This window comes from Lactuca sativa, chromosome 3 (assembly GCF_002870075.4).
Source record: "Lactuca sativa cultivar Salinas chromosome 3, Lsat_Salinas_v11, whole genome shotgun sequence".
In the NCBI taxonomy this organism is placed as follows: domain Eukaryota; kingdom Viridiplantae; phylum Streptophyta; class Magnoliopsida; order Asterales; family Asteraceae; genus Lactuca; species Lactuca sativa.
Genome location: NC_056625.2, coordinates 214,460,170 through 214,532,258, shown reverse-complemented (window position 1 = coordinate 214,532,258; position 72,089 = coordinate 214,460,170).

The following is a 72,089-nucleotide window of genomic DNA, read 5'->3' as shown; positions in this document are numbered from 1 at the left end:
CCATTACTTGACTCACACATCCATGTGACCGAGTAATTAGTCTTAATTTTCCAATACTTGAAAGTTCTCATTCATCATGCTATACAACTTGCATGATTCCAAGTTCCGGTCCAAATGAAACTTGGGTGATGAGAATCTTTCCTTATTTGGTAAATATAGACATTACCACAAATGAAAGAGTCAATTTCATATTTCCACTCTTGCTCTTAATGGAATCACATAAGCAACAATTTTTCCTTAAATGCCATTGTAAGGATATTTTAAAATAAATAAAATCAAAAATTTTTCTTTTATTTTAAAACTTTGTGGAAAAACTTATCCTTACAATCCATATGAAAACTTGTTGTTATCTATTCCTAAGCAATATCTCATAACTCCTAAGAAGTAGCTCAAGAATCCGATCTTCAAACTATGCGATAGAAATCCATCTACGCGATCAGATTCAGCATATTCTTTCTTTAAGTTCCTTTACTTTTCTTTGATTCTTAAAACATCACCATGTGACCTAGTCACATCATGTATCAAGAATCTCAGAATAGAAACTTAACAGAGTTAGACAGTGGTCTTTACCTGAAGTAGAGTCAAACTTATTGACTTTAACATCCTTGGGTAAATTTGGCAGCTTCGCAACCAATGCCCCTTCCTTTGGCAATATAAACATATGGACCCTTTGATAATGGTACACGGGACTATCACGGACTTAGCTTTTTCTCTTTACCATTTGGTAAACCGAGTTGACTATGGCCGATCCCTTTCCATTGGGAAGAGAATGCTTTCCGGGATTTCCTATGTCACTATTGTCATTGTCCATCAATTTTTAAGGAAGTTGATCTTAACAAATAGATAAGATCATTAAGGGTCTTGTCATAGTCTGTTTCATAGGTGTCCCAAAGGAACTCACTATGTGACTTAGAAAGTGATTGAACCACCAACTTTCTCAAGACTTTGACACCCAACTCTCCCGGCTTGTCAATATGTGACTACATCTCCAAGATGTGACCACACCTAGACCTTGCCTTGCCAATAGGGCTTGAGTGACCTTAAACTTTTCAAGAACTTGTGGGTTGGGGAGAATAGTTGGAGGAGGTGAAAGAAGTATGATTTCCATGGGACATCATCTTCATTTAGGAAAGCTTGTTTCAAGAGATTTAGGAAGATCATAGGTGTCTAAACCAGACATCTTTTGGGAGATATTCAAGATAGTTGATTTAAAGTCCTTAATATGACACCCAATATGAAATATTAAGGCTAGGACCCAACAAACTATTTTATAACTTAGAAGAGGTATGCCGTAATCCAAGCTATAAAATATTTGAAGGTAGGTGAATGACGATTCACCAATTTCCACCAAGATAAACGAAATGTATTATTAGGTTTTAATTGGTTTTTGAAACTCCTAGATCTTTGAGATTCATTGAACTGTTCAAAGGCATGTTTCAATCTCGAGTGTGCCCTTCAGGTTTTGTGACTGGGATGCCGAGGATCACAAAACGAGGTGTGAAGTAACCATGCAAATTACTTGGTACCCTTAAGTGTTTACCCCTCAATCGATGTGCCGGTTAACCACACACGCTCCACCGATACTATGATAAACATTAAGTTACCCTTTGCCTACCTTGTTAAATATGAGTTAGTGTGCCGGTTAACCACACACGCTCCACTAACCGACTTAAACAAAGTGCAAAGTGTAATTTCATGGATTAGCACCTTATTCACATTTTCCTAAGTAACTAAGATTGGGTATTTATAAGTGTTTAGTTACTTCGTATTTATCACTAATACTTTTAATGAAGGGAGAATTATAGTCCTGTCAAACCCGTTCGGCTAACGACCCTCCACCAGTTAAGCAAGCGGTGGGTGAGAGTGGACACCCATTAAGTTGCCATTTTATAGGCAACAACCTTATACCCACCTTATAGACCGGCTTTGTGAATGAGGCGTACTAGCGGTAAGACTGACTTTACTCTTATACATATATATATATATATATATATATATATATATTATTAACTTATAATATTATAAAGTATAAGGGTTGAATTTTAACTTTTAAAATTCTAAGGGCTAACTTGGAATTAAAGTATTCATAAGAGAAAACTTTACAAATTCCAAAACTTGAGGGCAAGTTTTGAAACTATTCAAAACTAATTAATTCCATAACTTATGTGTTTAAAGTAGTTTTAATCCAAAAACTCTTCAAGTTCCATAACTTGAGGACAAGTTATGGAAGACTTTAAACTAATAAAAGAATTAACTTTTCTTTATTTTATAACTTATGGAATTAATTAAGGTTACACCTTTTTTTTATTTTATTTATTTTATTAAATGAAGAGACTCTTGGTCCTCCATAACTTGAGGACAAGTTATGGAGTCATAAAACCATTTAATTAGAACTATACTCTTCATGTTTGTAACCTTTGCCAATTTTTATGAGTTTTATGATTCTTAAATGTGACTTTTCATATAACTTGAGGACAAGTTACAAAAACACATTTTAGAATCAATTCTTAGATTAATTTGGATTAAAACCAACTATCACATAATTTTATTCATTAATCTAAATTCACTCATAAAACAAGGTAACACAAAAAACTTTTGGTGATCCATAACTTATTCTTAAGTTAGGGAATCCTTTAAAACATTAACACCAAATTTTGTAACTCCATCAAAACTTTGAATCAATTTTTTTTTTAAAACCTTTTCATATCCATAACTTATGGAGGTTTCAAAAAATAAAACTCTTTAGATCAAACTTTTAAAACTAATAAAATAATCATATTATTTTATCTTTTATTAAATTTGACCTAATTCAACTCATAAAGCAAATTATTCAAATTTTACAAATAATTAGTTTTTCACAAGAACAAGTAATTATCTTAAAATTTGACAAACTTCATGTTTTTTTTTTCAACTTTCAAACTAAAATATTTGCATCAATATAACAGAAAACAACCCGTGGCTCTGATACCATTGTTGGGTTTTGAGCATTCTAACACTCCTATGGTGTACATGCAACCCTATAAACCTTGGATCTATGTTTTCTCTATTATACATGCAAATAAGAACTTTCCAAGGCTTTAATCCTAACTAGCATATTATGATGTTCTTAATCTACAAAGTACTAGTTAGAAGACATACCTTTTGATGTAGCTTGATGTCTTCAAGCTTTAAGAGCTTAGCCCCAATAGTGTGGAAGCCTCAAGTGGAATCACAAATCACCAAGACACCTTGGAAGACTTTAGAGAATATGAATACTTGGTTCTCTCTTAGTGAAATCGGCTAGCCCTCTTAGTGTATCACCACTAGTGCCTATTTCACCAACCAAAGACATCTTTATATAGTATGGAGGATTAGGGTTAAACCCTAATACCCATGACCTTTCATTTCCTAGGATCCATGGGTTAAACACTCCATGGACTATCCATGAAAGCTTAGCCTAACCTAAATGAACTTGGCCCATTCCATATATATAAGAGTCCATATTTAATTAGTTCCTTTTGATCACTTAATTAATTATAAATTAATTCTTGATCAATACTAATTAAATAATATGATTCCATAATATTATATTAGAACTTATAATATATTAATATTAATCATAAACATACTATTCTCAAAAGATTATCCATATAAATTGTGTCGGTGAAGTGCAACCCAAATGGACCATGCCGGGTCGGGTCAAGTACATACCAAATATAGTTATGGACTTAGACATTAATCCAACAGTATCAACCTACACGACGAGTAGGATGAGTTTTGCCTTGGACTTGGCGAGTTCATCAGTGGACTTGGCGAGTCCAGTGCCCGTAAAGCCAGAAAATCGATTTTTTCAGCATTTTTCAGCAATTTGCCTCAAGTATAATTGAAAACAAGCCTAGGCTCTGATACCACTGTTGGGTTTTGATAATTCTAACACTCCTAAGTGTACATGCAACCCTAAATACCTTGGATCAATGTTTTCTCTATTATACAGGCAAATATGAACTTTCCAAGGTATTTATCCTAACTAGCATAATAACATTGATTCAAATGAATATATCAAGTTAGAATTACATACCTCTTTGTTGTAGATTATCTTAATGAAGATTGAGTTCCTAGTGCCCCAAGTGTGACACCTCAAATGGTTCACACAACACCAAATACACTTGGAATAGATTGAGAGAACATACACACTTCATGAAATCGGCTAGCCCTTTCTATTACACATAGTGTCGATTTTCTCCAAGATTAAGATCATTATATAGTTAGGGTTACACCATGTATACCCTAATTGTCATGGCCTATCATTTCCATGATCCATGGGTACAAATACACCATGGAGCATCTTATGGGTTTTAGCCCAACTTGACAATCCATGGAGCATTAGCCCACTATATAAGTATGCATGATTTACACAATCAACCCATATATTTAATTAGTCTTCTTTTGATCACTAAATTAATCCTAGATTAATTTTTTATCAATACTAATTAAATAATCTTTTTAATATATTAGAACTTATAATATATTAGCAAACCTTAAGTGTTATTTCTCTCATTATAGTCTATCCAAATGCATGATGCCATGCAACCTAAATAGACCATACCGGTTCAGGTCAAGTCTTGCCAATTATAGTTATGGACTTAGACATTAATCCAACAAGATGGATATCACATGGAAAATTGGTATGGCAGTTTTCAGGGTGAAACAGTTCACCAAGAAGACCGGAAAGAGCAACTGGGGAATGAGTGCTGACAAGAAGGTTGGGTTCAGCAAGGGTAAGATGCGGTGTTGAACTACCACGAGCCAGGGCATTTTGCTTGTGAGTGTCCACAGCCAGATAGAAGATTGAATAATGAACGGAAAATGGTTTCAGTTGGAAAGAATCGAAGTGGTGCTCAGGTCAACAGCGAGAAGGCCATGGTTGTGCAATCGTTTGACTGGGAGGATCACATGCAGGCCCTGAACATATTTGGACATGAAAATGCCCATTTGGCACAGGTTAGTGATGATGCTCCGACAGAGATTGTTGCAGCTGAAGATCAAATGATGGAGCTGCAGTTTGCAATGATGGTATCTTCTTCTCATGAACCAAACAAAGTCAAGGTAAGTCTACCCTCATGCTCTCAAGCTTGTATTGATTATGTTAAAATTCTTCATGAGGAAATTAAGACAATAAGTAGAGAAGTAGAAAACTTTACAATTCTTCGTGAACATAATGACTTACTCAAAAGGGAAGTAGAGGATCTCAGGTATGAAGGTTACCAACTCAGAAAAGGACCAAAACCTCTTAAGGCCTAGTTAGAATCTACAATAAAGGACTTTAGGAGACTACAGGAAGACTATAGTAATAAATGCGAAAATTATGACTATATAAAGAAACAGAACGTTGAACTAGTGGCTGAAATTGAATCATTAAAGGGCAAATTTGAAACTACTGATTTTGATTTTAGAAAATATGATGTATCGAGTGAAGTAGTTGCCAATATGATAGACCACTGCATGAAATTTAAACGAAATCAGCCAAAGGGTCTAGGGTATAGTCAGGTGCCTTCTCCTTTCAACCATTCATATTTGTTTCAACCCTTGTCCAAAGAAGAGATTTCTAATGAACCATTCATGGTTTACGGCAAGCCATCTGGTTTTGTTTCGGGAGGATTCATTAATGTTGAAAGTACTAACGTTTCTACTTCTCCTGCAGATCAATCCTTGAATCAGTCAAAACACAAAGTTGAATGATATGTTTTTGAAAATAAAACTGTGTCTGAACCTGAAGTTTTAGTTTTGAACAAAGACAATAATTTTTATGATGTTGCAAGTGACAATGCTTTTTATGATGTTTCTACATCTTCTGATACTATTTTGAATGGTTTTAAAGCGTCTGATACTGTTTTGAATAATGTGGTTGGCAATCCTAATGTTTGTGATGATAATATTGAAAAACCACCAGTTTCACAACCTTCTCCATCTAATGTACCCTCACTTGTCTCACAACCTAATTCTTGTTCTTGTTCATGTGAGAGAAGCAAGGGTGTTAGCATGGAAAACAAATCTGATCAATGTAGCACAAGTTATAACAATAACATACATATTATTTTCAATTGTGGTATTGGTGTTCGTATAGCTAGAAATTGTCCAAATCGTATGTTTGTACATTTTGAGTCACCAAGAGGAGAGAACGAATTCAGAGGAAGGTCTTTAACTAGAAATTCCTCTAGAAATCTTTCTCGGAATGATGATTAGAAGGATGATCGGAGTAGAAAACGAGTCGTTTTTCAAAAGCAGAAAAAGTCTTTCATAACAAAGTCCCAAGCAGTTTGCCAAAACCGAGCATGGCCAAGACAAGGTCAGTTTCGTCAAGAAGCAACAGTGGGTCTTCAACGAATTCTGGTAGAAAACCCAAGTGTTTCAAGCAAACTGATAAACATCCAATTTGAAAACCACACGGGACTGTTAGAAAACCTAATTATCAATGGTTGCCCAAATTAGCTTCCAATCCATCATCGGTGTCCTATAAAAAAGTCTTTAAATGATAGATCTGAAAAGGCATCGGGTCAACCCAGGAAAATAATGACCTGGGTTCCCAAATCTAAATAAAACCACACATTGTGCAGGGACAGTTGCGGGGGAATGTCGTCAGACCTTGGTTCGTCGACAGCGACTGCTCCCGACATATGACAGGAGATATCGCCCAACTGCACAACATTCAATCCTTTAATGGGGGATATATATCGTTTGCGGGTGGAGAAGGTGGAAAAATCACTCAAAAAGGAACCATCACAAATGGGGTGTTAAGCTTCGAGAATGTCAACTTTGCTCCCGAATTGAAGCATAGTTTGTTGAGTGTGTCTCAGATATGTGACAAAGGCTATTCTACACATTTCACTCAAAAGGAATGTATGATTCTCAAGCCAGGATTTGTCATCCCAGAAGAGTGGATTCTTGTGAAATCTAAAAGGGATGGGAATTCTTACATCATAGATATGAATAGCAATCTTCTAGAACAAGTTACGTGCCTCTTCTCAAAGATCTCCGAACAAAATGCAATGTTATGGCACCGAAGACTCGATCATGCTAACGCCAAGAACTTGAATCGTCTTGCAAAGAATAAGATGGTCTGTGGTTTGCCTGTCAACGAATTTATCACGTTTGAGAAGTTTGTGACATGTGCCCAAGGTAAGCATCATTGAAAACCACACCTGCCAAAACAGGTCAACTCAATTAGTCAGGTGCTTCAATTGCTACATATGGATATGTTTGGACCAGTAAACGTTCTCAGCATTAACAGAAATTCCTATTGTCTGGTTGTGATTGATGATATCTCTCGTTTCACATGGGTTTTCTTTCTATCCATCAAAGCTGGAGTTGCTGATCTAATTAAGAAATTCATTGTGTTGATTGAAAACCAAACTAACAACCGGGTGACGGCGCTTCGTACCGACAACGTAACAGAGTTTATGAATTCTGTACTCGACCATTTCTGCGTAGAAAAGGGTATTATGCGTCAATACAGCTCCGCTCAGACACCCCAACAAAATGGTGTTGCTGAGAGGAGAAAAAGAGCTTTAAAAGACACTGCAAGGACGGTGATGTGTGACTCCAAACTGCTAGTTTTCTTTTGGGCCGAGGCGATAAACACTGCCTGCTACATTCAAAATCGCGTGTTGATCAACAAAGCTCAAATGAAGACCCCGTACGAGATTCTATATGGTCACAACCCTTCAGTCAGTCATTTCCGTGTATTTGGATGCCCTTGCACCCTTCTTCACTTAGAGACCAACCCTAAGTTTAATGCCAAAGCCAATGGTTGTTACTTCATAGGGTATGCTGCTCACACCACTTATAGGGTCTACAATAAGAAGAAAAAGCAGGTTGTAGAATCTTATGACGTGTGCTGGCTGGAAGAAAATGAGACGGATGCTCGAGTAGGTCTGAACTGGTTGTTTGATTACACATCTCTGTTGAAATCCATAAATGTGTTTTCTGCTAGCTCATCTGGATCTGTCTTTGGTTCAAAAAATGTTTGTGAAGACGTAGACGAAGAAGTTGTCTACAGACCTCCAACGGTATCCTCTTCACAACCTGAGGGGGAGACCTTAGCTTCACCTGAGGAGGACTCATCTGTACATCCTGATAGTCCGAAATCTCCAGTTGAGAATGATACTCCTGATGTTGAAACAACATCACTCACTCCTATAGAAAAAGAGTTCATGTCCAAAGATACTTCCGCTGCTACTTCAACTTTTATGGAGCTACTCTTTCCTGAAGACTTTTCAAATGAGTTTGTGGCAGAGTCGTCTGCGTGGCTCAATCAGCAAGTGAAGGAGGTGTCAATATTCACTACCTTCCTGTCTCGCTTAACGATATCAGCCAGGAAATACCCTCAAGGATTCAACATGATCATCCGATCGACAACATCATTACTCAGCTGAGCGACGACGTTAAAACCAGAAGTCAGAGTGGAGATGTCAATACCTGTCTTTACTCTTGCTTCATATCTCAAATAGAGCCCAAGAATGTTGAAATGGCTTTGAATGAGCCCAGCTGGGTAGATCCAATGCATGAAGAATTACATCAATTTGAGAAACTCGGGGTTTGGATGTTGGTTGAGTTTCCAAAGGACAAAAAGTCTCTTAACACACGATGGGTCTATAGAAACAAGGAGGATGATTCAGGGGTTATAGTGCGAAATAAAGCTAGATTGGTGGTTTGCAGGTTTCGACAAGTCGAGGGTCTTGATTACACTGAAGTTTATGCTCCATTGGCTCGCTTGGAGGCTATTCGTATCTTCCTTGCATATGCCTCTAACATGAACTTCACCGTCTATCAAATGGACGTCAAGAGTGCCTTTTTGTATGGCATGGTGAAGGAACAAATCTACGTTGATCAACCCCTTGGGTTCGTTGACTCAAAGTTTCCTAATCACATCTACAAGTTGGACAAGGCATTGTATGAGTTACATCAAGCTCCTCAAGCGTGGTATGCGACTCTAAGAAAGCATTTGATCGAGCATGGATACTCTCGTGGCACTATCGATCAAAATTTGTTTATTAAGGATGTCGATAATGATCAAATTCTGGTTCAAATCTATGTTCACGACATTATCTTTGAGTCGACCAATCCGCTGCTTTGCAAGGAACTCAAAGGTGTTACGAAAAAGAGGTTCGAAATGAGTTCATTGGGGAAAATGACCATGTTTTTTGGGCTTCAGGTCAAACAAAATTCAACCGGAATCCTACTACATCAAGCCAAGTATGTGGAAGATACTCTTGAGAAGTTCGGGTTTCATGACGCTAAATCTGCATCGACACCAATGGATGAAAGACCTCTTCTGACTCCAGATCCTGATGGCGAATCCGTAGATCAGACACACTACAGATCAATGATCGGATCGCTGATGTATCTTACTACTAGCCGACCTAACATCATGTTTGTAGTTTGTCAATGCGCACGTTATCAGGCTAATCCTAAACTTTCACATCTTATTGTTGTCAAAAGAATTTTCGGTATATCAAAGGTAGCCCAAAATCGGGTCTTTGGTATCCAAAGAATTCTGAATTTGATTTATATTCTTTTACTGACAGTAATTATGGAGGCTGTGAGATTTACAAGAAATCTACTTCAGGAGGGTGTCAATATCTTGGTGACAGACTAGTGTTGTGGCAGTGCAAGAAGCAACACACTGTCTCAACATCAACATCGGAGGCAGAATAGGTTGCTACATCTGCCTGCTGTTCTCAAGTTGGCTGGATCTAACATTAGCTGTTGGACTACGGTTTGAATTACTTAGAAACCCCCATTTACTATGATAATGAGGCCGCAATTCAAATTGCCAAAAATCCAGTCCAACATTCTAAAACGAAGCATATCGATATTAAAATTCATTTTATAAGAGATTGTTATGAACGTTCACTAATCCGGCTGGAACAGGTTCCCACTGCTAATAATGTGGCAGATCTGTTCACTAAGCCTTTTAACAAAGCTCGTTTCGATGTGCTTGTGGGATTTCTGAAAATGATTCGTTTTGAGGAATAAGTTTTTTATTATTTTTTTTTCTTTTCTTAATTCTTCAAAAAAAAATATTTTTGTTTCTGTAGGTAGGTTAATTTAAGTTTGTGCATTTTACTTTCTTGTATATTTATTCTCACCTGTGCACAAATTTAGTGGGGAGAAATAATCAAAAAACAAAAAACAATAAAAATTCAAAAATCCAAAAACAATAAAAATTCAAAAATCCAAAAACAATAAAAAATCCAGAAAATTAAAAATATTGCTGATAGTTTTGTTTGCAGGTGTTGTGACGGAAAATGAAATTAGCAAGTGATAACGGGCAATCTGAATTTGTGTAACGTACCTAAGTTGAATTGTCAACGCTCTGTGCTCGATGCGCTGGTAGGCACGAACGATTTTAAATGGACTTGACTAGGAAGATTTAAAACTTACGTAATTTAAGGACTTGACAAACATTGACCTAGTTAAATCCGTTTAGCCTAACAATACCATGCTCGGATAGGTTAAGCAGAGAGATATATACGGGAATCTACTGGTCACACTAAAGAACTCGGATCTAGAAATGTGGATTCACTTTTCCTTGATGTGCGGATTTTGTCCTTAATTCCGGTTTTGATGGGGTGACTGGGGAATTCCGATAAATTAGGTATGTAGAAGGTTATTTTCTTGCTTTCTGTCTGTTTGTCATATGTTGCCTCCTTTGCATGATCGAAAGATCCGACCTGGACTGTAACATATGCAATTCTATCTCTCTGCATCTTCTCACTATGCAATTCTATCTATCTGTTAGCCATATGCTGTCTCTTTTGCGTGACTCAAAATCCGACCTGGTATACAATATATGCACCATTATCTTCTTAATCCCTCTAAAAACTTCAGTTAGTCATATGTTTCATCATCTGCGTGATTGAAATAGATCCAACCTGGATGTATAGCATATGCATTCTAAATCTATCTTCTTTCTTAATCATTGTCTGCTCACCAGTGTAAGGAGTATTCTGGAAGTCCTTCATGGCTGGAGCATATCAGGAAGCGGGAAACACGTTCTACCACAATTAAAAATTGAACACATACAGATTATCTGTAGATCTCACTTCTTAATTTAGGTGGACAACAATATCTCTGGTTGTCGTCAGCTAAATGGTCCCTAAGAAATTTACTTAAGAATAAGGGCTAAAAATGTCATGTTGTTGGTAAATTGTCCAAAATTGTGTCACAAATGTTTCGTGTTTAAGTGTACCACACTACTAACGATCGATCAGACGAAGACGTGAAAATAAGGGTACCGACAAGTGGAATAAGGCTGTCCAACAACTTCGATCCTAGCGTCACAAATTTATTCTCTGTAATTAAATTTTTTAAGTTGTTTGGTGTTATTTCTATTTATTTTTATCTTTATTTTTATTTTTATTTTTAATTTAATTTTATTTTTATTAACTGTTAAAATCTAATAATTATTTCTAATTTTAAATTTTGCAGATTAATTTTATTTTATTTTGTTTTATTTTTAATTTTAGTTTTAATATTAATCCTCAAAAAGATTTGTTTTTAAAATTTTTGAAAAATATTGGACTGCATTGGACTCTGCCTTACACTGTGTGGACATCAGGTAAATTGAATCAAGGTATAAAAGGTGTTTACAGCCGGAATCCCTCTCATTTTTCTAATTCCGGCCACAAACCCTCCCACCCTCTCTCTCTTCTCGAAAAAAAAATCTCCATTTTTGCGAAATTACTCCGATAGCTTTGAAGGTACCATGTTTTCGACCAGGAATATGCATTTCTTTCGGTGATTAACCGTGTTTTGAGCCTGACATCAACGAAAAATGATGTGTCGGAGTTTACGGCCCAAGCTTACGGTCGTAAGGAGTTTACGACCGTAAACTCAGTTTGTGGCCACAGGATTGCGGTAATGAGTTTACGGCCGTAAACTCATTACCGCAATCCTGTTGCCACAAACTGAGTTTACGGTCGGAAACTCCTTACGACCGTAAGCTTGGGAAACTCTTGTTGACCGTAAACCTAGCGTTGACAGTAAAATTTCCACTAACCACGAAAATTAATTTTTTAATTAATTAATAATTCCCTTTTTGGGCTCAAAATTAAATTATTTAAAAAATTATTTGATTAAGTTTTTCTCCTATCTTACTTGGTGTGTTTTAGTGCAGATAAAATGGCAGCCTTAAAATTTGTAGATATGCACAACCTGGCTATGGTTCTCGCTGATCCTCCGTTGGCCCATGGGGACTTCAAGTCGATGATCCATGGATTACGAGAGTGTTGTCTGGCCTCTTCCATCACTATGAACACAGTTTTCTACCAGAAAATCATTCGGGAATTCTGGCAGACTGCCAAAATGACAAGGCACGATAATGGAGCTGTCATTGTGGATGCGGTCGTTTAAGGATGCAAGATTGTCGTCGATGAGACCTTTGTGAGAGAGACTTTGCTGATCAAAGACCTCCCGATTTTTCCCACTGAGATTGGTATTGATGATGCTCAAACAATACTGAGGAAGATGGGGTACGAGGGTGATTCTCCACCAACAATGAAGAAACTTATGCCACCCTATTAGAGATTTCTAGCCCACGTGTTCATGAGTTGTATCTCCGGCAGAAGGTCAGGTGTTGATGAGATATCCCTGAGAAACACTGGCGCTATTGTTTCTCATGCTGCGGGGACTGGCTTCAACTTTTCTAGGTTTATCCTAGACGAGTTTGTGGTCAACATTAATGCCACCACTCGAGATACTTTCCAAATGTAACCTCGGTTCGTTAAGCTCTTCATCAATAAACAGTTTCCCAATTTGGTAAAGGATGGAGAAACACTCGATATGAAGTCTTTGGTCCCTTACACCATTGGGATCATTAAACAAAACCGCAAGGGGAAGGTGGTCTTTCAGAGGTTGTATCCATTGGTCAAGTTCGGACGATTTGCTGAACCGAACGAAGCCACCGAGTCACATGGATCTTCAGGCAAGATTTCATCGGAGCATACTTCATCGGAAAAGGTGATCTCAGAAGGAGATGTGATCACCGTATCGGATCAAGAAGGAGAAGAGACTGTTGCTCCTGCTGTGTCAGTTGTAGAGGAGCATGACTTACAAAATGATCAAGTTGATGGAGATTATAATGAAGGGTCTTCTAAAATCACTGCTGAGCCAAATCAACTTGAAGACCTCGATCTCATACGTTTCGACAGAGATGAGATTCCACATAATTTTGGAACTAACGACGATTTTCTGTCAAATGTCAACCTCAACTTGTTGTTAGATAATCTCAGTGATGTTGCTCACACAACAACGGAGAGTAGGGATTCGGAAGACGCTCTCGAACCAACCCCCATTATTACAGAACAAGTGGCTATCTCTTCAATGGTGACAGTTTTAGGGATTCCTCCCCTTGGTGTTGTTTCACCTACATCTGAGCCACTTCAGGGTGATTTCTCAATTGATTAGACTTCGCAACCTCCGTACAAAAGAAGACAATGAGATCCTAGATTTGGGCATATGGATTCTAGTTTGTCTCAGGGCTTGCCAATCACTCCAACTACCACTCCAGCTATTGTTACTACAGAACCTTTTCATGAAGGCTAGTGGTTCCTCTATTCCACCAGGATTCTCTCCTCCAAGAACTGATCTTGATGCAGCTTTTGTAAGTTTGGTCCTGTATCTTGCTCAAGAAAAAACTGCTGCACCTTCCTCTAAGGGCAAAGGAATTACTTTTAATGAAGGCCAGCCAAGAGAAGATGACTATGTGATTGATGAACTCTAGAAAAGGGTGAATGTGCTAGATCAGAAAAATATTGAGCTAAGCATTCGAGTTGAAGATCTCTTGAATGAGAATATGAATTTGAAAATTCAAGTTTTTGATCTTCAAGAAGATAAAGCAATCAAGTCCAGGCAAATTTCTGAGCTCCAGGATCACTTCAATATTCTAACCTCTAACTACTTCAATCTCAAGAAGAAGCTTGAAGAAGAGTTTGGTGATAAGTATAAGACATCCGCAGATGCGCATAGAATCGATCTTCACTCTCAAGCTCATCCCATTGCCGTGCCAACTGCTCAGACTTCTCGAGTGGTGAATCGTTTTGAAGATGAGCCTGCTCATGCTCCTCATATTTCAGAAATTATTCAAGATAGACAAGAGAAAGCCGCCGAGAAGGGACAACTCTTATTCTAGAGAAGTTTCGACAAGAACGCACCAGGAAATCCATCCACAATCACTATTACGGATCTCGAAGACGCATGTTTCAGAGACACGTATGGTGATCGGTCAGGAATTATATCTGGGGGTTTTCATGATCCCATGAAAATGTGGATTGTTCGTAGAAAGAGCGGCAAGAAGGAGCTCTATAAAGATTTTCACGATTTTAACTCCTAGACCAGGGTGGATCTCTCAGAGTTGTCTCAATCTCCATTCTCAAACCCAACAGATAATCAGCAAGCATCTAACTTCAAACACTTTCTGGAAGATCAAGTAAAGAAGGGTTTTCCATCCATGAAGACTGCTAAATCTGTGATAAAACAGTATCCTGATGTTATTGATCCCAAGACTGGTCATCCACTTCAGGTGGTGATGTGACCTGCTACAAATCAGGTCAAACAAATTCCCGTGCTTCAGGATTAACCGGATGGATCGTTAAGCTCTATGCTTTACTGGGTGTTTGATGAAACCACAACATCTATTGTCATCAAACTAAAGGAGGGGTGCATTTGTCTACATGATAGAAGGGATTTGTTCCAGTTTAGAAAATGGGACATTCATCATTTGAGCCACTTTCAGATTTTGGTTGCTGAGGAGATATTTAAGTCAAGTCATGGAACACCCATTTGGAAGACATGTTGAGGACATGTGTTATAGACTTTGCCAAGTCATGGAACACCCATTTTCCTTTGGTTGAGTTCTCCTACAACAACAACTATCACACTAGCATCAAAGTTGTGTCGTTTGAAGTCATCTATGGTCTTAAGTGCAGATCCCCTCTGTGTTGGGTTGAGGTGGGTGACATGCAGTTCGCTAGAGGTCAAGTTCCTGATAGCTCTCTCATACGCCCAAAAATCATTCGTAAAACCACAGAGAAGATCGTACATATTTGGGAATGACTAAAGGTTTCAAGAGATAGAAAAAAGAGCTACTCCGATAAGAGACGAAAACCCTTAGAGTTCCAGGTTGGTGACCATGTCCTATTGAAAGTCTCACCCTGGAAAGGCATGATATGCTTTGGAAGACGTAGAAAGCTGAATCCTAGATACATAGGACAATTCGAGATCGTCACTAGGATCGGTCCCGTAGCATACAAACTTTGTTTACACCAAGAGCTTAGCAATATCCTTCCCGTCTTCCACATCTCAAACCTTAAAAAGTGTTTATCTGATGAAACCCTTGTGATCCCTCTTGATGAGATTGAGATCAACAAGAACATTAATTTCGTGGAAGAGCCAGTTGAAATCATGGATTGAGAAGTCAAAAGAACGAAACAAAGTCGCATACCAATAGTGAAGGTCCGCTGGAATGCCAAGCGGGGACCTGAATTCACTTGGAATCGCGAAGATAAAATGAAACATAAGTATCCTCATCTTTTTCTGCGTCCATGATTTGTATTCTATGTTTGAATTTCGGGACGAAATTCCCTCTATCGGGAGGATGATGTGGCAACCCGAACCTTTTTCTGTTAAATAAACTTCACATTTTTATTTGTTCCGTTACATTTCTATGGTATGGAAAATCATTTAAGTTTTATATAATTAAATTTACATACAAGTTGGAACCAAAATTGCACGAAAACTCGAGTTTCCTTCAAAAAATCAATAGTTTCCGGCCTGACTGGTCTTCACGGTCGTGAACCCGATCACGGACGTAAACCGGTTCAAGGTTGGTGAACCATTCATGGCTGGACCCCACCACTGATCATACTCCTATGCTATATATACGTGACCTCTACCCTCATTTACACTTTTCTGACCCCGAACACACTTCCTCTCTGTAAAAAAACCCCACCCGAAAACCCAAGATTTCTCAAGTTTTCTCTTCATCTAACACTCCATTCACCTTAAAACACGTTTAGGAGCATTTAACACCAACCTTTTCATCGATTCAAACATAGTTGTTCTTGAGTTCACGGCCGTACGCCCTTCAAATCTTCAAAGCCTCAAGGACCGCAAACCGTTCACGGCTGTGAACCCTTCAAAAATTCATAATTCCTTCAAGAACACCGTTCATGGCCGTAAACCCTTCAAGGGGTTGTTCGAGGCCGAGAATAGTTCATGGGTGTAATCCCTTTCACGGCCGCAAACCTTCCTAAGTGGTGCCTTTGGCTGAAAATCCGCTCTCTCCGATTCAATCGAGTCCCGGTAACATTCCTAAGGCAAAAGTAAGCGTTTTTCCAACACTATAAATATTGGTTTCACTAATAAAAATACATATATGTATTTAATTGTTATTAGGATCCCGTTAAGTGCCACGTACATCAACTCGAGGGTCCTCATTTGCAGCTTCGTTGTCCGACATTTCACGTAACCAACAGTGAATTCATACCCCTATCTTCTATGGTTTTAATGTTTTCAGGGGGTGAATACAATCCAAACGCAAATGATTTTGTGAATTTATATAAAAGGACTTCAAAACAATTAAAACTGATGCAATGGGTATAGTCATACGGTTTCCACATTTCATGAAATATTTAGATATTTTATCCCTTTTGTATTATGCTGAGCATAAGAGACGTTTTCGACTTATTACGAAATTGCATAGTTTTCAGATCAATTCATGAACTAAATACATAATATTCATGCAAACTATAATAGGTATAATTTGGGGTTTCAATATACAATATTACAAATTCATAGCTTATTCATTGCTAAACATATAAACTATAACATACATAGTTTATGATATTCTCGGGTAACAAGGATACTTAATTAGATAATTATTTAATTATAATTATTACTCTATAAAGTATACACTCGAGTTTAAATACAATAGATCAATACATATTTGCACGAAAACTAGTTAATACAGGGTTGTGAGACATCACTTCAAAATTGTACCCTATGGTGTACTGAACTAAATCCTATCATTGTATAACCAGAGTCTCCTGGAGGTAGAGCATGAGATTTGTGAATAGATCTATTCAGGACTGAAAATCCCACACCTGAACTGCTAGCTACAGTTAGGCAGGCATGCCTGGGGTGACAAATGTCATATATCCGACACTTGAAGAACGTCGTAAAGGTCTCTAGGTCATGGTTATATGACTCACAATAGTATAAACTAACCTTTTTGTTTATGGGATTTCATTCTTCTTTAGTTTTATCTTCAGTAATAGAACTATTTCATAATACAACTGGAGGATTCCAGGGATTTCTATTCACAGTTTTATTTTAATTAATAAGACTAGTATATATATATATATATATATATATATATATATATATATATATATATATATATATATATATATATATATATACATATACATATATACTGGTGATATCTAGGGTTTTCATACGAAAAGGGGTTTTGCATTCAAAACCATCATATACAATTCATCTGGTGGTAATTACGCATTTAAACAAATACTTCATGGAACACTGTAACAAACACATATGATAGAAAATATTGGATTTTCTTAGAACACATACAAACTTTCTCACTGATTCAATAACAGGATTTCATTACTAAAACATGCTTATGAAAAAACCAACTTAATGCAGATGCTCTTTTCAAAACTGCTTGTATTATCAGGAAATCATTAGACATGTACTTCAGCGGACTTTTGAGAAGACGGAGCATATATAGTCACGTCTTTATATTTTGCTACCTTTGATGTACATAAATATGAATCAAACAGATGTAAAAACCTTTTTATATATATTCAATGTAACTGTTGTGTTTACTTTGATTCCTATGATGCAATTTTTGTGATACTACATATGACGTCATCCACCCCCGAACATTTCCGCCGTTTCGGTTTAGGGGTGTGACAACAACCATATACCCCCCCCCCCCCCCCTTATAGATTGGCTTCGTGAATGAGGCCTACTAACGGTAAGACTAGCTTAATCTTATATATATATATATATATATATATATATATATATATATATATATATATATATATATATTAATCTTATAATAATGTAATATTATAACGGTTGAATTTTAAACTTGTAAAATTTTATGGTTTAGAATTTAAATATTTCAAAATTAAACTTTTAATCAAAATTTTAAATTCCAAAACTTGAGGGAAAGTTTTGAAACTTTTCAAAACTTTCTAGATCAAATTACAAATAATTTAATTAACCAATTAATTTGTGATTATCTAAATTTGACCTAATTCAAATTCATGGCTATATAATTTGGCCAAAGAATATAAATAATAAAGGTTATCATATAAAACAACAATTATCTAATTAATTGACAATTATCTTCTATTTTGATAAGGATAATCATATTAATTTAATAAAAATCGGATTTTATTAATCAAAATCGTTTTTGGTAATTATCCCAATCCAAAATAGGCCAAAATCCCGAAATATCAGCTCTCTGACTCTCCAACTCGTTGAGTTCATCTAACTCGTCGAGTTCAGCTGTCAAAGGGCAGAAATTTCGATTTTGCAAACAATGATTGATCAAACAATGCATCAAATAGAATAGAAAACAACCTAGGATCTGATACCATTGATGTGTTTTGAGCATTACATCAATCTTATGATGCACATGCAAACCCTAAAGCTTTGGATCTCGTTTACTCTAATTGTACATGCAAATCATCCAAAGCTTGTAATTCCTAATTCTAGCATACAAAAATCGAAAACAACAACTAAAACAAGTTTAAATGATTACCTTTCAATTGTAGCAAGAATCTTCAACCTTTAAGAGATTTAGTATCACAAGTGTAATACCTCTAATCGATTGCAAACACCAAAGCAAGTTGGATGATCTTGGAGAGAGGGGAAAAAGTCTCAAAATCGGTTCTTATATCTTTAGGGTTCTTATGGTAGCCGAAAATACAAAGCCTAGGGTCCTTTATATAGGTGAGCTGCTAGGGTTTTAGTTAAAACCCTAATTAGATTGCTTAGACATAAAGCAGCCCAAAGGAACCTTCCAGAAGAAGGACTTGGACGAAATCAATGTGGGCTTCCCCTTTGATTTCTTCCACCCCTTCCTAAAGGATCCACAACCCAAAATCCAATTATCTTATAATTGCAATTCCAGTCCCCTAAGTTCAGTTAATATCTTTTGACCACAAAATTAATTCTTGACCAATATTGATTAACCAATATGATTTCTCTCTTAATATATTATTCATATAATATATTAAAAAAGCATAATAACCTTTTTCTCCATTAATCATCCAATCAAGTTGCTTTGGTGAAGGCAACCCAAAAGGACCATGCCACAACCAGGTCAAGTACATACCAAATATAGTTATGGGCTTAGACACCTAATCCAATAATATGAATGCTAGCATTCTGATCACTGGTCAGAACTAGATTCCCTCACTTAAGAGGTTTTTCTCTAGTAGCCCTACATACACCACCTACCTACACTGGGAACTTCAAAGGTCTACCACCTACCTACAATTGGACCTTCAATGGTGTAACATACTCATATAACAACACATAGTACATATAATAATAAGTTCATGAGAACTCACCTCAAACATCAAAGTACAAGATAGACCACAAAAGTGGTTAGGAAGAACTCCCCCTCTAGACACCTACATCCCATACCAATAATTCTACTTAGATCATTTCCTAATAATGCATGTATTTTTACTTTTACTTATACTTCAGAATCTTTTTATAGTTTCATGTTGCACACGCACACACACTTTTTTTCACTTCATTATACGTATATTAGGACATGAATAATTTGACATATATTCCTTGGTTTACCCACACCAAAAACACATAACCCTAAACCAAGCTTACTCCTTATTTTAAAAGCTAACACCCAACCAAACTTGTAAGGAATGATGTGGGACGTGTTTTAACCATAAAACTAAGTAAAAAAATCAGATTTTATGGACTCAAGACATTCAAAAAAATGTAGCTCTTCGGCCTGAGCGTTTTAGACAAGACTTAAACAGACGTATTGTTTTTCTTGGTTCTAGGCACTAACACAAGGCTAAAAGGTATGGGAAGTCAAATATAAGCCCTAGCAAACTAACATGTGATACGAAAAAGATCTAAAAGCTTTGAAACAAAACAAACTCGTTTTTTTAATCAAAAATCGTGAAATCAACAATCATAGGAAAATCTTGAGCATTTTAACACTATAAACTTGGATCTGGTAGTCTATAGTATATCCTATATGATAAGGGGATCAAGATACATTATTAGAAAGAAATACAAGAACCAATAATCCATTTGACTCCACCGAAAACAACCAAAACATAAAATCATTCCATAAGATCGATTTTGAAAGATTTCCACGTTTTTGGGTGTTATTTCCATGAATATGAACATACAAATGATTTATGAAGTTTGGTAGATGAATAATACAAGTCTTGGAAAAGATATGAGAGTTTTCAACTCAAAAAACATGGAAAAAATAGCAACCTCAAACAATAGCTCACTAAAATGGTTTGCTGGTGAGTTTGGGGTTGCAAGGGCAACTTCGGCCACCACAGCACCAGAAAAAGGGAGGAATGGAAAGGATTGATGCAAGGGACTAAGTGGAGTAAAAATATACTAGAAAAGTGTTAGAAAATAGGGGTAAGAACACTTGGAAATTTTGAAAATCATGTATAACAATTTCAGATTAAAGTATTTGGGTGGTACTCCGAATCTTTAATCGGATAAGACTTCGAAAATTGAGAGAAACAGAAAACAGAATGTTCAAGATGTTATGAAGAAGAAGAGTACCAACTGCTTTCGAAATGATCATATAACAAGAAAAATTTTATGTCTTAAAACTGCCACATGACAGTTTTTTATCCCAAAACTGTCGAAAAACGGTCAGAAACGAACTTAAATCTGGGTCTAGAATACGGATCAGAAAATCAGGTCTAGAGTATCGACCCCAGGAAGGGGCTTTTCCCCTTGGAACCCACCAGGGACTGCTGCCCCCTTGGAACCCGCTCCCAGGAGCGCTGCCCCCGAACCCCTGTTGGTTCAGGGGTTTGCCCCTAAATAGCAGTATACTTTCAACAAAGACAAAATTAAACAAATGTGCACTCCAAACCATATCGATTTTTTCATTAACTGTTAAAGTGAAATTGATCAACAAATTAACCCCATTACAATTAAATAATATTAGTGATATAAATCACCAACAAACCTTCCCCGTTTAAGTGTAATCTTGATTAACTTAAAATTAAAATCATAACAACAACAAACTGATGCATAAATGAAATATTGTCACTACTAGAAAAAAGGCCTTTTACGACGCTCATTGCGCGTCGTAAAACGCTCAGACGACGCGCAAATGCGCGTCAAGGAAGGCCCTTTCATAAAGAGAGATGACGCGCTTTTGCGCGTCTTCTATAGACGACGCGCATTTACGACGCGCATTTATGACGCGCATTTACGACGCGCGGTTATGACACACAATGCGTATCAAGAAAGGCCCTATCATAAAGGAAGACGACACGCATTTGCGTGTCGTAACCTTACGACGCGCGTGTTTATGACACGCAATGCGTATCAAGGAAGCACCAGTCAAGAAAGGCCATGTCATAAATGAAGACGACACACATTTTTGCGTATCGTAATTTTAATTTTTTTAAAAAAAAATATATTTATATATTTATTAATTTATAAATTAAATTTGCATTTAATCTCTCATAATAGAAATAAAATACCATATACAAAAAATACAATCCATTGCATAATATAAAATAAAATACCATATACAAAAAATACAATCCATTGCATTTAATTTGTATGTATAACAAAGACACATGTGTTAAACTTATTACCATTAACATCTAATCGTATGGACTCGAGTGTTAAACTTGTTACCATTAATATCTGATTCGTAAGTCCTTTCAACAAGATTGTTACCTGCATAAATGAAAACAAATAGGAACATTAACGGCCCAGCATGCTCAAGCCTCATCAATACAACAAAGGAGACAAAAGTAATGTAATAAGCCAAACATTAAAACCAAACATTAATATAAGAGATGGGAAATCTTTTACCTGAATATCACTAGCACCAAACAAACCACCATTTCCAAGCTGGAATTGAGTCCGATGCAATGTGACTAAAAACACACAAATCACTCTCAAATTTCACTTACCCCTTTCACTTTCACATAACACCAACCAACCTACTTATAAGTTGCTAATTATATAGGCTATTTTTCTTTTTCTCTTGATCAAAATAACATGTTTATGCCCAAGTCAATTACAGAATTGTATTCCTTAGTATCATGTGGACACAACATTTTACCGAATGTGAATTGAATATGACAAACAAGCATTTATATTCTCATGAAATCAAAGATAATTTATAATATTTTTCTAAATAATTAACAAACTTGATGTGTCAAGACCCATAAGGATAATTTCTGCAACATTATATTCTAACAAACCCTACTTTAATCACAACATTAAACCAAAATCGACCAAAAAACTCACATAAACAATCAAATCAAATATAAACACAGGCTTGATTTCGTATTCAAACAGATTAAGAAAGGCAGCAAACACTGTTTGTGATTTAGAAACTAATAACTTAATCCTCAATTCATATTAGCATAGTAACAAATGTGCACTTATATCGTTTTTTCCTTTTGAACATTGACTTTCCAACAGATGCTAAAAAAGCTGATACATTGTTAGTGGGTGCAACCTAAACAAAACTGTCACCATACACAACAGATGCTGAAAAAATTGAATAATTTATCTTTTGCAGCAACTGGATCATACAAAGCTAGACACACTTTTATATGTTTCAAACATAAACTTATTGTGTAATGAGGATCCAAATGGAATAATTCAACCACCCCATACTCCTTTGTTCTATCTCATCTCTATAATTTATTTCACCATTCAAGAGAAGGGTATAAGGGGTTTCATAGACATTATGAATTAATTTATCCTTTATTCTACTTCCCTTATTTGAAACAATCTCATCATAAAACGTTCAACATTTCAACATATTATACGACCTACTGCACTAAAATTCAAGTGATGTAAAACAATAAAAGTTGCTTTGAAAGTTCATAAATAAAAAAAATTACCTTTTCAAATTCTGCATAAACTTCTGCAGGAGCTATGGTCATCAAAGTTGACAAAGCAAGTACTGCAGCTTCTTGTTCCAAATGACTAGTACTCATCAACCCCATTGGTCCAAGCAAACCCTACATATTATACCAAAACCAAGGGTTAATAATAATTAATAATATACAAAAGATAAGATAAAAAGTAATCAATAAAAATATATCAACACTCGGAATCAATGATTCCATAGGTAAAAAAAACTTACATTGGAATCAGAACGCTGCAAAGGGCTTCTGGAATCAGCTCTACCATGGGAATAGGGTGATGATGTTGATACTTTCTCATTTCCTCCTCCTCCAGGGCTTCTGCTTCTAGAAGGTGACCTACTCCTACATGGAGGAGACCTGCTTCTGTGTAATCCATCAGTTTATTGACACATCACATGATAAGGGCATTCTAGTCTTTTCAACACTAGTACTTCTATGTAAGTAACAAACACATATAGAATAGTGAATAGTCCATCAGGGCATTCTAGTCTTTTCAATTCATTGGGGACCCACAGTGGTGCCTTGAATTTGTATGAAGCAAGACCAAATGCTGGTAATGAGACCACACCCGTCCCACTGAAATGCCTTACAACAGGTGGATGCTCACATTCATTGCCTGAAACAAAAATAAAAAACAATAATAATAAATTAGTAATGCAACTCGTAAATTATATAACTATAAAAAAGGTTGTTTCTCAGCCTGAAAAATCCAGGGAGATTTATATGATATATATGAATGACCTGTAGTAGGAGTGTGAAGGGAATGAAAAGTTAGAAAACAAGCATCAAGATCTTTCAAGGTGGGCCCCATGGGAATTCTGTATATTGGGTACCTGATAAAAAGCATCAAAAAAAGGGCCATTTAGTAGTAGCATATTATGTGAGAAAGAGCAAGTAGCAAAGACCATATTAAGAATCTGTTTGATTGGATGGAATGGAATGGAATCACAAAGGAATGGAATGAGTTGTGATCATATTTGGTTGGTCTGTAGCAATGGAATGAATCATTCCATTCCTTCCCAAACTCTAGTACTTATTAGCAATCATACCAAGCGACAGAAAGCCAACTAGATGGCAGCAAGTCACAACTTCTTAGACTTTTCAATTCAGGGAAGCGTTGTGCAAGATCAAGTATCTGTTGCAACAAGAAAACAGAACTAAACTAATTATCCAAAGATTTATAAATAAAGAATAAAACCCACTTTCTTTGTTTTTTTTAAAGCTAACCTTATCACACAAAGGTTCTCTGCCCAAAGGCTGACTATGTTCCATGTACTCAAATATCAAGCAACTCTGAGTGGTGGCAGAATCACTATCATCACTAGAAAAGTCTTCTTGAACTACATTGTTCTCATCATTCATTGACAAATGATCCATTCGGTGAAGAATGTCATTCTTTGGGTGATGATTATTACTCTTCTCCCTTAGATAATGTAAAGAACCCTTTTCCTGTTCATAATCACCGCTCCCATCACTACTTGAATCCGTAAATGAGTTATCATCAATATCCTCAGTTAGTTGCCTGTAAAGCAACAGAATAACTAGATTATTTAAATTTCATAAAGAAGCATAATAGATGCTACTAGTTGTAAAGGAGCCTGACATAACCCTAAACAAGAAAGAGGAAGAAAGGAAGATATTTACTGTTCCAGTACCTGGAATTTATTGAAGACTTCAAAGGGTCTACATATATTTGAATTCCGGATAAATAAGGCACATAATATTGGATCACACAATTAGCTTCATTCAATATTAAAGGAACTCCAGCACCATAAGCACTCCACTCCTTGAAAGATTCCCACAAATCACCAAGAACAAAGTATGGTTGATATTCCACATCACTTGTCCTCCATCCTCTCATAGTTCTCTGCTGCCATAAAGTTCAAGTAAAATCATTATTTGGATCAAATACACAACTACAATACCCCTGTTTATACATGATTACTGAACATTAACCATTTTATTGTACTCTAATTCTTTTTGGAAGATGGTGTGCTTTAGCAGAAACACATATATTTTGATTGTCAGTATATGGAATCCTTGATTAAACAATAGAAATATAACATCAAAGGCAAACTCTGTTCACTCATAAAAACTGAAAGGCCACCCTCAGGGCTCACTGAATAATAATTCAAGCTGACTTCATTTGCTTCAAACATGAATTTCGGAGTAGTGCCAATGGAGAAAGAGAAAACCACAGCTAAAATGTAAAGTAAATTATACTACTAAATTATAAATCAAAAATCTGATTAATTGACTATCGCATACTCAAATTGAATAAACCAAATGTTCCTATAAGTTACTTTACTCCATGATATAACGAATTAGCAATACAAGTATAAACTGAGACGACTAATTTGAATTAAATCAACTCATTTCAATATAAAAGATTAATATCGGTACAGACCTTGGAGAGATGTTGAACAGGAACAGAAGGCATAACACTTTCCAAAAACCGTTCAAGATTACACAACGATGATGTTGCCGGCACCGCCACCACTGAGGATTCCAACAGCTCCGGATTTGATGGATGCATGAGTTGATTCTCCGGCTCCTCCCTGACAGAAGATGTCGTAGATTGGGTTGGAGTAACGTCACTTTGAGCTCTACGGAGGTTCTCTTGATGCTGACGAATCCTTCTCGCTTTCACCGAAGTAACATTCGTTCTAGATGTTTCCTTAATTAGATATCGCTTCACCTCGAGGTCCTCATCTTCCTGCTTTGATTTGGGAGACATGTATTCAACAAGAGCTGATGAAGAATTAGTCAAATGGGAAGGAGGAAGAGCGGATATCCTTAGACGACGGCTTAGGGTTTGCAAATGGTGGTGTGGGGGTCGTCGGTTGCTTTACAGAGAGATATGAAGTCGAGACGAAAAGACGAGATTGACCCATCTGGTAATAAACGGACTCGGGAAGCTGAACAAAATGACCCGAGATTGACCCATCTAGTAACAACGCTATTGATGCCATTCCTTCCATTTTCGACTGTTCATCCTCCACTTCCTCTACTGCTACTTCTTCACCATCTTCTATTTTTTCTGTATTTAGACTTGAGAGTATAATTAGGGCTTTTTCTAACAATTTCAACATCGAGTGAGAGATATGGTGGTTCCAGTAGGTAGAAGTGAGGGAAGAAGTAGGCAGCAGTCAATGTCGGGAGGGGGAAGGAAGGAGCGTCCATAATTTGGGCAAGAGGGAAAGGAGAAAAAAAAAACGAAGGCGGGATTTTTAATTTTTTCAGAATTTCATTTCCCCCTACTGTTAAAGGATGGAACACACGTTCCATTAAAAATTATAAAACGACATTCTTAGACGACGCGCATTTTATTATAGGTGCCCTCCGTGTTTTTTTTTGTTAGACACTAATTTAAGGGCACGCAATAATGCGTGTCCTCTATTGTTAAATTTTTTGAAGAGATGACACTTTTTTAAAGTCACTCTCTTTTGCGTAACATAAATCAACGAGTGTCGTGGTTTGCGCGTCGTAAAAGGGTCTTTTTCTTGTAGTGTGTGACGATTGAATTTCACATTAGTATATTACTCAGTTCAAATATTCGAATATCAGGGTGTCACTAAGGATTGAACCCTTTCTATTCTAAGTGAATACATGAGGATAATATACACAACATTTTACATCTAGATGCATCTTTGAATTTCACATTAGCATCTATTGACTCTATCAAAGATATTCCAAATATTTAAATATGAGGCTCTGCAACTCATCCCCCCCCCCCCCGGGAAACCATAGACGACGACCTCTCACTTCGCAGCTCTATTTCTCGATTTTTGGGGCTCAACGAGGGGAGAAAGATTGTTCTTAAGATCAAGATACGAAGTATTTGAGGTTATGAGACGAAGGAAGGAAAAAAAGAAGCAACGATACAATCTTGCACATACGTCACTATTGGGAAGAAGATACCAAAAAATGGGTTTTGATAGCTTTGGTCCTCATAATCCTTCATGTTGACGTATTACTCCCCTAAGCCTAATTTATCTAACAAACTTTGTTTCTAAAAATTACCAATTGACCCCCGAACTTATACACTCGACTTATCTCAAATAAATTGGATTATCTTAATTATTATTATTATTATTTTATTAATTTAATCTTCTACATCTATATAATGCATTTTATTCAATTAATTAACTTGCCAAACTTCTAAAACTTAGTCTTTAATTATATAATTTCTCGTTATAATTAATCAATCCTAATTCAAAATCATTAAATGGAAACAGGTGTTACAATATCTCAAACCCCCTTAATTTTTTTAGAAGTCAAACTGCTTAAGAGACATTGACTAAAGTCAAAAAGTCACAATGGTCAAATAGGTGCGCCACCCACTCTCATGGACACCCCGCATCCACTACAGGACAAAACATTCGGGATTTAAGGATAAAAAAAGGTGTGAATTGTAATTCTCTAAAACCATTTCACGTTAGAAGGAGATGCGTCGCGTCCAGACCCAATTGAAAAATTATTTTTTGACTTAAACCCTTAAGTTCAGACTTCTAATTTTCAGGTCTGGATCCAAATGGTGTATTAATGGATAAAGTGTTTTAATTTACACTCTTTCATGCACTAAAAAATAGAACAAGGCAAGATAGATTGATCCTCAGAGACACGACACAAAAGTATATACCTTTTTTCACAAGGTATTGTAGCTAAAAAAGGGGGTTTGGTTTGTAAAAGTTAAATAATAAAAATAACAATCTACTTTGAAAACATGCATAAATGAAATAGATTTGTAAACAATTTGTTGGAATGGTTCTAGTTCTAATTCTTAATATTGTTGTTCAACTTGATTATGAATTGATGTAATTCATGATTGTTATTCTAAGTTGGTACTAAAAGATATTAACACGCTCTAATACCACTCTCTTGCCAAATTATCTAACCAAAGCATGCTCTTTGAGTAGACCTAGCCTTACTAATTCAATCTAAACAGGCTCTTAGATTGTATTTGAAAACTACATTAAGTTTTGTACAAGCTTCGCAACAACGTACATTTCTTCTCATACACTCGGAAGTGTGAAAACATGTGATATATGTTTTACAATAAGAAAACAAATTGTTTGTTACCAATTATTAACTTAATAGAATGATTAGGTGCCCTAAAATTTAATTAACTACACAAAATTTAAATTCATGAAAGTTGCAAATCAAACACAAATCAAACTCAAGGGTTCTAGTTTAAACAAAAACATAATCACTAGGATAAAATAACAAATCGAACATAAAATCATATGCTTCAAGTAGAGAAATCAACATGCTTTGAAAAAGAACTAGAAATTAGGGTTTCTTAGCCACACATGGCTAAGAAAAAATCAACCAACAAAAAGATGGAAATGGAAGTGTTTAATTCTTACAAATGGAAATTAAAAATGTTTTTTGTGATTTGGTCTTCCCAAAAGCTCCATGAAATCTTGCGAAATTACCCAAGATCGCCTCAAAATTCCTCCAGAAAGTGTCTGTCTATAAAAATGACATCTTCCCCTACTTTAGTAACTGCTTACGTGCCTAACTCAAGGTCTTGCGTTTTTAGCATGGCCCTGCCTTTTGACCATGTGTTTTTAGCATGGCCATGTGTCTTGACCATGTGTTTTTAGCATTACCCATGCTTTTTTCTAAAACTTCAATAAGTCTTCAGTGTTGGCTCCTTCTTTAGTCTAACTTCACTACGAGTCATGTTGGTCAAATATAAGATGAAAAAGGACAAACACGACCTGTGTCGGTGTGACAAGAAATGTGTTTCAAACGTAGTCCTTTGCTATGATGATGTGCAACAACTCGGGTTACGTCTTCCTGTTTTGTTACACGGCATGACTGGTCCATCTTCTCTTCATGCTCCAAAGCTCCATGCTCCAAGTTCCAAGCGCCATGCTCTAATCCTCATGCTCCATAATGCCTACAAAATAAATCATAAGTGGCGAAGTACCAGACATTCTTGATAAAATATGCAATTTCCCAAATAATTAACTAAATGCAAGAATTATGAAGTAGAATGCTATGAAAGGACGGAAATAAACGTTCAAAATAGGTGCATAAATTTCACCTATCAAGGAGAAAAGAAGTTTTTATGGGTTTTACCTTACTTCAATTTATTTCAATGTTTTATTTAACAAGATGAGAAGAAACTATGTTTCTATCTGTTCTTACCTTATTTTATATATATACAACTTTAATGCTTGTACGTCTCCACAAAAAAATTAGAAGTATTTGTTCATATCTTGGTATGTTCCTTAACAACATGAAAAAAATCTAGAAGTTTATAACTCTTATCATTCCATATTACCGAAAAATCATTTTTGGTATCTTCTCAGATCTGTTTTGTTATTATTTTGGTGGATTATTCAGCAAACTTTGAAAAAGAAAGAGGTTTTTATGAGTTTTTACCCTATCTTTGTTCATATTTTGGTGGTTTTATTCAACCTTGAGAAAAAAAAAAGTTCTTATGAGTTTTTACACTCTTTTTTAGTTCATTTCTCAGTTCATATTACCAAGAAATCGTCTAAGATATTTTGTATACAACTTATTTCCTTACAACATGTGTTTGTGAACATCGTTGTGTTGCTTGTACACATAGCAGTGTTGTTTGGACATTTCAAAGAAATTTTTTATCTCTTTTACCGAAGCACAAAAAATAACAGATACTTTTGACTCCTTATCTCAAAGTTACACCTATGAAACCACCTCAAATTAACCCTTATGGTTTACTGCTTAAAATGTAAACACATAATAAAAATTGGTACAAGAATGGTGTAAGTAGTTTTGCCTCTCCACAACCTACAAAAAGAAAAAAAAAAGATGTACAGTCTATACTATGATAAGATAGAAGATAAAAATAGTTGTGTTAGACCACTGGCCGAGGCGAAACATTCCAGGCAGTGCGACTATGTTCATGGATCACAGATAAACTGAATATATAGCTCAAGTACAACGATAAAGAAAACAACATTCATATTTCATCATGAAATTCGAATGCAGGGTTCTTACCTAAACAAGTAGGCGAACGTAATAAAAAGTAGTAAACTAAATCGTCCGAGATTCCTGAATATCCGCCGACCGAATTCGCTTGGGCCCTGAGAATACATGCATTTTGAATGTCAATACAAGATTGCTGAGAGTCACATGTTTTCTGCTAACACAGTAATACTTTCAAAAAGACCAAAAAGTATTATCTTTGTATATAAGACAATAGTCAAAAACAGTATTTGAATAATGTCTTTAAAATCCAAAAATGTATTTTGGTATGAGTAAATTCATGCTTTTAAAATATACTTGTGATAACTCCTTGAAGGTCAAAATGTATCCTTCGTATAAGTAATTCCCATACTTAAAAATGTACTTGTAGTGACTTCTTGAAAGTAAAAATGAATGCTTTGTATAAGTAATTTCCATACTTCAATGTACTTGTAATAACTCTTTGATAGTCAAAATGTATGCTTTGTATAAGTAAGTTCCATACTTAAAATGTACCTGTAATAACTCTTTGATAGTCAAAATGTATGTTTTGTATAAGTAATTTCCATACTTAAAAATGTACTTGTAATGACTTCATGAAAGTCAAAATGAATGCTTTGTATAAATAATTTTCATACTTAAAAAAGATGTACTTGAAGGCAACCAAAACTATGGTTGTTGTAAGAGAGAGATTCGTGTTAATGTTAGTGAGTTCTACAATCGAGCTATGGAAGAAAAGTACCCCTCCCTACGACGCTTCATTGGAAGTCGTAGTAACGATCGTAGACACATATCAGCTGCTACGATTGATCAGTCGAAGGTTGTAGATAGCAACCGCAGGTGGGGTTGTAGACCCCATATAGATCTATACATGTACATATGTGCCTTGCTTCGAAGATTAACGATTATAGCAGTGTGGGGCAGGCTATGTTATTAAACTCAGCTAATAAATAGTAGCATCTCACTCAAAAATCATTAAAGAAAAGTTTGAGAATAACTCTCAGCCCTAACTCAATTAAAATTAAGTGTCAGGCATAATGAATTTCGTAGCAGGGCATTTATAAATCCCGAGTAGGGTTGTCGTGTCTATAAAAGTATAAACCACTCATTTTTATAGAGAAATGTAGTTCAACATAGCGATCTTGTATAAGTGTATAAAGCCTTATGCATAAAAGTATTCAAGGGTAGTAATCTTTGAAACTTTTAAATACTTTAAACTTTTATATATGTGTAAAGCCTTATGCATAAAAGTATTCATATAATGAATTTCATAGTATAATGTTCATAAAATTCGAGTACGGTTAACGTATTTATAAACGTATAAATTACTCGCTTTTATAGAAAAATGGATTTCAACATAATGAACTTGTATATGTATGTAAAGTCTTATGCATAGAAGTATTCAAGGGTAGTAGTCTTTGAAACTTTGAAATACTTTAAACTTATAACATGCATATCATATAAGACTTATGTATTTCTGTCATAAATACTATATTGCACATGTATTCTCTCAAGAAACAAATAAATATAAAAGAGAGGTCGTAACTCTCAGCTCAATATGCGGTTAACGAGTTGTTTTGGAGGGATGGATGCGTGAACCGGGAGGTGTTGTTGCGAATTTGAGCTTCCGAGATGTGCCTAGTCTTGATGATTGAAGAGACTATAAAAATCTCTAATAATGGTGTGAAGCAACCAAATCCGAGACGCAGAAGTTCCGAGGTGAAAAAGTGTCGATCTTTTTTGAAAATCATAGACTAGAAAAGTCCAAAACAGTAATAGTTCCGAGATGGCCCGAAAATATGAGGTTAGAAGGTCCGAGATGAGTAAAATCCGAATCTAATGGAAATTCTGAATTTAAAAACTCTGAAACTGAGAAGAGGTGAGAAATACCAAAAATCCGAAGTCAGAAGGGAGGGCCCGAAGTGGGCAGACTTCTGAGACTAGCAGGTTCCGAGGCGAGCAGGCTTCCGAAGCACCGAAGGGTCCGAGATAGAAGATGATTCTGAAGCTACCGAGTCTGAGACAGAGGTGTTCGAGACAGCAGGTCTGAAATGGTAGAAACTCCAAAGTTAGCTTGTTGTTTTCAGTTTTCTTCCCCCATTTCGAGTGGTTTTCAACAATTTGAAGGGTTGGGATGATATGGATGTCTTAGGAAGATATTTTATGTGTGGGGAGGAGTGATTTAGGATTGTGGAATCATTTTGTGAGTTGTTCACTGAAAGAGATTCGGGAGAGATTTACAAGAGCATTGGGAGAGATTTGAGAGAGATTTGCAAGACTTGGGATTTTCAGAGAGAGAAAGAAGAAAGAGAGATTTGGGAGGGGATGAAGTTAGAGAGATTGAATAGAGGAAAAAGAGATAGTTGAAATGGTGAGGAGGTGACCTCTATTTATAGTAGGAGGAAACACCCACCGGCCAAAGAGGCCATACTCTCTAAGTCATGTCAGGTACTATTCATGTACCTTTGAGATGGAGAGTAAGAAAAGAGTTTTGGATGGAGTGCAAGCAAAAAGAAAAAATGGACTGGGGAAGGAAGTTATGTGGAAAAATCTCATGGGAAGGCTTGAGATTCGTTCTCTCCAAATCTCTTGGGTCCCACCCCAAAAGCTTGCATTCTCTTTAATGGCTTAAAGTACTCATAGTCGGGTACGTCGGGATCCGGATGTCGAGAATATTTTTCGAATATACCAATGGATTGGAATTAGTTCTAGGATTTCAAAAACTCGAATGGATTGATTTTTGGAGTCACAGAATTATGGGAGATCGCGTTCAAAGTTTTGCGTTTAAACGGCTTACGGTGTCCGTTTTCTCTACTTTTGTAAGTATTTTTACTTAAAATATTTCGAGTATGAAATTAAATAATAGACTATAGTCTGATTCCAAAAATGCCGTCAGAAATCTTGTCAAAAATGCATAAGTACCTCAACGGTGTGAAATAGTTTACCTACAACATGTAAAACCAATGTTATGCCGATTTGTTTTTTTTTAAATTGTCGTATCTTTTGCTACGAACTCCGTTTTGGACGTTATTATATTTTCGGAAACAGGGGAACGCGTCCTATGAGTCTAGAATAATTGCTTTGCTCTAAATCGGTTATTATGAATTTTCAGTTTGTAGCTGCCCTAAATAGGGTTGCAGTTTGAGTTGTTTGATTTGTTCGTTAGTTACATATTTAGAATTAATTTTTCATTGGATATCTTGAAATGAAACCATTTATTTTATAAAAGACGCGCTAAAACTCAATGAGCTGAATTACAACGATATTGCTTGTTATAAAATTTTAGCCCTAAAGTATAGGATGTCACATTACCTCCCCGTTAAAGGAAATTGTGTCCCAAAATTTAGTTCTTACTGATAGTTCCCAGGGTTTTGATGAATAGTAATGTATTTTCGTCGTTCTCGACCCATACTTGGTCCTACCATGATTGCCTTGTGCATACAAGTCGTATATAGTCCAAGATGGAATCATCGAGCGGATGGGTGATTTTGCCTTAAGCCCACAACCAAACAAGGAACAAGAAATAAAGTGGAATCACACATCCTCAATCTATAGGATCCTATTTATATACAACCCTAACGTATACCTCTATCAAGAATAGGTTATTTGCAAGGGCCCTTAGTTTCTACATGAATGACATGGTTTCCTTGAGTTCCTCTTTGAGGTGATGTGTAGAGTTTCATTTAGAAATTTATGAACGAGACTGTAAGAGCATTACGGGTAGTGTATCCTATTTGGCTTAAGTTATTCGGGATGCGTATGCAATAACTGTAATCATTATCATCATTATGCATTCTAACCCTTTGTGAGAGGCATCACAAAATAGTATGAGGTCTTATGTTCCCTCTTAATAGGACAAAACTAATGCACTGCACCACAACTGCTTCCATTTTTGGAAGGCATACTATTGACCTTCTTCCCAAACCAAACTTTTTGTCTTTCTGGGTTAGTGCAGTGAGAGGCTTGGCTATCTTGGAGAAGTTCTCAATGAATCTCCGCTAATAGCCTGCAAGCCCTAAGAATTTGCATACTTTGGTTGGTGTTGTTGGTGCTTTCCAATTATTGGCTGCTTCAATCTTCGCGAGACCATCATGAATCCCTTTACTGTTAACCACATGACCGGGGAAATGAAATTCGTTAATCCAGAACTCACATTTAGAAATTTTTTCATAAAGTTTCTCTTTTCTTAGCAGTTCCAGAATCAAATGCAAGTGTCAGCCATTTGCTTCCTTGTTTTGTGAATATATCAATATATCATTGACGAACACGATCACGAATTTATCCAAGTGAGGTTTACACACCATCTTCGTAAGATCCATGAATACGGTTGGTATGTTATTAAGTCCAAATAGCATAACTAGAAACCTAAAGTGATTGTATCTAGTTCGGAATGCCGCTTTCGAGATATCTGTTTCTTAAACTCTATGTTGATGATAGTCGGATCATAGTTCAATCTTTGATTAGTAGCAAGATCCTCATAGGTTGTCGAATGGGTCATCGATCCTCGGGAGTGGATACCGATTCTTGATATGGAGCTTGTTCAACTCTAGATAGTCGATGCACATCCTGAACGATTCATCTTTCTTTTTGATAAACAATATCGGGGATCCACAGGGAGAGAAACTTGGCCGGATAAAGTCTTTGTCGAGAAGTTCTTGAAGTTGACTGGATAGTTCTTGCATTTCTGATGGAGCCATACAATAAGAAGATCATGCCACTATGCTGCACCCGGTATAAGGTCAATTTGGAATTCAACCGGTCTGACTGGATGTACTCCAGGTAGGTCTTCTGGAGTACGTCTAGGTAGTTGCATGCTTGCGGCATGTCTTTGATTTCCTTATCCTTTTCTTGCATATCCACCACGTGGGCTAAGAAAGCGTAGCATCTCTTCTGCAATACTTCCTTGCCTTCATGCAAGTAATGACTCTTAGGTTCTTCCCTGCCTTGTCTCCGTAAATCATAAGGGCTTCATCATTTGGTATGGGTAGTCGAACGGATTTTTCATATTATTAAACCTTTATATGATGTGGCGATAGCCAATTCATTTTTATGATCACATTGATCTTTCAATGGTCATAGTAATTAGATCGGAGTGAAGACGTGGTTTTTCTAGGTGAGACGGCGATTAGTGAGTATTTCTAAAGTCTTTTCTAGTTGGACTGATTTTGATTCCCATTTTGTAAGTCCTATTAATTTTGCAAGATTTAGGTTTTGTCATGTTTCAAAAAGTATGGCCAATAAAGCCTATATCGTTATCATTACTAATCAAATGGAAGGATAATTATGTTTAGGAGAAACGTACTAGTGACGATGATTGGGTCCTAGTGAACATCTCCTGCATTGACTACTATGTTGTTCCTTTGTTGCCCTGGTTCTTTAGTGTCGGGCAGTCCTTCCTGAAATGTCCTGGTTGATTTCATTTGTAACAACTACGACCTCCTTGGATCTCTTTATAGTACCTCGAGATATGACCTCTCAGTTTGCATTTGCTACAGATTATTGTTGGGTTTTGAGCATTCTAACCCTCCTATGGTGTGCATGCAACCCTATAAACCTTGGATCTATGTTTTCTCTATTATACATGCAAATAAGAACTTTCCAAGGCTTTAATCCTAACTAGCATATTATGAAGCTCTTACACTACAAAGTACTAGTTAGATGACATACCTTTTGATGTAGCTTGATGTCTTCAAGCTTTAAGAGCTTAGCCCCAATAGTGTGGAAGCCTCAAGTGGAATCACAAATCACCAGGACACCTTGGAAGACTTTAGAGAATATGAATACTTGGTTCTATCTAGTGAAATAGGCTAGCCCTTCATAGTCTACCCACACTAGTGCCAATTTCACCAACCAAGGACATGTTTATATAGTATGGAAACTAGGGTTAAACCCATGACCTTTCATTTCATATGATCCATGGGTTAAACACTCCATGGACTATCCATGAAAGCTTAGCCCATCCTAAATGAACTTGGCCCATTCCATATATATAAGAGTCCATATTTAATTAGTTCATTTTGATCACTTAATTAATTCTAAATTAATTCTTGATCAATAATAATTAAATAATACGATTCCATATTAATATATTAGAACTTATAATATATTAATATTAATCATAAATATACTATTCTCAAAAGATTATCCATGTAAATTATGTCGGTGAAGTGCAACCCAAATGGACCATGCCGGGTCGGGTCAAGTACATACCAAATATAGTTATGGACTTAGACATTAATCCAACAGTCTCCCACATGGATAAGTCTAGAACTATTATTGAGTATGACTTCAAAACCTAACTGGCAATCGTAGCTCTTAAAGCCGCTGTCGAACTCTGATCTTGTCAACGAACTTGTCCATTAGATAAGGGATCATATATTCCTCCATTCTAGATATCATATGGACTGAGACATGGATTATAATCATTCTCTCTGTCCATTTGTTGTTTCCCAATTTCCGATTTATGACGACTGATTGATTGAACAAATCAAATCAGTCCTGGCTTGGCCAAGCACTCACATGTGTCATCATGAAATCATCGACGGGCCCACAAATATCGCTTTCATCCCGAAGGTAAAAGGAATGCATAAACTTCGACTCATATGGCTTGTTCTACTACTTGTTGAATCATACACAAAGGCACGTTTTATAACATCGAGTTACCGAATGCGTTTTCACGCAATCAATGTATAGCCAACTCATAGTAACAACTCATATCTCTAGGTTTGAAGAATATAAGATATTATCGTCTCATGATCACTCGTGATAAAATCCATGAAGTGATTCCAATGAGCGCGGGTTGAATCCAATACTCAGAACTTATGAGCACTCATGAGTGTTGTAGCATAACTTTGTCCACCAACTTGGACCTCTACAAGCCAACCCATGACAGTCTTGATTCATATCTACTTCCAACATATGACTGATTGTGGATGGTTTGAATAACTTAGTCATTCCGGAAGAATAGCCTAGTTTATTCTGGAAGTCAAAACATGCAAAATGAAACACAATAATAATAGAATCTAATATGGTCTCAGAACTTACGAATATAAATAAAACACCTTTTATTTATCAGCATATGATTACACATTATTGATTGTATACTGTTTTAGCTATCAACTTTATTCTTGAATTTAAAACAATAGTTGTCCCATGCTCCACGCATGTACACTATGTTTTCTAAACGCTAGTCATGCCATACACCAAGTATGCATACTGTGTTTGTCTATGATCTTTACTTTGTGAACTAGATCAATTGAACATAACTTCAATGATTCTCTTTTCACACTCCCAAATCCTTACTACAGGAATTCCAAATTCATACCACTTACTGAAATCTGTTAGATTCTAAACTTATATGCATTGATCCTCTTGTAATGATTATGCACAGAGTCAGAAAGACTTGACAACAATCATTACAGAGCATTCCAAAGGAGATCAGCTCCTTGGAGGCATCCTTCTTGCATTAAGTTTCCTAATCTTACATAGATTGAATAATTTCTAGCTTTGAAACATTTCCAAATTCCATTTTAACTATCACTTCTGAACAAGAGTTGCCTCCTTACAGATTATGTCAATATGGTCCTTCCAGAATTATCATTATACTTCAAACTGTCCTTGAGCAACCAACCTTTGGTAAACATTAGATTGTCCTCGACAATTGTTTAATCCTTTTAGTCATATCCAATTCTAGACCTTTTCCCTTCTTAATGCCCCAGGCATTTGGAAAATTTTAGAAAGGATGAATATAGCACATGCAAACAATCCTATATCCGAAGCATATGAGACACGATCCATAATGTCTCACATAAAGACTAAACCAGTCTTTTGCTATAACATTTCCATTTCAATTTACCAAGTTCTCATAATTTAGATTATGAAAAGGGATGCCGTAATCATAATCGAATTTTACAATGCAAATAATGGACCTATATACAGAATTCCCTTATTTTGAGCCATTCCAACATGAAATTCATATATATATCCATGACTAAATACGATTAAAATCTCAATCTAAGCTTTAGATTTGCTATGAAGTATAATTTCCTCTCCTTTAATTATAGCAAAACAACTTTTTCAACCCCTGCAGCCTCACGAATTGAAACTTTTGTTTTTCTATAATTAACATTGCTAACTTGCAACCTTTATCATAATTATCATGCTCCTACTAGCATGATGATTATTAGCATAACACTTATGCTCCCACTAGCTTTGACATGTACTCAGAAATCTGCTGACTTTCTTACCAAAGTTCAGATTTCTGATACTAGATTGTTTTGATAAAACTTTATCAAAATCATACACCTCTCTTAGATAGCTCACATGTGTGTCTAAACAATTTTTAGAACTATAAAAAGGGATGTCGTAATCATAGTCTAAATTGTTTAGACCTTTGCCACTTCTCACAAGTCCATGTTAGTGTGCCGGTAAACTACACACGCTCCACTAACGACTTTGAGATAGCAAATATCGCAATTGCTATCTAGCTAAAATCTACTTAGTGAAAGTGTTTCCTCACCATCATTTTCATGAATCGGAGAGAAACCTTATGACACTTGGATTTACTGGTGTATGTGTTCTTATCCATGTGAATTGTTAAAACCATAGTCACAAGACAAGGGTAATGACCAATCCAAAATCATATGGACTGAACTGAATCTCAATTTCTTGCCATCTGGCAGCTCAAGGGCCTGCCATTTCTTCCAAGTTGTTATGCAACCAATTGAGAACTCTAAGAACTCATATGCAAAGCCAACTTTAATTGGAATGGACACAGAATATGTCAACACGATAGGTTATAAACTTCAAGTCGTGTGCTAGTGAAGAACTTCAGGTTTTATTCTTAATTAGTTCTTGAGGCTTTCAAGACCTTTAGGACTCCTACTGTCCTCTTGACATATAAGACTCCCTTGTCAAATATTCAAGAGGAAGTGTGGATTCTAATAAAGACAAACACTTCACACAATTGGCCTTAGTTGGTCTTTGTTTTATCCAAAACATCACAACTTACCAATTTCAAATGTCCAAGAGTAGAAAACTTTTACTCTTACATTTGACAAGTGTTTTAAACCTTCTTTAAGATATGTCACTCAAATTACAATCTTGGAGTATAACTCTAAGACTTGTATTGGAACGAAGTACGACTCATCTTCTTGATTTAACCATTTCAACAATTCAAGTTCCTCTTCTTAGTCATAAGAATACACTAAGATTTCCTTAGAGAACTAATTGTGCTATGGTTTCTTAATCATTAAGATGATCATAGAACTGATACTAAAGTACTCTCCCATCTTTTCAGATTAGAGAAACTTTTATCTTTCTGCCTAAATTGATTCTTCTTATTTGCTCTGCCTTACATTGGAACCTTTTCCAATGTCTCAGAATTACACTTAAGCTTGTAAGTATAACCATATTTACTAAACTTTAGTAAATCATGACGAATATTCTTAACAACTATTTGTGGTGGGCTTGATCAGTGCACCATGAATGTGTACTCGATCCCTTAGCCCTTCACTTGACTCACACATCCATGTGAACAAGTAAATAGTCTTAATTTTCCAAAGCTCGATAGTTATCATTCATCATACTATACAACTTACATGATTCCAAGTTTCTATCCAACTGAAACTTGGGTGATGAGAATCTTTCCTTATTTGGTAAATTTAGACACTACCACAAATGAAAGAATCAAATTCATATTTCCAATATTGCTATTAATGGAATCATATAAGCAACAATTTTTCCTCAAATGCCATTGTAAGGATATTTTAAAATAAATAAAATTAAAAATTTTTCTTTTATTTTAAAACTTTGCGGAAAAACTAATCCTTACAATGCAGATGTATATGAAAACTTGTTGTCATCTATTCCTAAGCAATCTATCATAACTCTTAAGTACGTGCTCAAAGTTTTGATCACCGAACCATGCGATTGAAATCCATCTTCGCGATCAGAATCAGCATATACTTCTTTTAAGTTTCTTTACTTTTCTTTGATTCTTAAAACATCAACATGTGACCCAGCCACATCATGTAATAAGTCCAAGTAGGAACTTAATAGAGTTAGACAATGGACTTTACCTTAAATAAAGTCAAACTTATTGACTTTACCATCCTTAGGTAAGTTTGGCAGCTTTGTAACCAAAGCCCCTTCCTTTGGCAATAGAAACATATGGACCCTTAGGTAATAGTACATGGGACTATCTCAGACATAGCCTTTCTCTTTACCATTTGGTCAACCAAGTTGACTATGGCTAATCCCTTTCCATTGGGAAGAGAATGCATTTCTGGATTTCCTGTGTCACTATTGTCCCTGTCCATAAAGTTTTAGGAAGTTGATCTCCTAATCAAATTTGCTTTACTAGTACACTAAATCATTTATGATTTATCAGCACCAAGCAAATAGATACGATCATTAAGGGTCTTGTCATAGTCTATTTCATAGGAGTCCCAAAGGAACTCACTATGTGACTTAGGTAGTGATTGAACCACTAACTTTCTCAAGACTTTGACACCCAACTCTCCCGGCTTGTCAGTATGTGACTTCATCTCCAAGATGTGATCACATCTAGACCTTTCCTTGCGAATAGGGCTTGAGTGACCTTAAACTTTTCAAGAACTTGTGGGTTAGGGAGAAAAAATGGAGGAGGTGAAAGAAGTATGATTTCCATGGGACATCATCTTCATTTAGGAAAGCTTGTTTCAAGAGATTTGGGAAGATCATAAATGTCTAAACCTGACATATTTTCGGAGATATTCAAGATAGTTGATCTAAAGTCCTTAATATGACACCCAATATGAAATATTAAGGCTAGAACCCAACAAACTATTTTATAACTTAGAAGAGGGATGCCGTAATCCAAGCTATAAAATATTTGAATGTAGGTGAATGACGATTCACCAATTTCCACCAAGATAAACGAAATGTATTATTAGGTTTTAATTGGATTTGAAAGTCCTAGATCTTTGAGATTCATTGAACTGTTCAATGGCATGTTTCAATCTCGAGTGTGCCCTTCAGGTTTTGTGACTGGGATGTCAAGGATCACAAAACAAGGTGTGAAGTAACCATGCAAATTACTTGGTACCCTTAAGTGTTTACCCCTCAATCGATGTGCCGGTTAACCACACACGCACCATGGATACTATGATAAATATTAAGTTACCATTTTCCTACCTTGTTAAATACAATTTAGTGTGTCGGTTAACCACACACGCTCCACTAACCGACTTAAACAAAGTGCATAGTGTAATTTCAAGGATTAGCACCTTATTCACATTTTCTTAAGTAAATAAGATTGGGTATTTATAAAAGGCTTAGTTACTTAGTATTTATCATTAATACTTTTAATGAAAGGAGAATTTATAGTCTTTGTCCTACCCATTCGGCTTACAACCCTCCACCAGTCAAGGAAGCGGTGGGTGAGAGTGGACACCCATTAAACTGCCATATTATTGGCAGTAACCTTATACCCCCCTTATAGACCGGCTTCGTGAATGAGGCCTACTAACGGTAAGACTGACTTGCTCTTATACATATATATATATATATATATATATATATATATATATATATATATATATATATATATATATATATATATATATATATATATATGTTATTAACTTATAATATTATAAAGTATAAGGGTTGAATTTTAACTTTTAAAATTCTAAGGGCTAACTTGGAATTAAAGTATTCATAAGAGAAAACTTTTCAAATTCCAAAACTTGAGGGCAAGTTTTGTAACTTTCAAAACTTTTTCTATTCCATAATTTATGCGTTTGAAGTAGTTTTAATTAAAAAACTCTTCAAGTTCCATAACTTGAGGACAACTTATGGAAGACTTTAAACTAATAAAAGAATTAACTTTTCTTTATTTTATAACTTATGGAATTAATTAAGGTTACACATTTTATTACTTAATGAAGTGACTGTTGAACTTCCATAACTTGAGGACAAGTTATGGACTCATAAAACCATTCAATGAGACAAGACTCTTCATATTTGTAACCATTGCCAACTTTTATGAGTTATAAGAAACTTTAAATGTGAATTTTCATATAACTTGAGGACAAGTTACAAAAACACATTTTAGAATCAACTCTTAGATTAATTTCGATTGAAAACACATAATCAATTAACTTTTCTATTAATCTAAGCAACTCATAAGAACAAGATAATTCAAATCAAACATTTTCATGTAATCAGTCTAAATCTTAAACTAATACAAAACATGAATCTATTGACAATTATCTTTGAAATTGGATTAGCATGAACATTACCATATCAAAAACAGGTTTATAAGTCCAAAAACATCTTAGGGTAATGTTCCTAGTCCAATTCCAGCCAAAAAGGTCGAATATATGCTGTATGGGGTTCCAACTCGTCGAGTGCATGAACCAACTCGGCGAGTTGGATGCATTTTGCCTTGGACTCAGCGAGTCTGTTGGGCAGACAACAACAAAACTCGAGTTTTCAGCTTCTATTGCAAGTATAACAAGAAAACAAGCCTAGGATTTGATACCACTGTTGGGTTTTGAGCATTCTAACACTCCTATGGTGTGCATGAAACCCTATAAACCTTGGATCTATGTTTTCTCTTTTATACATGCAAATAAGAACTTTCCAAGGCTTTAATCCTAACTACCATATTATGAAGCTCTTACACTTCAAAGTACTAGTTAGATGACATACCTTTTGATGTAGCTTGATGTCTTCAAGCTTTAAGAGCTTAGCCCCAATAGTGTGGAAGCCTCAAGTGGAATCACAAATGACCAAGACACCTTGGAAGGCTTTAGAGAATATGAATACTTGGTTCTATCTAGTGAAATAGGCTAGCCCTTCATAGTGTACCCACACTAGTGCCAATTTCACCAACCAAGGACATCCTTATATAATATGGAAACTAGGGTTAAACCTGATGGGTTTTGAGCATTCTAAGACTTCCTAAGTGTACATGCAACCCTAATAACCTTGGATCTATGTTTGTCTAATTATCATGCGAAGTTGAATTCCAATGTTATATTCCTATCTAGCATACATGGGGACCCATTTTTAACTTATATGAAAGATAGAATAACTTACCTTGTTGTTGCTTATGATCCTCGAAACCTTGTGAGTCTAGCACCCCAAGTGTGATGCCTCAAATGCTTCACACAACACCAAATGCTCTTGGAAAGACTTTTGAGAGAATACACACTTCTTGAAATCGGCCTAGCCCTCTTGTTTCATATGTGTAGCCGATTTTGGTGGAGAATGGGATTCTTATATAGTGTTGACACATCTAGGGTTACACCATGTAAACCCTAATGTGTCATGACTCTTCATTTCCATGACCCATGGGTTTGTAACTCCAATGGAGCATCCATGGAGCATCCTATGGGTGGAACCCAACTTGATAATCCATGGAGCCTCTTAGCCCACTATACAAGATATGAATGATTTACATAATCAACCCATATATTTAATTAGATATCTTCTGATCACTTAATTAATTCTAAATTAATTCTTGATCAAACTAATCAAATAATATTATTAATATATTAGATATTAATAATCTCCAAGTGTTATTTCTCTCACTTAGTCTATCCAATTGCATGGTGCCATGCAACCCAAATGGACCATGCCGGGTCGGGTCAAGTACTGACCAGAAATAGTTATGGACTTAGACACCTTATCCAACAGTCTCCCACTTGGATAAGTCTAATAACTATAACTCCAGTAGTTCAGGAACCGAACGACAATCGTAGCTCTTTCAAGGTCTCTTGGAACTGAGAAGATGTTGATACGCCCTTTAAGATAAGTCATCATATAATCCTCTGTTCTAGATATCAGCCGGACAAATACATGGAACAATGTCTTACTTATTGTCCAACAGTTTGTTTCCTGATTTTTGATTTGTTTGACAAAGAACTTAATTGAACACATCAACTTAGTTCTGACCGGGCCCTGTACATAGGTCAAAACAAAATCATCGAGGGGCCCAGATATCAACTTCTAATCCAAGAAGGAACAGATAAACTTCGACTCATATGTTTGTTCTACCACTCATTGAATTATACACAAAAGCATGTTTTATAACATCGAGTTACCAATGCGTTTTCGTACAATCAATGCTAACAAATCATATCTCTAGTTTTGAAGACTTATATGATATTACCGTCTCACGATCACTCGAGATAAATTCCATGAAGTGATTCCAGTGAGTGTGGGTTGAGTCCAATGCTCAGAACTTATGAGCACTCATGATTGTTGTAACCTTGTCCAACACCGTAGACCTCTGCAGCCAATCATGACAGTCTTGATTCATACCTACCTCCGACATATGACCGACTGTGGAGGTTTGAATAATATGTTATACCAAACAAAATTATTCTGGAAGTCAAAACATGCAAAAGAAATATAGTAAACGATCGACAAGAGATAGCAACACTTTACTCATAAATAAAACACCTTTTATTCATCATCTAATGTCAATTACACTTTACAAATTTTGAGGTTATCTAACTACTAAATCTAATATCATCCTTCAGCCCTATGCTCCGAGCATGTTGGAGATGCTTAACCCGAGTCAGTCCCTTCATGAGGGAATCTGCTGGGTTCTCATCCGATGATACCCTCTTTGCCACGAGGAGTCCTTCTTCTATCCGATGTCTGATAAAATGGTATTTTTCTGTCGATATGTCTGGATCTCATGTGATCCCTTGGTTCCTTGGCAAAGGCAACAGCGCTTTCACTATCACAGAAAATTTCCGTTGGCTCTTTAATAGCTGGTACAACTCCAAGGTCTCTAATGAAGTTCTTCAGCCATATCGCCTCCTTTGCCGCCTCGCTAGCTGCAATATACTCTTATATACAAGTTGAATCAGCCACTTTCTCTTGCTTGGAACTCTTCCAAGAGATTGCTCCTCCGTTTAGGGTAAAGACCCAGCCCGACTGAGAGCAGAAATTATCCCTATCATTCTGGAAGCTAGCATCACTATACCCTACAACTCTCAAGTCATCACTCCCACCGAGGGTAAGGACCCAGTCTTTAGACCTCCGTAGGTACTTGAGGATATTCTTTACCGCCGTCCAGTGTGCCTTGCCAGGGTTCCCCTGATACCTGCTAACCATGCTCAGGGCAAAGGCTACATCAGGTCGAGTACACGTCATAGCATACATGATCGATCCTACAGCCGAAACATAAGGTATTCGACTCATTTCCTGCTATCTCAGCCTCAGTGCTAGGGCTTTGTGTCTTACTCAATTTGGCGTTACTCTGGATGGGTAACTCTCCTTTCTTGGAGTCCTGCATGCTGAATCTCTTCAGCACCTTATCCAAGTAGGTACTCTGACTAAGTCCAATTAGTCTTTTACTTCGATCTCTCAAGATCCTTATCCCTAGAATATAGGCAGCTTCTCCTAGGTCCTTCATAGAGAAACACTTCCCAAGCCAGGACTTAACTTCCTGCAGAGTTGGGATGTCATTTCCTATGAGTAGCATGTCATCCACATACAATACCAAAAAGCTAACTATACTCCCACTAGCCTTGACATACACGCAAGACTCATCTTCACTCCTAGAAAAGCCAAATTCCTTGACCTTTTCATCAAAGTAAAGATTCCATCTGCGAGGTGCTTGCTTTAATCCATAAATGGATTTCTCAAGCTTAGGCACTCTATTAGGGTACTCGTTGCTGACAAAACCCTCTGGCTGACTCATATAAACATCTTCAGCCAACTTTCCATTAAGGAAAACGGTTTTAACATCCATTTGCCATATTTCATAGTCATGAAATGCAGCTATGGCTAACAGAACCCGAATAGACTTAATCTTGGCTACTGGAGAAAAGGTCTCATCATAGTCCACTCCAGGAATTTGAGAGAAGCCCTTTGCAACCAGTCGAGCCTTATAAGTGTGTACTTTACCATCCATGTTGGTCTTCTTCTTGAAGATCCATTTGCACCCTACTGTCTTACGACCTGGTACATTCTCAACCAAGTTCCAAACTTGATTATCATACATGGACTATATTTCGCTGTCCATTGCCTCTTTCCACTTGGCTGACTCAGGGCCTGCCATGGCTTCCGCGTAACTGTTAGGTTCATCCAAACCTATCAGTGTCTCATCACTGATAAGTGTATCACCTTCTACAGTAATGTGGAATCCATAGTAATGCTCAGGAGCATTCCTAACCCTTGTGGACCGCCTCAGAGGTACAGACCTGTCAATTGGCTCAACAGGAGTTTCCCCTCAAGTTGAGTGCTAGGGTTTGAAGTTCCTTCACCGCTTGACTCTTGAATTTCTTCAAGATCAACTTGCCTCCCACTGTTTCCTTGGCTTATGAACTCTCTCTCTCTCTTTCCCTCTCTAAAGAAAGCCTTCCTAGCTACAAAGACCACATTTTCACTAGGTCTGTAGAAGAGGTAACCGAAGGATTGTTGTAGGTAGCCGATGAAAATACACCTCTCGCTTCGAGGTTCGAGCTTATCATGAGTGTCGCGTCTCACGAAAGCCTCGCAACCCCAAATCTTTATGTGGTCTAGTTTAGGTACTTTACCAGTCCACATATCGTGAGGAGTTTTGGCAACTTTCTTTGTAGGGACTAGATTAAGGATATGGGCGGCAGTCTCTAAGGCATACCCCCAAAATGAGATTGGTAGTGAAGCTCGACTCATCATGGAACGAACCATATCCAACAAGGTTTGATTACGCCTCTCACCCACAGCATTCAACTATGGTGTTCTGGGAGGTGTCAATTGCGAGACTATCCCACATTCCCTTAGATAGTCAAGGAAGTCTGAACTAAGATACTCACCACCACGATCGGTTCGAAGCATATTAATGTTCCTGCCCAATTGATTCTCGACTTCCTGTTTAAATTCCTTAAACTTTTCGAAAGTCTTTGACTTATGCTTGATCAAGTAGACATATCCATATCTACTGTAATCATCAGTAAAAGTCAAATAATAACGATTAGCATCCCTTGTGGCATGTTTGAATAGTCCACACACATCCGTGTGTACAAGGTCCAACAAACCTTCACCCCTCTCACAAGAACCTGTGAAGGGTGACTTTGTCATTTTTCCATGTAAGCATGATTCGCAACTATCATCTGACTTTAGGTCAAATGGCTCCAAGACTCCATCCTTTTGGAGTTGGCCTATGCGTTTCTTGCTTATATGTCCAAGACGACAGTGCCATAGTGATGCTTTATCCAAGTTATTATTATTCACAGAATCAATACACAATACATTATTTCCTAAGTTATCAACCACAGATACTGTTTCATACACGCCATCACATGGTAATGCTTTAAAATAAAGAACATTATTAAAGAAAGCATTATTCGAACCAACTTCATTATCAAATGAAAAGGTGAAACCTTGTTTATACAATTCATGAAAGGAAATAATATTTCTTGCCATTTCTGGAGAATAACAACACTTATTCAAATCTAAACTAAACCCACTACTTAGCAATAAAGTATAAACTCCAATCTTGGAGACAGGTAAAGCTTTCCTATTCCCCATGATTAAGTTTATTCTTCCTTGCTCCACATTCCCACTTCTTCTTAGTCCGTGCAACTCACAACAAATATGAATACCACAACCGGTAACAAGGACCCAAGATTTAGAATGGGGTGAGTTATTAGAAATGATAGTGTAAATACCTGCATGGTTGGGTTTAACTTTCCCATCCTTCATATCTTGCTGGTATTTTGGGCAGTTCCGCTTCCAATGTGATTTTTCATGGCAATAGAAGCATTCAGCCTCTTTTGGGTCAGAAGAAAGAGTGACGAAAGCTTTCTTGCTTCCACTTGAAGAAGAGCCATCAAGGGTCCGAGCCTTGGTACCCCTTGAAGAGCTCTTTCTCTTCTTCCCTCGACTTTTCCCGATTGCCAAAACCGGAGTGGAGTTTGGAGTAGGAGTGTTAACAGCCGACTTCGCCTTGAGACCTGTTTCAGTGGTCTTGAGAAGTCCCTGACGTTTGCTGAGTGTGACCTCTTCCTTATTCATGTGATATGTCATGCGGAATTGATCATAGCACGATGGTAAGGAGTGCAAAATGATATCTATTGCAAGCTCCTTAGGGAAGTTCACATTAAGCTTCAGCAACCGATCCACATACCTTTGCATTTTCTGCATGTGCCTCATGACGGATTCCCCGTCCTTCATCATGGTTGTTATCATGGAGCAGATGATTTCATACCTCTCTTGTCGTGCACTTTGATGGTATCTTTCCATCAGATCTTGGTGCATTTCATAAGGGTAGAAATCCTCATAGGACTTTTGGAGTTCCGCTGTCATCGTGGCCATCATGATGCATGCCACTTTGGTAGCATCCCTTTCATGTGCCTGAAAGTCAACGATCTCCTGGGGAGTTGCAGTGGTCTCATCATTCTCCTTAAGCTCCTTGTCAAGGACATATTCTGTGTCCTCGTAGCAGGTAATCATCCTTATGTTTCTGATCCACTCATTGAAGTTGAATCCATCAAAAGTGACTTTCCTACACAATTTCATAAGGGTAAAGGAGCCATTAGGATTAGAGCCAGAAGCAGCATTGTTCGAAGACATCTGAAGGAAGAGGACAAGATTATTTTAGATATCAAGAGAGTCCTTAATAAAACACCCAAATGTAATATTAAGGCTAGGATCGAATCACAATATATTATAACTTAGAAGAGCTATGCCGTAATCAAGGCTATAACATATTTGAAAGGTAGGTGAATGACGCTTCACCAATTTCCACCACGAAAACTGAAATATTGAATATTAGGTTTTTGATTGGTTCTTAGAAATTCCTAGATTCTTTAAGATTCAATGAACTTTTCAAAGGCATGTTTCAATCTCGAGTGTGCCCTCCAAGTTTTGTGACTGGGATACCGAGGATCACAAAACGAGGTGTGAAGTAACCATGCAAATCACTTGGTACCCTTAAAGTTTATCACTCAATCGATGTGCCGGTAAACGACACACACTCCACCGATACTATAATAAACCTTAGTCACCCTTTACCTACCTTCTTAAGTCCAAGTTAGTGTTCCGGTTAACCACACACGCTCCACCAACGACTTAAACAAAGTGTAAAGTGTAATTTCATGGATTAGCACCTTATTCACATTTTTCCTAAAGTAACTAAGATTGGGAATTTAATAAAACATTTAGTTACTTTATAATATTCATCATACTTTTAATGAGAATTTATAAGTCCTTGTCCTACCCGTTCGGCTAACGACCCTACACCAGTCAAGCAAGCGGTGGGTGAGAGTGGACACCCATTAAGTTGCCATTTTATATACCCATCTTATAGATCGGCTTCGTGAATGAGGCGTACTAGCGGTAAGACGACTTTAATCTTATACATATACATATATATATATATATATATATATATATATATATATATATATATATATATGTATATATATATATATATTGTTAACTTATAATATTATAAGTATAAGGGTAGAATTTTAACTTTTAAAATTCTAAGGGTTGGAACTAAAGTTTTAGCATGACTTTACTTGTTCCAAAACTTGAGGGCAAGTTTTGTAAACTTTCAAAACTTTTCATTTCTTGTAACTTATGAGTTTAATAGAGTAATAAAATGAAGACTCTTCATTTTTCTAACTCTTGTGTTCTTTTAATGGTTTTAATTCAAGTGACTTTTGGTTTTCCATAACTTGAGGACAAGTTATGGACTCCATTAAAACACATAATGATCAAGAATTAAACTACCACATAGGTTACAAATAATTCCTAAGATCATCTAAACATCATAAGATCAAGAACATAAACATGAACACTTTCATGAATCAAAATTACACTCAAAACTTTGTAATTTTGATAACTAGTTGTTGTAAATGGATTAGCAAAGACATTACACCATCTAAAACAAGTTTTCAAGTACCAAAACAGTTTAGGGTAATGTTTCTAGTCCATTTCCAACAACTAAAGTCGAAAATCTGCACTCTATGGCTCCTACTCGCCGAGTGCATGAACCTACTCGGCGAGTAGGTTGAATATACAAGTGAACTCAGCGAGTCTCCCCATGGACTCGGCGAGTTCATCAGGCAGACGGCAAGATTTTCGACTTTTCCAACTTTTAAGCACAAATAACAAACAAACAAGCCTAGGCTCTGATACCACTGATGGGTTTTGATCATTCTAACACTTCCTAAGTGTACATGCAACCCTAATAACCTTGGATCAATGTTTGTCTAATTATCATGCAAAGTTGAATTCCAAGGTTATATTCCTATCTAGGATACATGGGGAACAATTTTTAACTTGAATGAAAGATAGAATAACTTACCTTATTGTTGCTTATGATCCTTGAAACCTAGTGAGCCTAGAACCCCAAATGTGATGCCTCAAATGCTTCACACAACACCAAATGCTCTTGGAAAGACTTTTGAGAGAATACACACTTCGTGAAATCGGCCTAGCCCTCTTGTTTCATATGTGTAGCTGATTTTGGTGGAGAATGGGATTCTTATATAGTGTTGACACATCTAGGGTTACACCATGTAAACCCTAATGTGTCATGACTCTTCATTTCCATGACCCATGGGTTTGTAACTCCCATGGAGCATCCATGGAGCATCCTATGGGTGGAACCCAACTTGATAATCCATGGAGCCTCTTAGCCCACTATACAAGATATGAATGATTTACATAATCAACCCATATATTTAATTAGTTATCTTTTGATCACTTAATTAATTCTAAATTAATTCTTGATCAAACTAATCAAATAATATTATTAATATATTAGAACTTATAATATAGTAATAATCTCCAAGTGTTATTTCTCTCATTTAGTCTATCCAATTGCATGGTGCCATGCAACCCAAAGGGACCATGCCGGGTCGGGTCAAGTACTGACCAGAAATAGTTATGGACTTAGACACCTTATCCAACAAAACCCATGACCTTTCATTTCATATGATCCATGGGTTAAACACTCCATGGACTATCCATGAAAGCTTAGCCCATCCTAAATGAACTGGCCCATTCCACATATACAACAGTCCATATTTAATTAGTTCACTTTGATCACTTAATTAATTCTAAATTAATTCTTGATCAATAGTAATTAAATAATATGATTCCATATTAATATATTAGAACTTATAATATATTAATATTAATCATAAATATACTATTCTCAAAAGATTATCCATGTAAATTGTGTCGCTGATGTGCAACCCAAATGGACCATGCCAGGTCGGGTCAAGTACATACCAAATACAGTTATGGACTTAGACATTAATCCAACAATTATCTCTTTGCAGTTGACGACATGATGGTAATTGCATTTAGTACAATGGGGTAAGGTTCTAGAGTAGGACTTCGACCGAGTAGGAGTATTTGAGTCGTAGGTAGTCATAGGTTCTAACTTGGGTTTGAGGTGTTTGATGTAACACCATAAATTTCAAAACAATTTTTCGCATTTTATAAAATCATAATTCATTTATTATTCATAAAAACATCATTGTTTGAAACTCAAATTCATAGCGTATAACAATCTCAAGATCTCATAGCATAAAAATCCCGTGTGTGTACTGATCAGGCCGACGCCTTCCCGCGATCCTCACTAGTACCTGAAACAAATAATACTAAACACTGTAAGCACGAAGCTTAGTGAGTTCCCCAAAATACCATATATATAACACATATTAGCCACTCGAGGCTATAACTCTATGGGTCCGTGCACCCAACTCTATGAACCCTCAGGCTCTATCTCTGTGAACTTTCCGGTTCTAACTCTGTAGCATGCACAGCATAAAAAACATAGAATAATGCAGTGCAACACATAACACATATATAGCATACAACACTGTATCACATAACTCTAATTACCTACTCAAGGTAAAGTATATTGAGAAGACTCACCTCACGTATCTCGGTAACTCGTAAATCCCGGAAATCACTAGTGCTCGATCTCCTGAGCTATGGTCCTCCTATAACACAAGTATATCTCTAATTAACACTATCCCAACTATGGTTGACTAATTCTACCAAGTCAACACCGGTCAAATCTGGTCAATGGTCAACGGTCAACCCAACTCGCCGAGTCTGGCGTGGACTCGTCGAGTCCCTATGGGGACCCGATTCCTTTGAATCCCTTCCGACTCACCGAGTCACTCACCCAACTTGGTTACTCAACCCCTGGTTCGAAAACACAGAACAACTCGCTCAAACTCGTCGAGTCTGCCCATGGACTCGACGAGTGCATTCCATGCACAATCCCAAATGACATTCTGAGGTCAGATATGTTCCTCTAACTCATAGATCCAGTCTTTCCAAGCTTATTTATCACGTAAAGTTTATGTCTTGGCGCTCATATCACACCTATTGACTCATAAATGGTGTTTTAACCTCAAATACAATGATCCCAAACCAAAACCTCCATAGACTCATATAAAGCTTGGACAAAGAGGCACTCTAGACCTCCATGGGTCCAGATCCAGAACCTAACTCGCTAAGGGACCATGGGAGCATTAGATCTAGTCACAAAAAGGGCTCAATAAGCCCTAAATCAACATGAACATCACTACAACAGAAAATGGTACCTCAAACGTGATGTTCTGGACCTCAGATCTTCAGGAAGTTAACCCTCTTGCTTCCTCTTGGCTATAGCTTCCTTTTCCTTGCTAGACAACACCTCCAAGGTCGACAGTGGCTCCTTCTCTCACTCCAATCGCTCAAGCTCACTAGGGTTTCGCTCTGGGGGCTGGTGAGCACAAATGACGGCCATAAGGCCCTATAAATAGGTCCCAAACCCGAGAAATTAGGGTTTCATTAAACAGCGCGGAGTCGCCGAGTCCACCAATGCGACTCGTCGAGTCAGGTCATTAATCCGGGTGAGAAATCGCGTCTCTACTCGACGAGTCTAAGCACCAACTCGCCGAGTTCTTCCACAAAACTTGAAATAAAATGAGTAAATATAATACCTGAATTCCGAATGTTACAATTCTCCCCCACTTGAATCAGACTTCGCCCTCGAAGTCTCATCCCTGAAATAGCTCCGGATGCTGCTCATGCATCTCCCGCTCTGGCTCCCAAGTCAACTCGGATCCTTTCCGATGTTGCCACTGAACCTATACCAGAGGCACCTCCTTGTTTCTCAAAACCTTGATCTTCCGATCCACAATTGCAATTGGTCTCTCTGCATAGTTCAGGCTCGCATCCACCTGAATGTCCTCTAACGGCACTACTGCCGACTCGTCGGCTATATACTTCCTCAATTGAGACACGTGGAAGGTATTATGAATCCGCTCCAACTCCACAGGTAGCTACAGGCAATACACTACCCTGCCCGCCCTCACGATTAATCTGAACGGCCCAATATACCGAGGCCCTAGCTTTCCCCTCTTCCTGAATCGAATCACTCCTTTCTAAGGAGATACCTTCAGGAGAACATAATCACCGACCTGGAACTCAAGCTCGGATCGTCACCTATCCGCATAACTCTTCTGGCGGCTCTGAGCGGTCAACAATCTCTGCCTGACCCGTTGTATCTACTCTGTCGTCTGAAGCACAATCTCCGTGCTACCCATCAGTCGTTGCCCTACCTCTCCCCAACAAATGGGAGTCCGACACCTCCTCCCAAACAACAGCTCAAAAGGCGGCATACCAATGCTCGAATGATGGCTGTTATTGTAGGAGAACTCTGCTAAGGGCAAATACGTGTCCCAACTTCCGCCAAAATCCAACACGCTTGCTCGGAGCATGACCTCGAGCGTCTGAATCGTCCGCTCGCTCTGACCGTCAGTCTGTGGGTGGTATGCAGTACTAAAATGCAGCCTCGTACCCAACTCCTCATGGAATTTCTTTCAAAATCTGGAAGTGAAATGCACATCTCGATCTGACACAATCGAGGTCGGCACCCTATGCCGTGATACCACCTCTCTCACATATACCTCTGCTAACTTCTCCGCAGAAGAGCTCTCACTAATGGCGAGAAAGTGAGCGCTCTTTGTCAAACGGTCTACTATCACCCAAATCGCATCGACGCCCCTAGCCATTTTCGGCAATTTAGTGATAAAATCATGGATATCTGCTCCCATTTCCACTCTGGAATTTCCAGTGGTTGCAACTTACCATGCGGTCTCTGATGTTCGGCCTTAACCCTACGACAGGTTAGGCACCTCTCAACAAACCACGCCACATCTCTCTTCATACAGGGCCACCAATACTCTCTCTTAAGATCCAAAAACATCTTAGTGGCCCCAAGATGGATCGAGAATCTCGATCTATGCGCCTCCTCCATCAAGATGGTATGCGTTCCTCCAACAAACGGTACCCAAATCTGACCCTGGAAGGTCATAAGCCCTCTGCTGTCGGTTACGAACTCTGATACCTGACCGATAACTCGCTCTCTCTTACAGTTCTCTGGTCTTACTGCCTCAGCTTGAGCCCCTCTGATGGTGTCCAACACCGGAGTCATCCCCGTCAATATCATACAAATATCCCAAATCGGGGCGTTCTCTGCCCTACGACTCAGGGCGTCGACTACCACATTAGCCTTGCCCGAGTGATATAGGATCTCACTATCATAATCCTTTACTACATCCAACCATCTTCTCTGATGCATGTTCAGGTTTAGCTGATCCATCAAATACTTCAAACTCTTGTGGTCCGTGTATATCGTACACCGAACCCCATATAGGTAATGGTGCCAAATCTTGAGGGTGAACACCACAGCCCCCAACTCTAGATCATGGGTGGGATACCTTGCCTCGTGAGGCTTCAGCTGCCTTGATGCGTACGCGATCACACGCCCTCCCTACATCAACACCGCGCCCTACCCAGATATCGATGTGTCACAATACACCACGAAGTCCTACATTCCCTCTGGAATAGCCAACACCGGGGCTTCGCACAATCTCTGGCGAAGAGACTCAAATGAGGCCTGCTGCTCTGGGCCCCAGCTGAACACCACACCCTTCCAGGTCAACCTGGTGAGAGGAATAGCAATCTTGGAGAAATCCTTGATGAACCTCTGATAATAGCCGGCCAACCCTAGAAAACTCCTGATCTTGGAAGGATATTTCGGCACCTCCCAGCTCAACACCGCCTCGATCTTGGCCGGATCGACCAAGATCCCCTTTTGGTTAACGAGGTGACCAAGGAATTGCACCTCTCGCAACTAAAAATCGCACTTGGAGAATTTGGCATGAAGCCTCTCCGATCTCAGCACACTGAGGATTTCTCGTAAATGCTCCTCATGCTGCTCCCTAGATCTCGAGTACACCAAAATGTCGTCAATTAACACAATCATTGATCGATCCAGCATCGGTCTACATACCATGTTCATGAAATCCATGAACGCTGCAGGCGCATTGGTGTGCCCGAAGGGCATCACCACGAACTCGTAATGCCCATAACGAGTCCTGAAAGCGGTCTTTTGGATATCCTCCTCACGCACCCTCATCTGATGATATCCAGATCTCAGATCAATCTTGGAAAACCAAGATGCTCCCTGCAGCTGATCGAACAAATCATCGATCCTTGGCAAAGGATAGCGGTTCTTGACCGTTAGCTTGTTCAGCTCTCGATAATCTATGCACATTCAGTGCGAACCATCCTTTTTCTTCACAAAAAGGATCGATGCTCCCCACGGCGAGCTGCTCGGCCGAATAAACCCCTTCCCCAGCAGCTCCTCAAGCTGCAAGGATAACTCCTGCATCTCTGGATGTGCAAGGCGATAGGGCGCCTTGCCAATAGGTGCTGCCCCCGGAATCAAATCAATGCGAAACTCAACCTGCCTCTCAGGAGGCACACCCGGTAACTCCTCGGGAAAGACATCCGGAAATTCCCGCACTAACAGAACCTCCTCAACCGCACTCGGTCTCTCTGCACCAACTCGCATATCCATCACATATGCTACAAAACCACTACAACCCTGTTGTTGACTCTGTCTGGCTCTAGCAGCCGAACAAAACACTGAATCGGGACGGGTACCCTCACCGTATACTGTAAGAATTCCCCCACTTGGGTCTTGTATAGTCACCAGGTGCCGCTTGCAATCGATAACGGCTCTAAATCTGCTCAACCAATCCATGCCTACGATGACACAGACGTCCCCCATCGCAATTGGGACCAAATCAATAGGAAACTCTACACCGAAGATCTCGAGTACACACCCTCGAATCACATATGTGGCATACATTGCTCTCTCATCGGCGATGGAGACTCTCAGAGGTCAACTCAACGCCTCCCGACTAATACTGATGTGCTGACTAAAAGCCAACGATATAAAAAATCGACTCGCACCCGAGTCAAATAACACCAAAGCAGGTACAGAACTCACAAGAAAAGTACCTACGCATATCATAATATAAGCACAAAATCTCAAACATTAAAATAAATACATGAAAGAATACATACCAGCCACAACATCGGCCGCTGCGCGGACCTCTTCCGCAGTTAACTGGAAGGCTCTCCCCCGACCCTTCGGCGTCTCGGTCTTCACCGGCCAACTATACGAAGCTCTAATCGCAGCAGGGGCAGTCCCCTGAGAAGCTCCCTGTGCTGACCCTCGCAGCAGCGGACACTCGGCCTTTTGGTGTCCGGTTTGGTTGCAGTGGAAACACACTGCAAACTCCTAGGGGCAGTCCTTAGCCATATGCCCCTCCTTGCCACACTTGTACCAAGATCCAGCTCTACAAACTCCATCATGACCCTTGCCGCACTTTCCACAAGTGCGGCCCTTCTGGCTCCCTGCTCTGGGATCAGCGGGCTTGGCCCGCTTGGTTGCCAGCTGGGACTATGTCTGTCGCCGATCCCTCCCCTGAGACTCCGCCTCCTCCCTATCCTGAGTCTCTAGCTCAATCTCCCTCTTCCGGGCATTTTCCTGAAGCTCGACAAATGTCTGGTACGAGGAGTTCGCCACGAACTCCTGAATATCTCTCCTCAAAATACTCAAATAACGGCTCATACGTGCCTGCTCAGTAGACACGTGCTCAGGGCAGAACATCGCCCTCTCATGAAACAATCTGGTAATAACCGTAACAGACTCCGTACTCATCACGAAACATGGTGGTGAACCTCTCCCAGGTCACCGCAGCAAGCTCTGCTGGAGAATAGTGTGCTGTCGTGAACTTCCACCAATCCTTCACCCCCAAGCCAAGATGGTTCAGCACAAACTGAACCCTCAAAGTGCTCCGGGCACGAGCATGTATAGAAACACCCCTCAATGTCAGATACCCATCTCATCGCTGCAATCGGATCCTACGTCCCATCAAACTCAGGTGGCTTCGTGTTGCTGAACTCCCTGAACAACAACGAGTCACCCACTTGCTGCCTAGCAGCAGCAATGGCTGTGGTGGCCGCTGCAATAGCAGCCTCAGAAAGAGCGGCATAATGCTCGTCAAAAGTCTTAATCAGCGTGGTCTTTATAGACCCGAACATCTCTGGTATCTCTGCCCTCATAGCCGCAGCCACCTCCTCATGGATGATCCGGCGGATCTCCTTATCACTGGTCTCGCTGTTCTCTGGCGCATGACGTGTCCTCACCATGATCTACCTCTGAAAAACAACATACGATATATTAGAAACTCGCTCGAGCATACTCGCACTCGATAACTCGTCCCTCCTTGATCCACCGTATCCCGAAGATTCTTACTTGAACTGTACACCGTCCCGGTGTTTTCAGTAGTACGGGCCCAATACTACCTTCCACACCGCGTTAGTATACACCCCAAGTCCTCCTCCTAGGATCCCAAGTCCCAAGTACTCTATTATGCAAAATCCTTTCTCTAACAGATCTCTCATAAGCTCCTCGCTGCTACCTACTCACTCTCAAGCATCTCATAGTAGCTCACCTCCCCCTAGGCTAAGGCATCACAAATCAGGCCACTTTAGTCCCAATAGGAGTACCTAGCCCACTCTAGCACGAGAATACATCATGTCAATATCATAAGCATATAACATAAAGGTATCTTGGGAAATCACCGTTCGGGCGCTGATTGATCGTACACACGACTCTGCTTTGCATTTTCCAAAAATCTTTTACTCTCTTTCAAAAAAAACTTGGTTCTCCTTTGAAAATATTTCTCAAATCCTTAGTTTGAGTTCAAATACGCCCGAAAGTGTACTCGAATCCCTCAAACCAAGGCTCTGATAACAACTAGTAACACCGTAAATTTCAAAACAATTTTTCGCATTTTGTAAAAACATAATTCATTTATTATTCATAAAAACATCATTGTTTGAAACTCAAATTCATAGCATATAACAATCCCAAGATCTCATAGCATAAAAATCCCATGTGTGTACTAATCAGGCCGGCGCCTTCCCGCGATCCTCACTAGTACCTGAAACAGATAACACCAAACACTGTCAGCACGAAGCTTAGTGAGTTCCCCAAAATACCATACATATATAACACATATTAGCCACTCGAGGCTATAACTCTGTCGGTCCGTGCACCCAACTCTATGAGGCCTCAGGCTCTATCTCTATGAACCTTCCGGTTCTAACTCTGTAGCATGCACAACATAAATCACATAGAATAATGCAGTGCAACACATAACACATATATAGCATACAACACTATATCACATAACTCTAATTACCTCCTCAAGGTAAAGTATAGTGAGAAGACTCACCTCGCGTATCTCGGTAACTCGTAAATCCCGAAAATCACTAGTGCTCGATCTCCCAAGCTATCGTCCTCCTATAACACAAGTATATCTCTAATTAACACTATCCTAACTATGGTTGACTAATTTTACCAAGTCAACACCAGTCAACTCTAGTCAATGGTCAACAGTCAACCCAACTCGCCGAGTCTTGCGTGGACTCGCCGAGTCCTTACGAGGACCCGATTCCTCTGAATCCCTTTCGACTCACCGAGTCACTCACCCAACACGGTTACTCAACCCGTGGTTCGAAAACACGAAACAACTCGCTCCAACTCGTCGAGTCTGCCCATGGACTCGACGAATGCATTCCATGCACAACCCCAAACGACCTTCTGAGGTCAGATCTGTTCCTCTAACTCATAGATCCAGTCTTTCCAAGCTTATTTATCACGTAAAATTTATGTCTTAGTGCTCATATCACACCTATTGACTCATAAATAGTGTTTTAACCTCAAATACAATGATCCCAAACCAAAACCTCCATAGAATCATATAAAGCTTGGACAAAGAGGCACTCTGGACCTCCATGGGTCCAGATCCAGAACCTAACTCGCTAAGGGACCATGGGAGCACTAGATCTAGTCACAAAAAGGGCTCAATAAGCCCTAAATCAACACGAACATCACCACAACAGAAAATGGTTTGAAAATGGTACCTCAAACGTGATGTTCTGGACCTCAGATCTTCAGGAAGTTAACCCTCTTGCTTCCTCTTGGTTATAACTTCCTTTTCCTTGCTAGACAACTCCTCCAAGGTCGACAATGGCTCCTTCTCTCACTCCAATCGCTCAAGCTCACTAGGGTTTCGCTCTGGGGGCTGGTGAGCACAAATGACGGCCATAAGGCCCTATAAATAGGTCCCAAACCCAAGAAATTAGAGTTTCATTAAACAGCGCGGACTCGCCGAGTCCACCCATGCGACTCGTTGAGTCCGGTCATTAATCCGGGTGAGAAATCGCGTCTCTACTCGGCGAGTCTACACACCAACTCGCCGAGTTCTTCCACAAAACTTGAAATAAAATGAATAAATATAATACCTGAAATTCCGGATGTTACATTTGAAGTTCCCTTTGGACTCCTTTTGGTACTTCCGTTTCGTACCCTTCGATCGATTCTGATCTGGCTGTTAGGTCGTGGTATTCGGATGGAGATATTTTTCAGTCAAATGATAGGCCAGTTGCTTAGCACTATCAAAGGTAGTGGGTCTGAATGTCACAACCTGACATCAAACTAGAGGGGTTAGCCCCCAAATGTAACTCTCCATCTTCTTTTATTTTGAGTCTATGATACCTGTGAAAAGGTTGGCAAGGTTGTTGAATCGAGAGGTGTAAGAAGTCACATCTGACTCTTTCATGGAAAGATTTAACAGTTCTTGTTCTAGGTCCTAAACTTCTTGTCGTTGACAATACTCCTCGATCAACATCTATTCCAAGGCTTCCCAAGAAATGGCATAGGCTGCATCAACTCCTTCCGTACTGAAGAAAGATGGGGGTTGGTAGGCTAAGAAATCCATATATGAATTGGACATGAGGTTGTTTTTTCTAGAAACAGGGATGTCATCATTATTCCCACTATTAACGGACAATTCATTTTGGGAAGCTTCATATGTAGCTTAACTTGTGAAAATCCATTGCATAATCATGGTTTTCATTTCGGTTGAGTTCATTCGAAATGATGGTAGGTGGTCATGTAGTTCCTTTATAGGCCTCTATCATGTATGTTTAGAAAAGATACACTTTAGTTGTTATAATAATTAATCATAAGTAAACATGTTGGAATTATACTGAATAATACGGCACTGATATAATTTGTCCCCATAATCTCATAGATTTTCAAATTATAGAGTGAGATTGATTCTTGAAACTCTGTCGAGTTACGAATGATGAGGAAAAAAGTAATTGATTCGGAAATCCCACATATTTCCAATGATAAGAAAAGGAATTGAATTCCTTATGGTTGAAATCTTTTCAAGAGAGAAACTTTTGAACGAATGACCGAAAACTTATGGAATTCCCTGCTACGATGGTAGTATAGTTGTCGGTTCTTCAGATTTAGGCGAACTAGGAAAATCTGAACGTTATCCCGTATTTCAAGTATTTTTATGATAGTGCATTAGTATAATCCTACGTATTTCTAAATGATAGGGTGATCGATTCGAGGATCCTTACGATTTCCAACTGATAAAGAGAAGGTGATTGGTTCCGAAATCATCTAGATTTCCAAATGATAAGGAAAAGGTGATCGGTTCAGAAATCCTCTAGATTTACAAATGATAAGGAGAATGTGATTGGTTCAGAAATCCTATAGATTTCCAAATGACAAGGAAAATGTGATTGATTCGGAAATCCTCTAGATTTCCAAATGACAAGGAAAATGTGATTGGTTCGGAAATCCTCTAGATTTCCAAATTATTAGTTAAAAGTGGATCTTAATTTGCTAATTGTTTTGAAATGAATAAGTGTTTTAATATGTATAAATGGATTCTAAGATACTAGGTTGCTGTAGTGAATCTGGAGAACATTCTTCAATCTCTAAAACTTTCAACCATTGTACTCTGCCAAACTCCATGCTCAAGGTTGGTTGTGCACCGGCCTAACCATAAATAACATAGGTGCGCATTCCAGATTTATTTATGGAATGGCGTATGTATGATACTAACCTTTAATTGAGGTGTCTAACCTAAAGGGTTGAGTTGGTAGTTCTAGTTGAAGGGATGTTTAGAATTTTTATTAGGTGTTCTCATCACGGGTTAGAGTACATATATATATATATATATATATATATATATATATATATATATATATATATATATATATATATATATATATATATATATATACAAACTCTTATATATTATGGTTGGTTGGGTTTGTAGTATTATTAATCTTTGATTTGTACTTCCCAACTACCAAGCATAGACAGGGCTAAACATGAAGCACCGGAAGGCAGGACCATTTTGGCATTTAAGCGCTTCTGAAATCAAACAACCCTATGCGGCCCTTCAAACCAGATTCCCTGTACCGTAAGCAGTCGATAAATGGTGTTATTATTAATAATACTTTTATTATAAGCTAGTTCCTATAGTTGTATTCCTCTTTCGGGGATACGAGTTCTCTATAACCAATTTAGCTCTGATACGAATCTGTCACACCCCCAATGGAGGCGGATCATGTCGAGTTGGGCGACTAAGTTCATGGATCACATATAAACTGAACATATAGCCCAAGTACAATGATAAACAAAACAACATTCATATTTCATCATAAAATTTGAATACATGGTTCTAACAAGATAATATTGTAGTTTCCTTTAAAAGGTAGGCGAATATAATAAAAAGTAGTAAAGTGAATCATTTGAGATTCCTGAATATTCGCCGACCGAATTTGCTTGAGCCTTGAGAATACATATATTTTGAAAGTCAACACTAGGTTGGTGAAAGCCACAGGTTTTCTGCTAATGCAGTAATACTTTTAAAAAGACTAAAAAGTATTATCTTTGTATAAAAGACAATAGTCGACAAAGGTATTTGTATAGAGTCTTTAAAAGCCAAAAATGTATTTTGGTATTTGTAAATTCATGCTTTTAAAATGTACTTGTAATAACTCCTTGAAGGTCAAAATGTATCCTTTGTATAAGTAATTCCCATACTTAAAAATGTACTTGTAGTGACTTCTTGAAAGTCAAAATGAATGTTTTGTATAAGTAATTTCCATACTTAAAATATACTTGTAATAACTCATTGATAGTCAAAATGTATCCTTTGTATAAGTAAGTTCCATACATAAAGAATCCATGAAAAAGTCCATCACCGATCGATCCCAGGACCAACAGTTTCGTTGAACTCCGGTAGTAATAGCAGTTGTCGACCCCTACGCTCTTCACACAATCGCCACCACCATATATTCAGAAACAACATCCACCTCCGGACGACTACAGTCGATGGCCACCTTCAACCCAACAAATTGATGTTATTAGGATTCGTTTCTCCAACTTCCTCTATACAATTGAATCCTGGTGAAGAAAAAATAGAAAAAAGAAAAAAGGGGAAGTTACCACCGGTGACCACCTTCTTATGAAAGGCATCCCGACCCTCTCGCCGAAATCATCACATGACCAACCCACACCGGCAACACCAAAGATCGACCACATCCTTCGAGCTAGCATTTATGATGATCGAAGTTGATGCACCACTAGTCAATCACCATCTATTTCGATGGAAACTTCCGTTTCCATCACTAGGAGCAATATCTCAACCTTTCTTCTCAATTCACCACCGGGTACTAGAACCATGCTATCCACAGTCGACCTCTATACCTTCGATCGCTAATAGTTACCTGAAGATAGGCTTTTTCGGACCAGCAGATTCGGACCACTATGTGAACTACTATCACCTAAAAACCTCCAGTTGTTACCTGCTTTCGATGTAGGAGGTGCAAGAGAGCAGCTTTGTCGATGATACCACATCTTCGCTCCGATCTTCCTGCGCAGTCGGCTTGTTTTGAGTACTCACCAAGAATCACGAGATGTCCAGGCACCAGCATGTTCCTTTTTGGCGCCTCTCTTGACAGATAGATAAAGTGAGATGTCGGTTGGAATCCCTCAAAGTCGATGGAAGCATAAGTTGGCTTGTGGGTGCCTAACCCTAATATTTTTCTACTAAGAAATTGATTCCTCACATGCAAGTGGGCTATAACATATTTTAGGTTTCTAGCAAATTTGCATTCTATTATATCAGGCTACATCAAGAACAATAAATATATAGGCTACTTTTACAAGTAAAAAATCAATAACTCATGGCTCGTGTGCTCCAAATCAATCAAGCTAAATCTGATTATAGAAGATGCGGTCCGACCAACACAACATTTTCAAAAAAAAAAGAATAAGGAAAAAGGAATTGGGCTAGTCACTTCCAAATGGGCTTCAACACTCCCTTTGTGCTTTTCTTGGGTCATTTTATGGACCACCTTAACAAGATATGGGTTAATTTTGCAAGACAATAATGAGAAATTAATGCTAACATGTCGCAAGTGCCGCTCTATAGAATATGTTTCCAGAAGATGAATCAATTTGTCGCGACCCGCACCACAAAAAAAAGGAGGGAGAATAGTATTACACAACTATTTCTACTCCCGAAGCTTTTCAAAATGAGCGTGACATAAAATATGAATCAATTTATGACATGCTAACTATCAAATTCGATTGTGTTCTTCTTTTAAATAACCGCTCCAGTGTCACGACACTCAGAACTCGCCGACAACAAGCTCGAGGAGAAAAGCTCAGTTTGTAAGACATGAGCAAGGTATTCGCAAAGAAGTTATGTAGAAACGAATAAGGCTCGCACATGCAGACACAAGCCAATATCATATATACATTCTCTCTCACTCCTTACCCTTTCTAAATAAGGTGGGGAGGGTAGAAGGGTTAGCATTCACTATGCAGAAGTGATTTCTATTCCAGAGGGTAGAGTTAAAGTACATGAAGAGATGTTATTATATGTTAGTATATTCCTGAGACGACAATAATATTTAGGATTAAAGGAGAAACATAGCGGTTCAGTTCTATAATATGACATCACTACCTAACTCTTAGCGGTCGTGGTGACCAGCTCTTAATAGCCTCAGCTCTCGACAAATAGCTATGATAGTGAGGCACCGATTGTCACTACAGCTAGTGATGCGACAAAGAATCAGGTGCCATTACACTTCAGCCCAGATTGATCACCTAGGCCAGACACATATATCGAAGGCTGCTAAGCCTAATCTTGCTAAAGATTCAGAAGGTTAAGCACCTTTGCCTTGAGTCGCTTGGCTTCTCAGCCCAACTCCATTATATTGGCAAGCTCCGCCTGCAAGGTTTAGTACCTTTTCCTTGTATTGCTTAGCTTCTCATCCCGACTCCATTACAGCGGCACGCTCCGCCTGCAAGGTTTAGTACCTTTTCCTTGAGTCACTTGGCTTCTCACTTCGATTCCATTATAGCGCCAAGCTCAACCTAAAAGGTTGAGTACCCTTTCCTTCAGCGACTTGGCTTCTTATCCTAACTTCTACGTGATGTACCTACGATCGTTGGATGCTAAGCTCGCTCTGTTCCATGCGATGCCTTCCTGCATGACATCCTCATGCTCGCTGGCTGCCAAGCCCGATCTATTCCACGTGATGCTCTCTCGCATGATGGATCCACAATCGTTAGCTACCAATGTCGATCTGTTCCACGTATGTTCTCCCGCATGATGTATCCATGATCACTGGCTGCTAAGCCTGATCTATTCTACCCGATGCTCTCATGTGTGATGCCTTCACGATTGTTGGCCGATAAGACCGCTCTATTCCATGCGATGCTCTTTTGAGTGATGTACCTACGATCACTGGTTGTTAAGCCCGATCTGTTCCATGCGATGCCTTCCTTCATGACGTCTTCATGCTCGCTGGCCGTTAAGCCCAATCTATTCCACACAATGCTCTCCTACGTGATGTATGAACGATTACTGGCTGCTAAGCCCGATCTTTTCCCCGTGATGTTATCTTGTGTGATATTTCTATGAACGTTGGCTACTAATCCCGATTTATTCCATGCGATGCTTTCCCATGTGAGGTATCTACGATTGTTGGCTGAGCCCGATCTATTTTATGAGATGCTCTCCTGTGTGACCTCTCTGTGATCATTGGTTGTTAAGCCCGAGTTATTCTCCTAAGTCACACATCGTTGCGCACCATAATTCATGCATCATAAGTTTATGTCATGCCTAGCACCACACTCTGGTTTCTTCTCCGAAAATCATCATGGTTTTCTGGTGCTCTGATGATCAATAAGGCATTTTCTAAATTTCATCCTTCTATAACGAGTTTACTCTCCTGCAAGAATGTTATCACAACAGCAACCTACTACCTACAACCCTTCAACATCTATGTTTCCTGGCTCTAGGCAACGGTCTTGCTATGCAACCCCAACCCGGCATGTACTTGACCCTACCCGGCATGGTCCATTTGGGTTGCACTTCACCAACACAATTTATATGGATAATCTTTTGAGAATAGTATTTTTATGATTTATATTAATATATTATAAATTCTAATATATTAATATGGAATCATATTATTTAATTAGTATTGATCAAGAATTAATTTAGAATTAATTAAGTCATCAAAATGAACTAATTAAATATGGACTTATATATATGGAATGGGCAAAGTTCATTTAGGTTGGGCTAAGCTATCATGGATAGTCCATGGAGTGTTTAACCCATGGATCATATGAAATGAAAGTTCATGGGTTTAACCCTAGTCTCCATACTATATAAAGATGTCATTGGTTGGTGAAATTGGCACTAGTGTGGGTACACTAAGAGGGCTAGCCGATTTCACTAGAGAGAACCAAAGTATTCTTATTCTCAAAGTCTTCCAAGGTGTTTTTGGTTATTTGTAATTCCACTTGACGCTTCCACACTATTGTGGCTAAGCTCTTAAAGCTTGAAGACATCAAGCTACATCAAAAGGTATGTCATCTAACTAGTACTTTGTAGTGTAAGAGCTTCATCATATGGTAGTTAGGATTAATGCCTTGGAAAGTTCTTATTTGCATGTATAATAGAGAAAACATAGATCCAAGGTTTATAGGGTTGCATGTACACCATAGGAGTGTTAGAATGCTCAAAACCCAATAGTGGTATCAGAGCCTAGGCATGTTTTTTTGTTATTCTTGCAAAATTGGCTGAAAAATCAAGTTTTTATGCTGTCTGCTCAGCAGACTCGCCGAGTCCACTGATGGACTCACCGAGTCCAAGACAAAATGCATCCAACTCGCCGAGTTTGTTCGTACACTCGACGAGTTGGACCCCCAGACAACATATATTCGACTATTTTGGCTGGAATTGGACTAGGAACATTACCCTAAGCTGTTTTTGGACTTATAAACTTATTTTTGATGTGGTAATGTTCATATTAATCCAATTCCAAAAGATAATTGTCAATAGATTCATATTTTGTATTAGTTTAAGTGTTATGCGAATTACATGAAAATTTTTGATGTGAATTATCTTTGTTTATATGAGTTGCTTAGATTAATAGAAAGGTTGATTGATTATGTGTCTTTCATCCATTTTAATCTAAGAATTGATTCTAAATTGTGTTTATGGAACTTGCCCTCAAGTTACTTGAAAAGTCACATTAAAGATTCTTAAAACTCATAAAAGATGGCAAAGGTTACAAAATGAAGAGTCTTGTTCTCATTAAATGCTTTTATGACTTCATAACTTGTCCTCAAGTTATGGAGGTTCAAGAGTCACTTCATTTAGTAATAAAGTGTGTAACCTTAAGTAAATCCATAAGTTACATAATAAAGAAAAGTTACATTCTTTTATTAGTTTAAAGTCTTCCATAACTTGTCCTCAAGTTATTGAACTTGAAGAGTTTTTTAATTAAAACTACTTTAAACACATAAGTCATGGAATTAATTAGTTTTGAATAGTTTCAAAACTTGCCCTCAAGTTTTGGAATTTGAAAAGTTTTCACTTATGAATACTTTAATTCCAAGCTTGCCCTTAGAATTTTAAAAGTTAAAATTCAACCCTTATACTTTATAATATTATAAGTTAATAATATTGATATATATATATATATATATATATATATATATATATATATATATATATATATATATATGTATAAGAGTAAAGTCAGTCTTACCGTTAGTAGGCCTCATTCATGAAGCTGGTCTATAAAGGGGGTATAAGGTTACTGCATATAACATGACAGTTTAATGGGTGTCCACTCTCACCCACCGCTTCCTTGATTGGTGGAGGGTCGTTAGCCGAACGGGTAGGACAAAGACTATAAATTCTCCCTTCATTAAAAGTATTAATGATAAATACTAAGTAACTAAAACTTTTATAAATACCGAATCTTAGTTACTTAGGAAAATGTGAATAAGGTGCTAATCCATGAAATTACACTTTGCACTTTGTTTAAGTTGGTTAGTGGAGCGTGTGTGGTTAACCGACACACTAACTCGTATTTAACAAGGTAGGGAAAGGGTAACTTAATGTTTATCATAGTATCGATGGAGCATGTGTGGTTAAGCGGCACATCGATTGACGGGTAAAAACTTAAGGGTACCAAGTAATTTGCATGGTTACTTCACACCATGTTTTGTGATCCTCGGCATCCCAGTCACAAAACCTGAAGGGCACACTCAAGATTCAAACATGCCATTGAAAGTTCAATGAATCTAAAAGATCTAGCAGATTCAAATCCAATTAAAACCTAATAATACATTTCGTCTATCTTGGTGGAAATTGGTGAATCGTCATTCACCTACCCTTAAATATTTTATAGCTTGGATTATGGCATCCCTCTTATAAGTTATAAAATAGTTTGTTGGGTCCTATCCTTAATATTTCTTATTGGGTGTTATATTAAGGACTTTAAATCAACTATCTTGAATATCTCCCAAAAGATGTATAGTTCAGACATCGATGATCTTCCCAGATCTCTTGGAACTTCACTTCCTCCACCTCCTCCAATTATTCTCCCTAACCCACAAGTTCAAAGTCACTCAAGCCCTATTGGCAAGGCAAGTTTTATGTGTGATCACATCTTGGAGATCTAGTCACATATTGACAAGCCGGGAGACTTGGGTGTCAAAGTCTTGAGAAAGTTAGTGGTTCAATCATTTTCTAAGTCAGATGAATCGTCATTCACCTGCCTTCAAATATTCTATAGCTTGGATTACGGCATCCCTCTTACAACTTATAAAATAGTTTGTTGGGTCCTAGCCTTAATATTTCTTATTGGGTGTTATATTAAGGACTTTAAATCAACTATCTTGAATATCTCCTAAAAGATGTATAGTTCAGACATCGATGATCTTCCCAAATCTCTTGGAACTTCACTTCCTCCACCTCCTCCAATTATTCTCCCTAACCCACAAGTTCAAAGTCACTCAAGCCCTATTGGCAAGGCAAGGTCTATGTTTGATCACATCTTGGAGATCTAGACACATATTAACAAGCCAGGAGAGTTGGGTGTCAAAGTCTTGAGAAAATTAGTGGTTCAATCACTTTCTAAGTCACATAGTGAGTTCCTTTGGGACTCCTATGAAACAGATTATAACAAGACCCTTAATGATCTTATCTATTTTCTTGGTGATGCTAAATCAACAATGACTTGGTAGGTCAGTAAAGCAAATTTATTTAGAAGATTGACTTCCAAAAACTTTATGGACATTGACAATGGTGACATTGGAAATCCAGAAAAAGCATTATCTTCCCAATGGAAAGGGGTCGGCCATAGTTAAATCGGTTGACCGAATGGTAAAGAGAAAGGCTAAGTCTGAGATTATCCCATGTACCATTACCAAAGGGTCCATTTGTTAAAATTGCCAAAAGAAGGGGCACTGTTTGCGAAGCTGCCAAATTTACCTAAGGATGTTAAAGTCAATAAGTTTGACTCTATTTTAGGTAAAGTCCATTGTCTAACTCTGTTAAGCTACTATGTGGAGATTCTTATTACATAATGTGACTGAGTCACATGGTGATTTTATAAGAATCAAAGAAAAGAGAGAAAGCTTAAAGGAAGTATATGCTGCTTCTGATCGCGAAGATGGACTTCGATCTCATCAGAATTTTGAAGCTCTTACTTAGGAGTTATGACACATTGCTTAGGAATATATAACAACAAGGTTTTCATATGGATTGTAAGGATAAGTTTTTCCGCAAAGTTTTTAAAATATACGGAAATTTTTTATTTTATTTATTTTAAGTATCCTTACAATGGCATTTGCGAAAAAAAAAATGTTGTTTATATGATTCCATTGCTAGTAATATAGGAAAATGGTTTTGGTTCTTTCATTTGTGGTAGTGTCTAAATTTACCAAATAAGGAAAGTTTGTCATCACCCAAGTTTCAATTGGACCGAAACTTGGAATCATGCAAGTTGTATAGTATGATGGATGAGAACTATCAAGCATTGGAAAAATTAAGACTACTTACTTGTTCACATGGATGTGTGAGTCAAGTGAAGGGCTAAGGGATCGAGTACACATTCATGGTGCACTGATCAAGTCCACCACAAATAGTCGTTAAGAATATTCGTCATGGTTTACTAAAGCTTAGTAAATATGGTTGTACTTACAGGCTTAAGTGTAATTCTGATACATTGGAAAATTTTCGATGTATGGCAGAACGAATGAGAAGAATCAAATTAGGCAGAAGGATAAAAGTTTCTCAAATCTGAAAGGATGGGAGAGTAATTTAGTGTCATGTTTTAGACCTTATCACAATTGATCCTCTAAGTGCATTCTGATAGTTAAGAAGAGGAGTTATGAATTGTTGAAGTGGTTAAATCAAGAAGATGATTCATCCTTCGTTCCAAAAACAATTCTTAGAATTATACTCTAAGATTGTAATTTGAGTGACATGTCTTAAAAAAAGGCTTAAAACACTTGTCAAATGTAAGAGTAAAAGTTTTCTACTCTTGTACATGTGAAATTTGTAAGTTGTGATGTTTTGGATAAAACAAAGACCAACTAAGGCCAATTGTGTTATGTGTTTGTGTTGATTAGAATCCACACTATCTCTTGAATATTTGGCAAGAAAGTCTTATAGGTCAAGGAGACAGTGGGAGTCTAAAAGATCCTGAAAGGGTTTCAAGATGTAATCAAGATATAAAACCTGTATTTCATCACTAGCACACAACTAGAGGTTTATAACCTATTGTGTTGACATTTCTGTGCCCATTCCAGTTAAGTTGGCTATACATTTGAGTTCTACATGTTCTCAATTGTTTTCATAGCTACTTGGAAGAAATGGCAGATCCTTGAGCTGCCAGGTGGCAAGAAGTTAAGATTGCACAAGTTCAATCCATATGAGTTAGGATTTGTCACTAACCGAGTCTTGTGATTTTGGTTTTGAAAAATTCACATGGATAGAAACACTTACACCATGAAATCTAACTGTCATAAGGTTTCTCTTCGATTCATGAAAATGATGGTAGGGAAACTCTTTCACTAAGTAGATTTTAAGTAGATAGCAATTGTGATATTTGCAGTTCACAAAGTCGTTAGTGGAGCGTGAGTGGTTAACCGACACACTAACATTGACTTATGAGAAATGGAAAAAGGTCTAAACAATTGGAGACTATGATAACGACATCCCTTTTCATAGTTCTGATATTTGTAAGAAACACATGTGAGCTATCTAAGAGAGGTGTATGATTTTGATAAAGTCTTATCAAGGCAATCTAGTATCAGAAATCTGAACTTTGGTAAGAAAGTCAATAAAGTATTGTTTTTCCTAGAAGTTTAGCTGATTTCTGACTACATGTCAAAGCTAGTAGCATCATAAGTGTTATGCTAATAATCATCATGTTAGTGGGAGCATGATAATTATGATAAAGGTTACAAGTTAGTAATGTTAATTATAGAAAACAAAAGGTCTCAATTGAGAAAAAGTTGTTTTGCTATAATTAAGGGAGAGGAAATTATACTTCATCTCAAATCTAAAAGCTTAGATTGAGGTCTTAATCGTATTTAGTCAAGAATATATATGAATTTCATGTTGGAATGGCTCAACATAAGGAAATTCTATATATGGGTTCATTATTTGCGTTCTGAAATTCGATTATGATTATGGCATCCCTTTTCATAATCTGAATTTTGAGAACTTGGCAAATAGAAATGGAAATATTATAGCAAAAGACTGGTTTAGTTTTTATGTGAGACATCATGAATCGCGTCCCATATGTTTCGGATATAGGATCGATTACATGTGCTATATTCATCCTTTCTAAAATTTTCCAAATGCTTGCGGCATTAAGAAGGGAAAAGGTCTAGAATTGGATATGAATAAAATGATTAAGCAATTGTCGAGGACAATCTAAGGTTTACCAAAGATTGGTTGCTCAAGGACAGTTGGAAGTATATTGTTAATATTGGAAGGACCATATTGACATAGTCTGAAAAGAGGCAACTCTTGTTCAAAACTGGCAGTCAAAATGGAAATATAGAGTTGTCTTCATAGGTGGAAGCAATCTGTGTAAGCTTAAAGAAACTTAATGCAATGCGCTTTGAATTTGAGACATCATTTCCATGGAATTGCTCTCCACTGGAATACTCTGTAATGATTGTTGCCAAGTCTTTGTGGCTTTGCGCATAATCATTACAAGATGAACAGTGCATATAAGTTTAAAATCTAAACAAATTTTGATAAATGATAGGAATTTGGAATTTTTACATTTAAGACAAGGAATTGGGAGTGTGAAAAGAAGATTATTGAAGTT